This window comes from Osmia bicornis, chromosome 1 (genome assembly GCF_907164935.1).
Source record: "Osmia bicornis bicornis chromosome 1, iOsmBic2.1, whole genome shotgun sequence".
NCBI lineage: Eukaryota > Metazoa > Arthropoda > Insecta > Hymenoptera > Megachilidae > Osmia > Osmia bicornis.
The window spans coordinates 16,880,128-16,948,544 of record NC_060216.1 but is presented as its reverse complement, the minus strand read 5'-3'; the positions used below and the strand labels follow the sequence as shown (position 1 = coordinate 16,948,544).

The 68,417-nt window shown below is 37.1% G+C and overlaps 11 protein-coding genes and 2 long non-coding RNA genes across 28 annotated transcripts in view; 6 read left to right on the top strand and 7 right to left on the bottom strand.

Annotated features, from left to right (window-relative positions):
- LOC114871853 (growth/differentiation factor 8) overlaps positions 1 to 1,738 on the top strand; it is a 3,358-nt gene extending 1,620 nt beyond the window's left edge. The window contains exons 3-4 of the mRNA XM_029178367.2: positions 313 to 695; positions 821 to 1,738. Coding sequence (XP_029034200.1) covers positions 313 to 695; positions 821 to 988 — 551 coding nt within the window. The 3' untranslated portion in view covers positions 989 to 1,738. The remainder of the gene's footprint in view (positions 1 to 312; positions 696 to 820) is intronic.
- LOC114871857 lies at positions 1,375 to 1,867 on the bottom strand. The gene is made up of 2 exons (XR_003788656.1): positions 1,777 to 1,867; positions 1,375 to 1,700 (listed from the first exon to the last, which is right to left on the bottom strand). It is a non-coding gene; the product is annotated as an uncharacterized LOC114871857 (long non-coding RNA).
- LOC114871854 (acidic fibroblast growth factor intracellular-binding protein) lies at positions 1,842 to 3,926 on the top strand. Of its 4 annotated transcripts, none has more exons than XM_029178370.2 (7): positions 1,842 to 1,936; positions 2,004 to 2,276; positions 2,365 to 2,566; positions 2,672 to 2,899; positions 3,128 to 3,253; positions 3,408 to 3,662; positions 3,724 to 3,926. In XM_029178370.2, exons 2-7 carry the CDS (start codon positions 2,192 to 2,194, stop codon positions 3,800 to 3,802), a joined length of 975 nt encoding a protein of 324 aa, XP_029034203.1. In that variant the 5' UTR covers positions 1,842 to 1,936; positions 2,004 to 2,191; the 3' UTR covers positions 3,803 to 3,926. The 4 variants fall into 4 exon arrangements, with proteins under 4 accessions (XP_029034203.1, XP_029034204.1, XP_029034201.1 ...); XM_029178371.2 differs by having other exon boundaries at positions 3,026 to 3,253; positions 3,551 to 3,662; XM_029178368.2 differs by having other exon boundaries at positions 3,026 to 3,253.
- Positions 3,927 to 4,483: 557 nt separating this feature from the next.
- Positions 4,484 to 7,130, bottom strand: LOC114871840 (pyruvate dehydrogenase E1 component subunit beta, mitochondrial). 2 transcript variants are annotated; one of them, XM_029178314.2, is made up of 6 exons: positions 7,111 to 7,130; positions 6,384 to 6,544; positions 6,113 to 6,175; positions 5,484 to 5,690; positions 4,768 to 5,398; positions 4,484 to 4,692 (listed from the first exon to the last, which is right to left on the bottom strand). In XM_029178314.2, exons 2-6 carry the CDS (start codon positions 6,390 to 6,392, stop codon positions 4,541 to 4,543), a joined length of 1,062 nt encoding a protein of 353 aa, XP_029034147.1. In that variant the 5' UTR covers positions 6,393 to 6,544; positions 7,111 to 7,130; the 3' UTR covers positions 4,484 to 4,540. The 2 variants fall into 2 exon arrangements, with proteins under 2 accessions (XP_029034147.1, XP_029034146.1); XM_029178313.2 differs by lacking the exon at positions 7,111 to 7,130 and having other exon boundaries at positions 6,384 to 6,612.
- A 2,344-nt stretch (positions 7,131 to 9,474) lies between these two features.
- Positions 9,475 to 19,233, bottom strand: LOC114871875 (calcium-dependent secretion activator). 7 transcript variants are annotated; one of them, XM_029178417.2, is made up of 17 exons: positions 19,078 to 19,233; positions 18,848 to 19,003; positions 17,031 to 17,169; positions 16,390 to 16,940; positions 16,150 to 16,317; positions 15,334 to 15,825; positions 14,830 to 15,236; positions 14,276 to 14,740; positions 13,784 to 14,143; positions 13,399 to 13,638; positions 12,884 to 13,186; positions 12,403 to 12,569; positions 11,869 to 12,320; positions 11,603 to 11,761; positions 11,396 to 11,512; positions 11,059 to 11,294; positions 9,475 to 10,931 (listed from the first exon to the last, which is right to left on the bottom strand). In XM_029178417.2, exons 4-17 carry the CDS (start codon positions 16,816 to 16,818, stop codon positions 10,727 to 10,729), a joined length of 4,200 nt encoding a protein of 1,399 aa, XP_029034250.1. In that variant the 5' UTR covers positions 16,819 to 16,940; positions 17,031 to 17,169; positions 18,848 to 19,003; positions 19,078 to 19,233; the 3' UTR covers positions 9,475 to 10,726. The 7 variants fall into 7 exon arrangements, with proteins under 7 accessions (XP_029034250.1, XP_029034251.1, XP_029034255.1 ...); XM_029178418.2 differs by lacking the exons at positions 18,848 to 19,003; positions 19,078 to 19,233 and adding exons at positions 17,462 to 17,530; positions 17,931 to 18,619; XM_029178422.2 differs by having other exon boundaries at positions 12,403 to 12,559; positions 12,883 to 13,186; positions 18,848 to 19,233.
- Positions 19,234 to 22,835: 3,602 nt separating this feature from the next.
- LOC114871909 (beta-1,3-galactosyltransferase 5-like) lies at positions 22,836 to 26,963 on the top strand. 2 transcript variants are annotated; one of them, XM_029178488.2, is made up of 3 exons: positions 22,836 to 23,752; positions 23,868 to 24,632; positions 24,723 to 26,963. In XM_029178488.2, exons 1-3 carry the CDS (start codon positions 23,620 to 23,622, stop codon positions 25,004 to 25,006), a joined length of 1,182 nt encoding a protein of 393 aa, XP_029034321.1. In that variant the 5' UTR covers positions 22,836 to 23,619; the 3' UTR covers positions 25,007 to 26,963. The 2 variants fall into 2 exon arrangements, with proteins under 2 accessions (XP_029034321.1, XP_029034320.1); XM_029178487.2 differs by having other exon boundaries at positions 23,868 to 26,963.
- A 2,877-nt stretch (positions 26,964 to 29,840) lies between these two features.
- Positions 29,841 to 42,630, top strand: LOC114871905 (rho guanine nucleotide exchange factor 2-like). Its single transcript, XM_029178471.2, is given in 22 exon segments — positions 29,841 to 30,022; positions 30,301 to 30,370; positions 31,527 to 31,820; positions 31,883 to 32,259; positions 32,314 to 32,463; positions 32,724 to 32,917; positions 33,243 to 33,380; positions 33,590 to 33,665; positions 33,763 to 33,892; positions 33,960 to 34,149; positions 35,928 to 35,981; positions 36,050 to 36,381; positions 36,384 to 36,598; positions 36,680 to 36,909; positions 37,019 to 37,176; positions 37,179 to 37,562; positions 37,673 to 37,707; positions 37,710 to 37,880; positions 38,053 to 38,232; positions 38,289 to 38,980; positions 39,042 to 39,183; positions 39,185 to 42,630. Coding segments are annotated over 21 exon segments (4,389 nt in total). The 5' UTR covers positions 29,841 to 30,022; positions 30,301 to 30,330; the 3' UTR covers positions 39,392 to 42,630.
- An 84-nt stretch (positions 42,631 to 42,714) lies between these two features.
- Positions 42,715 to 45,451, bottom strand: LOC114871910 (WD repeat-containing protein 89). Its single transcript, XM_046288007.1, is given in 14 exon segments — positions 42,715 to 42,830; positions 42,833 to 42,947; positions 43,170 to 43,272; positions 43,530 to 43,624; positions 43,686 to 43,732; positions 43,735 to 43,963; positions 43,965 to 44,110; positions 44,113 to 44,164; positions 44,167 to 44,213; position 44,328; positions 44,371 to 44,585; positions 44,588 to 44,592; positions 44,701 to 44,837; positions 44,839 to 45,451. Coding segments are annotated over 14 exon segments (1,254 nt in total). The 5' UTR covers positions 44,863 to 45,451; the 3' UTR covers positions 42,715 to 42,792.
- A 93-nt stretch (positions 45,452 to 45,544) lies between these two features.
- On the bottom strand, positions 45,545 to 54,552 carry LOC114871906 (probable ATP-dependent RNA helicase DHX35). Of its 5 annotated transcripts, XM_029178474.2 has the most exons (11): positions 54,459 to 54,552; positions 54,145 to 54,360; positions 47,730 to 47,909; positions 47,531 to 47,671; positions 47,274 to 47,436; positions 46,950 to 47,111; positions 46,733 to 46,879; positions 46,520 to 46,661; positions 46,150 to 46,436; positions 45,784 to 46,089; positions 45,545 to 45,676 (listed from the first exon to the last, which is right to left on the bottom strand). In XM_029178474.2, the coding sequence occupies exons 2-11, from the start codon at positions 54,322 to 54,324 to the stop codon at positions 45,657 to 45,659; spliced, it is 1,728 nt and encodes a 575-aa protein (XP_029034307.2). In that variant the 5' UTR covers positions 54,325 to 54,360; positions 54,459 to 54,552; the 3' UTR covers positions 45,545 to 45,656. The 5 variants fall into 5 exon arrangements, with proteins under 5 accessions (XP_029034307.2, XP_029034312.2, XP_029034308.2 ...); XM_029178479.2 differs by lacking the exons at positions 54,145 to 54,360; positions 54,459 to 54,552 and adding an exon at positions 51,415 to 51,733; XM_029178475.2 differs by lacking the exons at positions 54,145 to 54,360; positions 54,459 to 54,552 and adding an exon at positions 51,277 to 51,306.
- LOC114871911 (ceramide phosphoethanolamine synthase) lies at positions 48,605 to 50,600 on the bottom strand. The gene has a single exon (XM_029178492.2). It carries the CDS (start codon positions 50,530 to 50,532, stop codon positions 49,456 to 49,458), a length of 1,077 nt encoding a protein of 358 aa, XP_029034325.1. The 5' UTR covers positions 50,533 to 50,600; the 3' UTR covers positions 48,605 to 49,455.
- A 559-nt stretch (positions 54,553 to 55,111) lies between the features above and the next one.
- LOC114871913 lies at positions 55,112 to 58,228 on the bottom strand. The gene is given in 8 exon segments (XM_029178494.2): positions 55,112 to 56,315; positions 56,317 to 56,340; positions 56,342 to 56,409; positions 56,412 to 56,447; positions 56,515 to 56,608; positions 56,610 to 56,699; positions 56,701 to 56,713; positions 57,944 to 58,228. Coding segments are annotated over 8 exon segments (375 nt in total). The 5' UTR covers positions 57,964 to 58,228; the 3' UTR covers positions 55,112 to 56,285.
- Positions 58,229 to 58,606: 378 nt separating this feature from the next.
- On the top strand, positions 58,607 to 59,092 carry LOC123988338. The gene is made up of 2 exons (XR_006829930.1): positions 58,607 to 58,759; positions 58,830 to 59,092. It is a non-coding gene; the product is annotated as an uncharacterized LOC123988338 (long non-coding RNA).
- A 1,785-nt stretch (positions 59,093 to 60,877) lies between these two features.
- LOC114871912 (cAMP-dependent protein kinase catalytic subunit 1) lies at positions 60,878 to 63,292 on the top strand. Its single transcript, XM_029178493.2, is given in 3 exon segments — positions 60,878 to 62,113; positions 62,116 to 62,148; positions 62,151 to 63,292. Coding segments are annotated over 3 exon segments (1,056 nt in total). The 5' UTR covers positions 60,878 to 61,734; the 3' UTR covers positions 62,795 to 63,292.
- Positions 63,293 to 68,417: the final 5,125 nt, after the last annotated feature.

Here is a 68,417-nt window from a genome sequence, read left to right as displayed (position 1 = left end):
TTTTTTTTTCGTCTAATTCTAATCGTAAGTACACATCCAAGTATGTACATATACTTATATTTGTTGACTGGTGGTAAGGACTTTAGACCGAGAGAGGGTATGTTGGGAAAAACGCAACATTCTGCTGATAGAAAAGCGTTCTCGTATCGAGTAGCAACATACGAGATACGAGTAACGCGACGACGATTTCGAATTGTCGAAAAAACAAAAGGAAAGCGTGTTGGTTCGAATTGATTATTCTGATATACTGATCGATAAAAAGTAAAATTCTGGGACGAGAATTTTAACCTCGTCGTTGTTTCAATGTTTCAGAGGGATGGGTAAAAGCCGACGTGAGCTTTACGTTGAAGAAGTGGGTGGAGGAACTTCGGTTGAACCAAGCGATTCAGATAGCCTGTAGCACCTGCTCTATTGACCGAGACACCGCACCAGTCTCTATTCAGCAGACTTTGAAACCTTTTCTGGTGATACACACGTCGCCATTGCCGCAGAAAAACAGACCTAAGAGAAACTCAAATTGCCTGCCGGAAATGAAAGAATGCTGCAGAGACGAACTGTACATCAATTTCGAAGATATCGGTTGGAACGACTGGATTCTTCATCCGAGCGGCTATCACGCCTACTTTTGTCGAGGCTCTTGTTCCTCCGCAGCATCTTTGACCATCACCGGATCACCCTACAGCAACGTAATCAGAGTGAGCATGCTACCTTCTCTTTCTGTGTTTTCGTCTTATCCATTAAGAGAGGAGAGAGGAGAGAGGAGATGAAAGATGACACCTTCCTCCGTTCTTTGTTTTTTTGTTTTTTTTTTTGATTTCAGAAATTGTTGGCTAGAAGCGGTAACACGATGCATCGTAAAGGCGAAATCGTTCCGTGTTGTTCGCCCACCCAATTATCACCGATTCAGCTGCTCTACGTCGATTCTAACAATACGATTACGCAAAAAACATTGCCAAACATGGTGGTAGAAGCCTGTGGTTGTATGTGATTCGTTGTTTTCAAACAACGATCGTATATCTTTTTCGAATGATTCGAAAATTCCTCGACGCAAGTACGCGTCGCAACGATATACATACTGTGTGAAACGATCTTATCGTTAAAGACATTTCGGTAAATGTAGAGAGACGCGGGTGTACGACCATGTGCGAACGAGCGAAACAGTATTCATCTTCTATCTACGTACATAAGTAAGTACTTAGGTGTATGTATATACGGTTGCCGTCGAACCGTGCTCCTTTAACCTGGCAACCGTTTTACATTTATCATAAATGTAATCTACCTGAAATGTAATCGTGCTCGTCGATCAAATTTATTTATTATTCGATCAAACTCACCTTCGTCATACCTAAGTACCTACCTTTTTATACATTCGAACGGATCAGTCGACCAGATTTTTATTTCATCGGATATCATCGACTTTTATCTTCGTTTTCACGTGTCATTTCACGTATGTATAATGTATATTCCAATCATTTACGGTTCCCGTGTTCGAACGGGCAACTTGGATAATTAATAATTACCAATCGTCGCATAATCACGAACGAAGCTTTGTGTGATAATTTCTCTCTTGCTGGGCTACGTATTACATACTTACGATTCTTCTATGAATGTGGTTTCTCCAAGAAATGGCACAGAAGAAAATAGCACTGGTAGTAGATCCTCCGAGAAACATTCTGCGCTTTCTTGCTTTACCTATTACCCTACGAAATAACAAATACATATATTTTTTCAAATCAAACACTTTTTTTTTATGGGTGTATGCGAAAAGTGACGTACTAGTATAGCATGCCGTTAGTTGGATGAAATAACTGAGGTGGCGCTTAAATCAGTTTCTATTCGGTTCGGCCTAATCTTCGATGATGCGTGGGCTGTTTTACCAGCGTGGAATTCGGAATTCGGAATTCGGAATTCGGAATTTGGTATTCGCCCTTGACACGTATGTACATTTGTATGTATGTAAGTAAGTAGTTATGTAGTCGTAGAATGATGGCTCTAAATTGTAGAGTGCGCAACTGAACAGCCGAGAAAAATGGACGATGTCGGTATTGTCGGTACTGTCGGTAGGTATTTCAAGTTGCAAGATATTGATGGACATAGGAATAAAGAGTAATCAAGCGCCAGCGCTGAGCTAGCGTATCGTAGCGTATTGTCGTCAAAACCAGTCAAGACCAAGTGACAACTGGTGACAAGAATGTTGTCAGAAGTGGACGTGTTCATCAGTAATTATACCCTTGTCGATCCTGAAATATATCAGCTTTGGGTTGATGGTCATTCTTGTAAGTTTATTCTAGCAGAATCTGTAAATATTGAGTACGTATTAATTTATCGTTGACCTAACCCTAACCGTTCTTTTCATAAAATTAGCGAGCGAAGCAGTTAGCATTTTACATCAGCGAGGAATATGTCATGAAACGAGTGCCTCGATCGAATTGGTTGCTTCCGACATTCTAGATCATTATCGTACGTATGCTCTTCTGGAAAAGCTGCTTCATACACCTACGAAATTGGCTAGCGAACAACTTGCCTTTCAAATAGAACCTCAAACTAGTCAAATGCTGATAGAAATGTAATCAGACACACTTGTTTACCATAAAAATGATAAAAATAATAAAAATACGGTTTCTTTTTTTCTTTTTTAATACAAGATTTTCCGATCGACACCGATTTCTAGGTACTATGAATTCGACGATGTTGTGATCAGAGAATTATTAGGGAAAAAGCTAACATCGAAAAGTAGAAAAGACATGGATGAAGTGTCAGAAAAGACGGGTATCACGCTAAAGAGTTGTCGTAGACAATACGACAACGTGAAGAGAGTGTTCAAAGTGGTCGAAGATTTGCCAGGATCTCTGGCTGCCAATATAGAACAACACTTTTTACTTTCCGAAGATCTTGCCAAGTAACGCTATAAGACTACATACATAAATACATATAAGAGACTCGCCGCTAGTATAGTAGACGGTTTACATAGATCGAATAGATTGAAATTTCTGTTAACATTTATGATATATGTATGATCGCTTAGGCGATACGCTGCGGTGGTATTCATTGCCTGTCTTCGATTCGAGATGAATAAAAGGAAACTGCAGTTTCTAACGTTTCCTGATATCTACCATTGTGCCAACAGTATGATGTCGTCATGGACGTATCGCTGTATCGGATCGGAATATTTTGACACCGATTTGGATAGAGAGTTCTTATTGGAATTAGCAGAATGTAGGATATTGTTGGAAAACGATAAACACCATAAACAGTAAGTTGTCTGTTGGTTAAATATGCATAAAATTTCACTTACATACATACATACATACATACATACATATTATGTATATAGGTATGTACGTATGTACATAATATATAGGTACCTATATGTAAACTTATACGTTATTTATGGTTGTTTCAAACAGTTTAGTATGCATCAAACTTAAACCGATGCTTCTTGAGCGTTCGTATCAGGAAATAGATTCGAATTTTCGTTCATACACGAGAGCTATATTGGGAATTGGATGTAACCTTCATCGATCTAGAGATTTACGGTTTTTCTTTCTAGAGTTAGTCGAAAGATGCATCGAACCATGGCGTCAAATAAACTGGACCCATACCGATCTTCGAAATTTCTTATCGGTTTATACTCAGTGCGCACTAGACATGGATGTACTTAGGTATGGAATAAATGCAAATTACCGTAAAAGAAGATAAAAGTATATCGATTTTCATTTTCAGGGATACCGAATTGAGAGATGCCTTTGAACGTTATATGAATGTTGTAACTTGTTGCTTATTGCGTATGTATCATACGTGACTATTAATGAAAGAAGATGATGGTATACAGAAATTGAACGCAACAAACGTTGATAGCAGTTGAAACGTAAAAAAAAAGGACGTTACACAATTATAAATAAATAAATCCGACCACTTGTATTATATGTATACTGCAATTTATTAAATTCCCATAATAAATAATTAATAAACAAATGCAGCATATTTATTAATTAGTTTGTTTTCGAAATTGTTATAATTTCAACTGGTCGAATTATTTTCAAACTGGTTTGTACGTACATATCTGTACGTACGTAGTAAATCTGTATTCTCGATTGACTTTGTATCAAAAGTAAGAGTTGTTGGTTATTGATACCTACTATTTGAAATATACGATTGCTCGTACTGTTATTATATTACGACGCACTAATTGAAAAATTCGAACGAACACATTGTTTTTTGTTTTCTTTTTTTTTCTTTTTTTTTCTTTTTTTGCATAGATTTATGTATGTACATATGTAGATGTATGTATGTTGTACGAATCATGGTATACTTTTTTTGGATTACCACGAGTCGAACGTGTTCACTATCGCTGAAACAATTCTCTACTATCCTATACAATACTTATCCTATGATCGTTAAATCTTTGTACTTATTCTGTAATTAAAGAGATACCTATGGGAGGCCATACGACTGAAGAGGAGGGTACAAGGATCGAGAGAAATTCGAGGGGCAATTGTAATTTTACCTAGCGATCTATACAAATGGTTGGTCACTACTACTATTGGGACAAACCTAGCACTTTGTTTACCGCGAATACAATGTCATTCATTTGCGGTAGAGCCATACTTTCTAACGTTTTAGTATAAGGCATAGGAGTATCAACGCCTGTGATACGAACTACCGGTGCATCCAGATGATAGAACGCTTCGCCTGAAAAAAATAGAAAAAGTAACGTGAAAAGAGATTGATGCACGAGTGAAGGAATTTCGGTAAAAGTTGACTTACTTTCGGAAATTCTAGCGCTAATCTCTGCTCCGATACCGCATTGTGGCCAACCTTGTTCAACGGTTAAAACGTGATTCGTTTTCACCACTGATTGTACAATGGTGTCTATATCTAGCGGTCGTAAAGATCTGAGATTGATCACTTCTGCCTCTATTCCTTTTCCCGCGAGTTCGTTTGCTGCTTCGAGAGCTTGTTCGACTGCTTTCGAATGTGCTACTAACGTTACGTGTTTACCGACACGTTCGATTTTCGCTTTACCAATTGGAAGAACAAAGTCTTTCGATAAAGCCTCGTCGGACATGGGATACTGAAGACCGTATAAAATTTCATTTTCTAATACAACGACTGGGTCGGGATCTCGAATGGCAGCTTTCAACAGTCCTTTGGCATCTTCGCTATTATAAGGAGATACCACTTTCAGACCAGGGCAGTGGCTGTACCAGGCACCGAAGCATTGCGAATGTTGTGCCGCTACACCTGCTGCAGCTCCGTTTGGTCCACGAAAGACGACAGGTACGTTTACTCTGCCAGCAGACATGTAAAATGTTTTCGCAGCGGAATTGATAATCTGATCGATCGCTTGCATGGCGAAATTAAATGTCATAAACTCGCAAATCGGACGTAGGCCAGCCTGAAAGTTCGTAAGGAGTAAGGGGTAAGGGGTAAAAAAAATTGAAAGACGCTACGAGGAAAGAACACCATAGCATAGTAGGTACCATAGCAGCTCCAACGGCGATACCAGCAAATCCTGACTCGGTAATGGGAGTATCGATCACGCGTTTGTCTCCGTACTTTTTCCATAGACCTCTGCTAACTTTGTACGCTCCATCGTAGAGTGCCACTTCTTCGCCAAGTAAAAATACTTTTTCGTCTCGTTCCATTTCTTCGTCCAAGGCCGAGTTCAAAGCATCTCGTACAGTCATCTATGCATGTATCAGGATTGCCATGTATGCCGAAAGAAAGTAAAACGTGTTATTGTATTTCGTTGCGATAACGATTGAAAGAAAAATCGTTGGAAACGGTGCGCAACGCAAATTATCGTTGCCATAGATTTTCATTTGTCGAAACGAACATTGAATAATTAGAATCGAAAATGAATGACCTTTGTTGCCCTTCAACGCGAAGCAGCCACGTCGAGTGCATCATTGAAGAAGGAAAGAAAGAAATTGAATATAATAAGTATAGAAAGAAGAAGGAAGAACTAGGTCTTTTAGGAAGTTAACATCGTTGAAAGAAAGAAGGGAAGCGTACACGCGAAAACGATCTTGTCAAACGAAAGAGGTTAGGTTCGTATATTCTGGCAAGAGTAGAAATTAAAGATATTTCGATTAATTAAAATTCTTACCTGTTGTGCGGCAGTCCATTTTGATGTCGAAAACGAGCGCCGAACAACTTTGCTCACGACAGACTAGAAACAATAAACAAAAAATAGTAAAGTGTATTGTTTTTCATTTTTTTTCTTCTTTTATCTAACAATAAGCTATGAACATCGTAATAAGTATCTTCTTTAAAATATACGAGATATATATATATATATATATATATATATACACATAATATAATAAAAATGATAAATTCGAGCTCGCGCTCTTTTTTTCAAACGTATAAATATTTACCGAAAACATTTGTAGGCCGTGAATTGCTCGATTAATTATCCTGGAGTGTCGGTAGCGTTCCAGTCGATCGAATTGCTCCTACTTCTTATTCACGTGTATCGCTAGATCTTCTGGTTCGTGATTTTATCTTAACCACGAATCGAAACGCGGAACGGTACTAACTAAGGAAAGCAAGGTCAGTAGGCGAGCTCTTAGTGGCTCTTAGCTCTTACTATGGACTATGGTAATGATATTCCTGTACGCGGCGACCTCACGCAACCAGTCGAAGAACAACTCGCAGCACTACACTTTCGATCTCTCGTTTTTCAAACGTTATCATCATTTTCACTCGCTTTCCGTTGCGTTGTGTAGAAAATTATTTTTTATACAATTTTCAGAAAATCTAGTGCTAGCTTTTACGATAACAACGATAACAACGATAACAACGATATCTTTAACCAACGAATCGCGTTTAAACTTACGATCTAGCCAATCTACTAATCACGAACGATGTATGTAAATAGATTGGCGGTTAATTCAGATTGATAGAATAAGAGCGCGGTATATGCAGTTATATGCAGTTTAACGAGATAACACGATTAACGATAAAATGCGAACAAAATTATTAAAAAGAAAAGATAATTGTTCTTCTTTTATTTACCACTGCATTTACCATAAAATTCAATTAATTTAGAATAAAAAGGTTTCAGTAACTAGAGATAGTACTTAGGTAAATGCGTATACTTACGTATGGCTTACATAGCAGAGGATGCACGATGTGGAAAGAAAAAATGATAACGACGTTAGGAAATAAAGTCACGTGAAATTGAATGAATAATGGGGAGTGAAATTAATGGTTTGCACTCGTGATCGGTTAATATATACATATGTTATAAATGTAGAAAAAAAGCGCGCGTCAGAACAAAGTCGAACATAGATACGTAATACGATCTAACGAACGAAGCTGGATTAAAAATCCTTGGAGCAAGGATACAAAGTACCAACATTAGCATATTGTTTATTTACAAAAAGTATTCGCTCTTGGTACAATGACGATGCTATGTGAAAATGCGTGTTGCGAGCGTGCATGAAAAATGTCTTTACAGAAAATGCATACGTTATTAACATTCACACGAGAGCGTTCTACGCGAAGACACTTGCGTTTTAACTGGTTTAGGATCTCGTTCCGAGTATACACGCACAGAGAGATAATAGCCAGTAAACGGACAAAAGGATGCTCGATGAAACTTAGATGAAGGAATGACAATATGCATGACCATATCCGTGCGCCGATATCTCAAGAAGGAAATGAAATTTCTACCGTCATTTTTTCTTTTTGTCGGAGGACATTTTATTAACGAGAGAACAACAACTGCATAAAAGTTTAATCGAGTAGAACACTGGCTAGAGTAGTAAAAGACTCTCTGCAATGATATTTAACTAAAACAATAGTAAAACACAATCGAGATGAAATAGTGAGACGAAGGAACGAATAAAGGATTGAAAATGTGTATCTGTTTCTTTTCCTCTGTATCCGTGTCCGTATCCGTATCCGTATCCGTATCCGTATCCGTATCTGTATCCATATTTCTATCTAACGATAAATCTGTATCTGTATCTGCATCTGCATCTTTACTGTGTACATACATACTCGTGTGCGCGTATACGCCGCGTTGCGGCTATGGAAAAGAAAAGAAAGGAAGAGGAAAGGATGCCGATTATTGATTCTGACTGATAACCAACAAAATGGAAAAAGGTGAAAGTTTGGAATATAAAATTAAGAGGCATCAAGAATAATAGGAAAAAGTTGGTGAAAGAACGGTGGAGACTTGGGCTAGAGTTAGAGAGACAGAGAGACAGAGAGAGAGAAAGGGCATGAGTATTATCGTCGGAGTAAAAGGAGACCCTTTCTTAATCGTTCTAGTCTAATTAGTCGTAGATTACAAGAGAATAGTCAATAGTAAGAATGATAATAATCATAATAAGTGTATAGTACCGTTAGCATCGGCTGCAAGTACGCCACAACGATTTACATAACTGCTTGTTTTTTTCTTCCCATTTTTTCGATAACATCCACTACTCTCGGTTGTACCATTTTCCTCTCTAACGTGTCCGTTTGAGTTGAAAAAATGCCCCTTACGTTTAGCGTTTGCCGTCGAAAAAGATTGACGCGCGGTGCTGTCACTAAATCATACAGTTAAGTATTTTTTCTTTTTGTCTTTTTTTTTCTTTTTTTTTTTTTTTTTCAAGGCCTCGATTAACCACTTTTGGCATTTATTCAGGGACATCGATCACGACACGCGCGACGAATCATCGAAACGAAGAGAAGCAAAATATTCTAAGAAGATTTCTCTCCGTAAATCGATTCTAATCACGGCTTATATTAATTTGTCGAGCGTTTTAATCTGTCCCATGTCCCATGTCCCATGTCCCATGTTCCATGCCAATACCGCTAAACGTGTAACAATGAATATATGTTTTGTTTTTTGTGTAAAGAGTACGAAAGGCATCTCTGATACGAAATAACAAAGTGTAACTGACACGCGTTTCTTCAATTTCAAATACATCTAATTGATAGTAATACAAGTTACGCGTAAACAACTCCTGCCAAGAGTAATCTAAGAAACATGCTTTTTTCTTTTTTTCTTTTTTTCTTTTACACGAGCCTCCTCGAGTCTCGTCGAATCGAACAGAAGACATTTTTTTGCCATTCATCGACACGCGTAGAATCGCATATTGTACGATTAAATGCGTTTAAACGCGATAATTTACATTATATAAAAATCTCCTTTCCTTCGTTTATCGACGAATTTGCTAAAATATGTACAAAGAAACGGCTATCGATAACTGTTTGCAAATGCAGCACGCATTCTCCCCGATCAAAGGTATATTTAAATGCAGATATCGCAATCAACGACAAGCGTTTTTTATCTAGTGTGCCGGGCAGAAACAAAACGTTGAAACGCGTATTTGTTTCGCGCACACCGAGATGTCAAAATATACGTCGATCGGAAGACAGATCGCGAGATATCTCTTATATTATGTATATGTTTCCTTCGTTCGTTGGTTCGGTTGTTCGTTCGTTCGTTCGTTCATTCGTTCGTTCGTTCGTTCGTTCGTTCGTTCGTTCGTTCGTTCGTTCGTTCGTTCGTTCGTTCGTTCGTTCGTTCGTTCGTTCGTTCGTTCGTATGTACGATTCTAAAGTTTATTTATTAGGAAAAATACGTATAAGTAATAAGTAAAATATGTTTCATTAGCGCGGTAAAAAAAGATACCAGATGATTAAGTCGAATTAAAGTCGTTTTCTTCTCTGGTGAATCGACACTGTCTCGTTATTGAAACAGAGTCTAATGTCAGCTGTTGGACGGCTCTTCTAAAAAATTACCTACCAATAATTTACGCGAAAGAATAGAAGGAAAAAGCGATTCGATCGTTTGAAATTGATTATACGAAACGGGATGAGACGAGACGAGACGAGATGAAATAGGCACGCGTTTTCGTTGATAAACGTTTGTTTTAAAACATCGAAACAAGATTTACATATTTACATTATATTATATCGAATCGAATGATGTAATGTATTAACATTGATCTACAAAGATAAAGAGAAGAATAGTAGTGTCGTAGAAATGTGTACGACGTGTAGGATCGACAATACTTTCTATTAAATGTCAGACTATCTAATAATAATTAATCGTTTCGAATCTTTCAACTATTTTCAACAAACGGACGGACGGACGAACAAACAAACGAACGAACGAACGAACGAACGAACGAACGGTTTCAACGTAGTAAAACAAGAAATCTTTAAAATCAACGAGAAATAAAAATACATTTTTGGGTCGAAGTCGAAACGGTAGGGATTATTCTTTCGATCCATCGTACCGAACGACGATTTTTCTTCAAACAATCGTAATTTAAACATGTTCCTAAAACGTACTGCGGACAATCCTGTTGTCGTAACTCTCTCTTTTTCTTTTGTATGTACATATATATGTATGTATGTATGTATATAGACAAAGAAACTTAATCGCCGGCTGTGACGTACACTTGCAAAATACTAAAAGTAACAAACACGAAAACAGTAGTGGTAATAGCAATAATAATGACAACAATAATGGTAATGATGTTGATGATGATAATGATGACGATAATGATAATAATAATCGTAAAAATGATCATAAATAGTAATTACAAGAAGAAAAAGAATGAAGAAAAATACGACGATAAAGAGAAATGGTAACAGACATAACATAAATAATGGCAATAATAATAATGGCAATAATAATAATAATAATAATAATAATAATAATAATGATAATGATAATAGCAGTAATAAAGTAAATAGGAAGTAATAATAATAATTAGAACCAACTGGCTCCGCCAAATTTCGTAGAAAGGCCACCGATGCCCTTACCGAACATACTTCCAACTTTTCCAACAACGTTCGAAGTAACGTTGCTAATATTGGAGACGTAGTTAGCGTCTTCGCCAGGCATCGTTTCCACGATTGTTACCTTGGTCTTTGGTCGCTCCACCTCGTCATCGTTGCCGTTCTCCGAAAGTCCCCTGTAAAATGGACAAAGCATGGAGGTTGATTGGAAAGGCGAGCAATACGGAATACGCGAAACGGGATTCACGATTCACGATTCACGATTCACGATTCACGATTCACGATTCACGGCTGGCTACTTACTCTTCGTTCTGAACGCTCGTTAAGGCACAAGTCGCTTCTTCCGTTTGCATTCTCTTAGATATAGTCTGATATGTCATCGAATTCAGTTTCTCTTCTATGACACCGTGCAGCTCAAAGTCGGAATAAATTTTCTTGACAATGTGGGCAAGACAAGTACACTGGTACAGGTGTAAGCTGTGATCGAGTCTTTCGGAAAGCCAATTGCAAAGCATTTGAATTTGTGCCGTATACCATTGCTGAAAAGACAAGGTTTCGAGATTATCGAGATTATCGAGATTATCGAGAAGGAGCCGTGTAGCCGAAAACGAAAACGCCTGGAATTTAGGCAATCGTTTACCTCGAAAAATGTTAAAATCCACAGTTCGTCCAACACTTTACCACGAATCTGATCAATGCAGTTCCTCGTGAAATTTACGTAGGCTTGTCCCATTTCTTTTCCGCTGCCCGATACCTTCTGAAAAGATTTTCGTTAGAAATCTGCTAGAAGGCCGCCTATTAAATGAAATGTATTAAATTAAGTGGCAGACGGGCAGAAATAAATTACCGTAAGGCTGAGAATGGAACCTATAAAGGATCCTTCGTCGTAACGAGACAGCTTGGACAGGGTGGTCTCCAACACCGTAACCAGCTTGTTGATCATCCCTTGGGTCATTGCGGCTGATGCTTTTTCTATCAAATCGTCAATTTTCGCATGATATTGATGCTATAAGCAGCAAACGAGATCACGTTAGCTGATGAAAAGCGATAAGCGATAAATAATGATAAATGATAAATAATAAAGGGTAAAGGGTAAAAGGTAAAGAGGCTTACCACGTCAACAGCATCGATCGTACAAAGTTCGAAGCTTTGATTTTTCGCATCGAGAATAACGTTCACCATTGCGCACATTTCCGATGGGATGATGTAATCGGTTGATATGAAAGTTACACCTTTCTTCAGCCACTGCTGAAACGCGGTGTCCGTTCGTTGAATGCAAGATTCGATCATGTCGCAGGCCATCAAAGTCAACCTTTGCTCGAGATGTTGGCGAAATTCTTGATCAGGCCAATGCAAATCGCGGATAAACGACTGAAGAGCGTCCAACTTCCAAAAAAGTTCTTCGGAAGTAGCGCATCCATTTCCTTTGATCTCCCAACGTTCCTTCTCAAATCCCTTGTGAATCGATTGAGCGATCGACGTTTCCATCAGGTCGACGTAACGCACGACCAACGGTGCAAAAGTGTCGCGAAGATGCTGATGAAATCTGCCGTTCTTCAAATTGTCTGTACGAAAAAAGGATCTTTTATCTTTTATCTTTTATCTTTTAGCTAATTGACGAAATCGAAATCGAGCAGAGAAAGTTACCATCTTCTCGCAAGTAGTCGTTCATAATTTTAAACAACGGAAAACTGTCCCAGGTGTCCGGTGGTTGTTCTGCGAGCACCTTGTCCATGTCGACAGCGAACAGGGACCAGAAGATCTCGGCGTGCTCCACCATGAGGTCGCTAAACCAGGCGAACGCCTGCGGTACAGTGTAGTAGGAGCGGATCGTGAAAATATTGGACATCACACATATACGAGGACGGGCCCGGGTTTCGTTAAACTCAGGGCAAGCGGGAAATCGCGTAACATATTGCCCTGAGCAAAGGATTCTCGAGTACGCGGTGCGTGTATTCGAAACCAAGCGATTCTCCTTTTTTTCGTCTTCGAAACGTAGAAAGAAAGTATTTACGAAGGTATAAAAAAGAAGGAGAAGTATGATAAATGCTCCATATCGTTATTGTTTCATCGGCACGAACCTCGAGAATCCGAAAAGATTTAATTCAGTTATAGAAACCCAACTAATACCTCCGAGTAATGTTCTCCGTTTTGTTGAAGCAAATCCACGCACATTTCGGCGAGATGTATAAGATCTTCGAGCTTTTTGCTGGGCGGGACGCAGACTTCGCCGCTGAGATCGTCCTCGATCTTAGCTTCGGCCGAGAGTTTCGTGTAATTAACGAGAGCAGCAGTTTCTAGGCAACTTTTGATCAAAGCCTTCACCTCTTCTTGGGTCACCGGACTGACACCTTCCTTCATCATCACTCGTTCCAACAGGGATAAGGTAGCCTTTAACGCACCCTCCGGCCGGCCGAACGGAAAACTGTACCTGTTTCGTGATCGTGCCGTTATCCAATTAAATTCCTCTTATTATTGTATCAGCGAGTCGTTGTCCTAAACTCGAGTTTGGCCAAAAGAGGAAAAGAGGAAAAGAGGAAAAGAGGAAAGAGGAAAAGAGGATATCCTGTTCGCTGCTGCTGGATGGACAGAGAGCAAAGAAAAAAACGACGACGCGAGGAAAGAAAAAATTTCGCTACTTACCGAAAGTTGGTAATTTGTTTCTCGAGAATCTGTCTAAGCCTTTCTTTGATATCTTGAAACTTTTCCTTCTCCTCGTGCGTGATGGAACCTACCCTGTCGGTTCGGTTACCGTACACGTGGGTGGCGCAAAAGGCGAAGCTGTAGTGTAGCAAAGTTGGATCTATCATCAGTCCTCTATCAATTCGGTCCAACAAATCGTTTAGATAACAGAGATGTCGAAAGCAACCGCGTACGCCGTACCTGTGCAAAAGATTGAACGAGAGAAGGAGGAAGTAAAAAAAATGAAGGAGTGTGCTTTTATTCTTACTCTTACTCTTACTCTTACTCTTACTCTTACTCTTGCAAAGAAATTTTGAAAAGAAAGTAAAGGAAGAGTAGGGATTACCTGGCGCAATATTCGTCGAGTACAAACACCTGACCAGGCGAGAACCAGCCGAGAGAGCAGTAGGGATCGTTGAGTCGATAATCTAGCACCATGTTTTGTAGAAATTTGAAAAAAGCGTGATGATCGAATTTGCACGGATCGGCGCTTATGTAATCTTCCATTCCGTGTTTCTTTGCACGATCCGCGTCGCCTTGTATTTTACTGATGGCCGAATTTTTGTCCGCGACGGAAACCGGCGGGGTCGGTTTGTGCGACTGACCGGTCGCTCTGTACATAACCATCACCCAAGTTTGACACTCGTTTTCATCGTCCGATGCAAACACGATGCTATCTCCTTCGCGAACAGCGTTGAAGTAAAACCTACGAACAGAAGAGAAGAGAACAGAAACGAAAAGGAAAGAAACGAAAAGGAACGGAACGGTACAAAACGTGTTACTTGGAGAGGAAAAGCGATACTTGTCGACTCGGGAAAGGCGCGGCGACTGAATTTACCTTCCGTCGTCCAGATCCATGCCGACCATCAGATTCGCGGAAACGGGTTCGATGTAGTCAACTGTATAACCGTCCAATTGCATCATTTCCGAGGGCTCGCTTCTCTTTTCTTTGTAGGAGCACATCGCGAACGTGTATTGGGACACTTGGACCAGCACGTGATACCGCTTCTTCCACTTTTTCCAAACGGACTTGCCCATCGCGTACAGATAACCGCAATGCTTCATGTTGAACGGCTTATCCATTCGACAACCGATCTTGATTCGAAGATCCTGATCGGGACAATTTTTCGGGACGATCATTTTGTACCATTCCGGTTGTTTCGAAGAAAACGGAGTTGGTCGTAGGATGACTTTGCCCAATTCTTTGTCCTCGAGCGCCAACATCGCCGAGTTCTCGGTATACAAGCGAACCTTGACCACTGGTAAAGGGTGCATGGTCGTAAAATCACCCTGAGTTTCCCACCTGTTTCAAATCAATGACGATTTACGATTTACGATTTACGATTTACGATTTACGATTTACGATTTATAGAAAAGGCTATAGGTACTCACGTGGGTTTCGAAGCTTCCGCATGATCAGTCTGCAACTTTTTGTTTCCCTCAACCTCCATCGTGCAGTAAACTATCTTGTTGGGTGGCAGGCTCTTCAAGCCCTTTACCTCCATCACGACCACCGCCAGCTGGAAAGTGAGACCGACGTCCACTTTGCTCAGCTGTGGTTCAGAGTCGGCGGAATCGCTCTCCAATTTAACGAGAGAACCCTGGCCGCGGCAGCGGGAGCGCTCTCGACGATGATTGTAGCGCTTCAGCTTCTGCAGGCCGTATTTGCTGTCTATCGAACCTTTCGAGACCGGTAACGACTCCAAATTAGCCATTAGCAGATTGATAGACGACTTGAGTTCCTCGATGTAGAGCGACTCCATTTCTTTTAGGAGGAATTTCGGCATGAGCTTGCGGTTCTACGAATAACAGAATAAACGATAAAGAGGAGCGACGAACGTGATATGGGGTAATAAATAAGGTAATTAAGGGGTAACGGTAATAAGGCGAATTTACCTTTTCCATTTCGTTCACTTTTGTAAGGCGACCGTCCAGCTCCCTCCTGATGGCGGCAGCCTGTTCGTCGGCTGAGTCCAACAGGAGGGCGTTGAACAGAAGCTGATGCTCAAACTTTTTGATGCCGAGTATTTGCTGAAACATGTCGTACAGCTGCTCCTTCGACAATATCATCTCCGAAATCAAAGACTGTTGTTGCATCCTGGAAGGCCTCTTGGTCTCCTCGTCGCCCGTACCTTTCATGATACAATCGAATTTGGCCAACCAGGACGTAAGCACAGTCTCTTTGCTCAGTCCGTCGATTTCCGGGAGGCGTCGAACACGTAACTCAACGTTCTTCTTGAATACCTCGCGGAAGTCGAGTTGTGAGCAAGCACCGCTTTGAACCATCTGAACCACGCGATCCGACGTCAAGAAGACGTCGTAGTAATTCTGAATCGCGTTGCGGAATGCTTCGTCGGCAATTATTTGTGTTTCTCCCTTCAGAAAACTCTGTAAATAATAATAACGACGATGCTCTTTTCAGTCTTAGCCCATATTGTTTCGACTCTCTTATAAAATGAAATGAAATGAAATGAAATGAAATGAAATGAAAAACATAGGCAAAGGTGAAGGTGAAGGCGAAGGCGAAGGTTATAGAGGGGGGAGGCAAATTCCTAACAATAAGTACGGCTTCGGAAACGCGTCGTGTCTCTGTCGAAAGGTTTCTTTGATCGCCTCCACCTTCCGCTCTCTCCTGTATCCGTTATTATCGGCTGAATCGTATCAAGAATGTACCGTGAATCCGTGAATAGGTAACGGATGGAAAAGAATCACCTGGAAACGCGAGCTGATCGTCTCGAGTTGCTGTTTGGTCACTTTTAGCTGCCGCTTCGGTAGATCTAAAGGTTGTTTCGCGTTGAACGGATAAGAGATACATCTCGAAACAAACACGTACAGCTGTATCCTGGTCTTTCTTTCCTCTTCCTCGCGCTCTTGTTTGTCCTACGATTCGAAAATGATTCGGAATCATTCGCATCGAATGAACGTTCTCGCTTGGCTTAGCTAGGTATTTACCTGAATGTCCACCTCGGTTTTCTCGCTGGCGACCGACGGCGAAGGGCTGGTGGGTCTCTGAGCGTAATTGGCCGCGTCCTGCGCGGCAGACATAGACGGCGATAAAGAGTTCCTTGCAGCGGCAACAGCTGACGCATCGAAACCGGCATCCTGACCGGCCGCGGCGGTTGCAGCGCCGCCTGCTCGTGGCGTACCGACCGCGCCATGGCTCAAACCTCCGGGCGAAGCGGTCAATCCCGAGGCTACGGAATTCGCGCTTCCCGAGACAGGACCGCTCGCGCCACCGAGATTTCCTGCGGGTCCGATCTGTCGCCGGGAACTGTACGAACGTCCACCTCCACCACTCCCGCCACCTCCGCCGCCTCCTCCGGCGTGTTGAGGACTTTGATCCTCCTCGCTTTCCGCCTCCGACGAACTCGGGTCGATCATTCTGCTTCGTCAGAAATCACCTTTCGTTTCCTCGAGACCTCTCGCGAAGAGGTCTACGGCGGTACAGGGATTTGCTTGCTTCCTTACTTCCTTCTTCTCTTATTCCTTCCAGCTCGAGGCACCTAGATACGTTTAAACGTTAAATCTCTTTGGAAATTTGCCCGCTGCGCGCCTCCTATGTAATTTCCCTCGCTTACTCTTCTTTAACTCACCCTTAATTATCTTTACCCTGTCACTCTGGCTCGTTCATAGAGAGTAGTCAAGCCGAACGTATAATAAATATCCTGTGCATGGTTGGTTGCGATTCGAATCGCAAAGGAATAGGTAGACAGCGGTCGGACTGCGGCTAGGCTGTAAAAGAAAAACAAACGTTTGCCGGTGCAACCGCGACGAATATCGATTGCCACTGTTCGTCTCTGTTGCTCTTTCGCAAATCTACTTCTCCTTCTTCTTCGATCGAGGATTGACTTGCGCGTCAGCTCGCGCGGTCAATCCGCGCGACCGAATGTCGTAAGAAGCAACGAACGATCTCTTACGATTACACTCGTAAGTAATCCTTACGGTCTTACAAGGTAAATTGACGAGAAAGAAAACAACATCGCTTGGAACCAACCCACCGAATCTCAACCACCCGTATACATACCGAGCTTCACGCTTAACCCTGATATTTAAATATTTCTGGCACAACCTCGATAACTCGTCGTCGTTCCTCCTGCAAACACCATACTATTTCATCTCCTTCGACAAATCAAATTCATTTCTTTTCGTATCGATTCTTTACACTTTACTGCATTTCTAATCTTCTTTTATTTCATTACTTCTTTTCTTTTATTTAAAACAACAATAGAATAAGAGACGAAGAAAAAGTTCTATTTCAATTTCTTTCTCTGCAATTTTCTACGTTAACCAAAATTAAAAAGTTATCCGAACACAAAAGAAAAAGGGAAATTATAATTACACGGCGTGTACAGGTAGAAAAATATAAGTAAGCGTAGATAGAAGAGTATTGCGAATTTGTGTCAAGTGTAAAAATATCTCTTCTTTTACGTTTCTTTTACGCTTCTTTTACGCTTCTTTTACGCGATGACAAACGGAAGTATAAAAATATGTACCTTTTAGTTTCGAGTTAACTCGACCTACTAACGTTACACAGCCAACTTGTCACTATTATTCTAATCGAGCGACAAAGATTAGATTGTCTTGACAAACTTTCCTCCTCGCTTCCGCTTCCGTCTCCGTCTCCGTCTCCGTCTCCGTCTCCGTCTCCGTCTCTTTTATATTTATCTCCGATCGATCATTGTTTTGCGAATTGTTGGGAAAAGCGTGATTGAAGGATCGAGTCGAAGAAGAAAAAATAACGAGCAGTGTGAAATATTAGAGACAGTCAAGATGACATGAAATTCCGTCCATGCTGCGCTACCATTGCGGCGACATGAGAGCACGTGTAATCATCAACGACAGCATTACACATTATTCTTTTCCTCAGCTTTTATTCACCAACCATCGAGGAAATTATTTAATTATTTGTTGGTTTAGTTGTTTCTGACGTCGCGCGTCGATACTATTTACAAAAATTTTACGCACTAACGAAAATCTTCAATCGAGGGTTGTCGATTGTTTTCCCGTGAAATTAAACAACTTGCTATATGGTTTTCGGCTATTTGGCTGAATGAGAATTTACCGATTTGATGGGTGTGTCATCGCACGAGAACATTTCAATTATTAACGATAAGAATCTACTTACTTGCTGGAACGAATTTTCTACTTTTATCGTTCTCTTCCTCTTTTTCTGTTTCTTTTTCCCTTTTCCGGTCCCTTTCCCTTTCCCTTTCCCTTTCCCATTCCCTTTCCCTTTCCCTTTCCCTTTCCCGTTCTCTTTCTTTTCTTCTTTCTCACTCGATCGTTTACTCGTTCGCTCACTCTTTCCCTCGTAAACAGTAGGTATCTAGTTCGCTCTCTCGCTTTTCTCCGTGCATGCGCACGTGCTATACCTTTTCCCGATCGTTATTGCGAAGCAGAGAAAACCAACCTTTTCTTTTCTCTCAAGCAATGCGTGGCCACAATGACCCTGAATATCGGCAAATCATCTTGCGTTCATATTATCACGTTGAAACGCACTCGGAAATCCTGCTGTAACGCAACTCGTATTTCCTTTGCGAGCGGATCGTTGCCTTCTTCAGGGGCACTGGAAAAAAACACAATGCGGTCGCGTCGATAAAAGGGAAGAAACTTCGGTACCCTTTCTATTTCACTCCCTACCACTTGATTCAGGGAAATTCTTTCGACTCTTTCAATTTTCTCGATTTTCAAACAAATTGAAACAGAGAGTGGACGGATTCAACTTCCGATTATCGCGATCAACCAACGTTCTCGTCCGACTCCGCTCGTCAACTGACTAACCATGTAAGCGATAGCGCCGACTCGGACGCCGACGCCGACGCCGACGCCGACGCGGGTACTCACGTATGTAAGTAAGTAACTAAGTACATACACCGCAAGGGAGACACTTGCGACAACTACACAACCGACATAGAAAACTATAGAAAGAGAATAAGGGAGGTAACCGATGAGGATAAAGAACGCAACGAACAAAAATAATAAGATTTAAGAAACAACTATCGTAAACGGAACGGATAGAGTACACGTCAGGGTGTAATGACACAAAAAAAAAAAACAAAAAAAAAAAAACAGAGATGTATGATCTGAATGAAAATGAAATTAACGTAGATAATAGGAAAGATAAGAATGGACATAAAGAATAAGGGGTGTGAAAAGCAAAAGTAGAGATATCGTAAGAAGAGATGGGATGTACATACATACATGTATAGATAAGGGGAAAGATCGATCGAATGCGCGCGGTAGCGGTAGCATCGTGGTTGGTCGGTGTTGCTGTCGCTAGCTAGCGATCAAAACGGTTCTCTGATTGGGACGAGACCGACTCCGTCTCCTACATCTTCCTACTACTAATATCGTCATGTTAAAAAAGCTAACGACCGACCAATTTATTCGAATAATCTTCTCTCATTTTACATATATGTATACGCATTTTCGATCAAATTTACTGGACACGATCTTCTGTAAAAAAAAAACGTCCGTGTTGGATACAGTAAACTCCCCTCGCTATGCTTTTTATCAAGAATCTTGTTGTAATATGTTGAAATTACCCAACAAGATTGGAAACATTCGTGACCTAGGAAGGCGAGGTTACGCCATTCGCCTTCCTATTTAGTCAGCGTATTTCTCTGAAATTCTGGCTCTCTGCCAACTACAGAAAAATAGGTTATCGATCAATTGTTCCTACTTCCCAATGGCTATAATCGCAAACGCTCAAACGAAATACTTTTGCCTGTTCTACCCGCCCAGTTTCGTGCTTTCATGCTTTCTTTCATCTTCCTTTTCTCTTCTCTTCTCTTCTCCCTTACCGTCCTTTCACCTTCCTGATCATTTCAAATACTCTGTTCGCTTTTGTTGCAGCACCGTCATTTTCATCCTGCATCAGTTTTCAATTTCATTTGAAAAGGTTTAACATGTTCTGATTTCATCAAACCTTGTCTCGAAGATATTTAAATCGATCAATCGATCGTTCGATATACATAATCGAATTTTGACGATTGGATAAATGTACAAACCTGGCTTACCTGTAAGTTTTTTTTTAAAAAAAGCTCCATTTTTTTTTATTCTTGACTGAACTCTATTCTTTTTTACAGATATTTTACCATACCTTCTTATTTATTGTTAGCGTTAGACATTTTATTTGACTTTTTACCATCGCTGATTAATTAGGCTTAATCAATTTAAAGTTTGACAGATTTTCCTTGATAGATTAATAAATTGTCTTTAAAAATGTAAAACATCAGTTATAAGCAACTAATTGTAAGCGTAAATTACAAGATCGAATTTGTATGTAATACGTAATTCTTATGCTAGCGTGAAGCCCGAACTTCGAATTCCGCGTCGGTAAAGCAGTCAACGTTTCATCGAAAATTAGGCCGAACAGAAACTGATTTAAGCGCCACCTGAATTATTGCATCCAACTAACGGTATGATACACTACGTTGCCTTTCGCAAATACCTAAATGACACATGTATGCTATATGCATAAGTACATACATAATTAAACAATACTGACCATGCATTCATTATTATTAATTTTTATCGTTCCGTAAAATTGTATTTGCAATGTGGTACACCTCAGACATAGGTGTTAAAGACATAGTTCCTGACAAAAATATAACAGCAATTAAATAGAAAAAATTCAATCCTTTACAAAATCATATTTCGAACCAATATCAATGGCGTCGTATCCCATGGCGCCTTTTTGAAATCAAATAAATATCTGTAACAAATAAAAAATAAAAATTTATGCAAATTAAATTTAACCAACAAATAAACAATCGATCAAAGTCGATAATTTATGCAAATTATTTAAATAAGTAGACTATGCGTACTTTTGTATTGCTTATACGGGGGCACGACCTCGACACGTCTTCTCACTTGGACGCTCGAGAGAGCAATGGCGAGACCTTCCTTCCCATCGTAGACCGGTCGGCACTTCGGCAACACTTCGGAACAATATTACGATGCTCAAGAAAAGACGTTATTAAATTAAAAACAGCAAATTGTGTGAAACAATATGAAAAACATTCGATAATGTTTAGGAACTTAACGATATAAAAGAGAAAATAATTCAGATTCTGCAGTTCCACTCTTATTGTATATTCTCGGCGAGAGCAAAAATGTTCAACTCATGTATTTGTGAAGAAAACGCCGAATTAATGTCAAAGATCAAGAATTCAGACTTCTCCTCGATGTTTCTTTCTGTTTTTTGTACTTTTAACACCCGATCGGCAATTTAATTTAGTATTTAAAGATAATTTAATCTTACCTGTTGCAGACACGTGCCAAACGGACGAAGCTTCGAGACGACTGTTGCACGCCCCCACACTCAGCGCATTGCACCCTACAACGATAAACCTGATTGGTCGAAATGGAAGGACGCCATAATAGACGACCAATCACAGCCATTGATAGAAGTTTCGTATTGCTTCGAAACTTTAATACTAATCGTAAGGGAAAGGTTCGTTAAAAACTATCGACGCCATATTGAAATAAAGTCAAGATTAGTTTTCTCAGCTTAAAACATGAAAATATAGGAAACAAAGTAGAAAAAATATAAGATATTGACGGGATTTAAGAAATTATTGATATAAAAGCAGAACAAATGAAGGAAATGTTATTTTAATTCGTATTTACATATATCGCTATAATAGTAAAAAACGAGAGAAAGTATCAAGTATCACGATTTATAACAGTAAATTATGAGAAATATGTATTGAAAACATGAAAAAATGCAATAATGTTAAAGAAATTATTGATATAAAGGGAAAATAATTCAGATTCTGTTCTTCCAACTTTATTGTCAATTCACGGCAAGAGCAAAAAATTTCAACCCACGTATTTTTAAAGATAACCTCGAATTAATGTGAAAAAACAAAGAGCTAGACTTTTCTTTCTCTTCGGCTATTCTTTCTCTTTTTTGTATTTTCAATACCCGAAAGACAATTTAATTTAATATTTGAAGATAATTTGATCTTACCTGTTGCAGACACGTGCATAACGGATAAAGTTTCAAAGAGAAATGCTGCACTGCGTCACAAATCGACGCACTCGCTCACACAACGACGTGTCTGATTGGTCGAAATGAGAGGACGCCAACATGGGGCGACCAATCACAGCCATTGGTAGAAGTTTCGAAAGCTGTAATGCTAATCGTAATGGAATCGTTCATACAATAAATATCAGCGAAAAAATCGAATACTGTACTGTTTTTGGCAACACCCGTCTTGTATTATATTTTATATTATTGTAATTATGTAATAAATAAATCGCACATGTAGTTCGAAAGAAGAAATATCTTCTAATGTGAACATAGTCGGTAGTCGTCGCATGAGGCAAAGTTGGTCAAACTGGATACGACTCGATACTCTCGATAGTCGATAGATGTCGCTGTAACGTTATGTGAGATCGAAATTTCTCGTAATAAAAAGTGATCGCGAATCGTGATGGCAGACAATCGAGGATAAAACATCGACGCCATCGATACAACGTGTATCGATATTCTCGCAGCAGCATAGCAGTGCATAGCAGCTAAGCAGCATAGAAATTGATAGAAATAATCGTTGCGTGTTGCGTGGTGTCGTTGATGCGGCAGGCAGCAACCAGAAGTGACTAGAAGCAACCACGACAACGCAACAGCAACAACGATGGCGATCATTTTGTTTGATGCTACGGTTACGTGTTACGCTAGTTTGCTGCCTCTATAATTATATACATACATGTACATAAGTAAGTACATGTTTGCTTGTTGTGTAGAAAATAAGTAAGAAACTAGTGCGTACCGAGTTAAAACAAGACGTGTGAATAATTGCCATGCTTTGGCTGTTTGTTAAACACAAAACTCGCATAAAGCGAATTTAAAGGACAAACAACCATCTGTTCGTAAACATGTTCAGGAAACAACAGTTAGATAAAACAAGGAAATATTCGAGGATATTAAATATTGTTGCTTCTACCGAAGCAGTATGGGAATGATTTATTTAGCGAAATATTCTTCGATTCGCTTGAAAAGCAACCTTGTTTCTCTGCTGGAGTTTGCGAGGAGTCGTCGTCACGCAGAAATTCGCTCTTGGAATTGTTCCATGATATATATATTAAATATATGTATGTATATTGCAACGACGTAAGCGAAGAATTCGTTCGAAAGCATCGAAAGGAAATAAACGAGCAGCGAAAAGTTTCACGATGCATCAATTGTTACATCTTCGTAATCGGCCGTTGCAAACCCTAATACTAGGATTAATTGCATTGACTTTTTACGCATATTATCGTACTACTTATTACGATGTAACTCAATACACCGTATCTCGGAATATTAGTAAGTTATTTTTTTTTATTCCTTGTAGTGTAATTACATATGAGTAATAATTGTATTTACATTGTATATGTATTCGATAAGAAAAAAACATTTTTCTTTCTTTCTTTCTGTTTAGGTTATTCTCCGTTTCGAGAAATGTACAAACAGCGAGGAAATGCAAGCTCAGAGCCACGTATGGTTAGGGTAGAACCATCGAAGAACGCTTCCATTGAATCTTCAGTAGCAGCAGTTGGTTCTTATAATTCGCAAAATACCAGCAACGTTTCAAATTCTCTGGTTACGATGCTGTCGCCGTCTTCTAGTAGTTCTCAAGCTCTGTCTTTCGTTAATAATATATCGATAGTTGGTTCGAAACAAAGTAGCGAAAAGCCTGCAGCGCGAGCGGAAAAGGCTTTCAACAATGAAACGAAAGAAGCCTCGACAGTTTTTAACGAGTACTCTTTACGTGCTATTTACGAAGCTGGTCACACGGTACCGATTCCGGAAAGCTGCCCAAATTTTGGCAAAGAAATGGATCTTGTTATAATAATAATGTCAGCACCGACTCATCTCGAGGCTCGAATGGCAATACGACAAACGTGGGGTCACTTTGGTCAGAGGAACGACATTGCGATCTTGTTTATGTTGGGTGCAACTTTAGACCCGAAAGTGGAAATGATTTTAAGGAAAGAACAAAAGACTTACAACAATATAATACGTGGAAAATTTTTAGATTCTTACTCCAACTTGACGCTTAAAACGATATCCACCTTGGAATGGGTGGATAGTTATTGCCCGAAGGTTAAATTTCTTTTAAAAACCGACGACGACATGTTTATTAACGTTCCGCGTCTACAGGCTTTCATAATGAAACACGCGAAAGACAAGAACGTGATATTTGGTAGATTGGCTAAAAAGTGGAAACCAATTAGAAATAAAAAAAGCAAATATTATGTTTCTCAAACGCAGTTCAAACATACCGTTTTTCCAGATTTCACCACTGGTCCGGCTTATCTATTGTCTACCGATATCGTTCGCAAATTGTACGACGCTGCATTCGATCAAACGTACCTCAAGCTTGAAGACGTTTTTGTCACCGGTATCGTTGCCGACAAACTAGGAATTAAGAGGACGCATGCCAACGAATTTTTAAATAAAAAAATATCGTACAGCGCATGCAACGTGCAACGTGGTATCAGCATTCATATGGTCAAGTATGTTGAACAGTTTGATCTTTGGAAGAAATTACTCGACGGGAAGAGCAAATGTAAATGATAAGCATCTATAGCAAGCAAATCCTCCAAACGGCACTTGTCTTTTAGTTTGTGTAAATACCTCGTTTACTTTGTTTATCGTAGACGAGTGACATCACTTTCTACGCATCGATCCAGTATTTGTTTCTTCGTCGTTTGTTGTTCGTTGTTCGTTGTCGGGCGATTGACGATCGACGATAGATCGAGAGAAATGTTGTTTTCTGTTTAAGTAGCATCCTCTTCGCTTCTACTTAAACGATTTATCAACAGACTGTAATTCTTTGTTCGAATCGTTATTTTCTTGTTATTTGTCGCAATCATTTCTATTCGAGCGGTAACGAGTAAAGAATCGTTCGTAACGTACGTAATCTTTACTCCCCAATTTGTTTGCGATTAAACATGAAAACGTGTCTTATTCTTCGTCTCACAATCGGAATAATTATAGCAAATTCGTTTACTCGTATAATGTTGTCGAACGATTTAATACTCTCATGTACTCGATATTCCGTGTTGTACAGCTTTATACACGTAAAAAAAAAAAAAGAAAGGAAAAGAAAAGAAAAATGATAACAGTCAGTTCCTCGTCATTTTTTCATTGTTAATTGTGTACGATTACACAATAATTTCATTATTACACCATGTTGGTGACCTTGGCTCTCTTTAAATGAGATTATTGCGTAAAAATAAAATTGCAGTCGAAATTATCATTGAGCGTGAGCGTGAGCATGAGCGTGCGTACATCCATGTACATATTTATAAGTGACCTATTGTAGTCTGTGATTGATCAAACTCGAATTTTTTGCATCGCTATAGGTGATTTTCTCAAAAATTACACAAAAGCTTGCAAGTTAACTTTTTATTTTTTTTTGCATTTGTGCGACGCGCCACCTTGAAAATGTTACTTCTATTTAAAGAAATGCAGTATGTTTTCTAGTATTCACGATGTTTGCTTTCTCAAATCAAACGATATCGTATACGTTCTACGGCAACTTTGTGTATACTAGCAGTATTACCGAGTAACGAGCGTGAAATGCAATGAAAAATGATCAAACGATTGCTTGTTTCGAGATCACCAATTCGTACTGACAATCGTATGGTATACGAATATCATTTATTTACATTCCATTACCTACAGTTGCTGCTAGACATATCTAGCTACTGTTCCTGAATAATTTACATTTTATTTTTATACAGTTTCTATTACGAGTGTCTTGTAACGAGCGTGCAAACTTGTAAACGATACGAATAGTTTCGATAAAGTAACTGTTATCATTTTACAATAATTTTAACGCGAAAATGAAATTAAATATTGACTCGAAATTGCTAACGAGTTAATTAAAAATCGAGTTACATCGTTATCGCGTTGCATGAAAATGTCCACATACATATGTACAGTAATGCGCCACTTAACAACAAGAGGGTACGTTGTAAGAAACGCGTCGTTATACAAAAATCATGCAGTGTGAGTACTTATCCAAATTTAGATGCTTTACTCTACTCTGTATGTACCCACCTAGATTATATGATATTCTGCGTCTTATACATGTATGCCGTTCGTCGTTGATCGAAACGCTGTTACGCAGCGCATCACTGTACATACATGTATGTATATTTCATTTTTTTAACGAATTTCGCCCCACTAATTTATTTTATAAAAGTACACTACGACTGAGGAGTTTCTCTACGTAACGTGAAATTTACTCTTCATCATTTTACTGTGGAGCAGAAAAAGTATGATAGTTAAATTATACGAATCTGCCTTATTTTTCAGTAGGTACTGTTTATGTAACCCTTTCGGAATAGAACCCCGCAGATCTGTACGCTCCGTGTAGCCGGACTTTGCCGAATGATGATATCTGTAGTGTCGAAAGGGTTAATACTCGTGTACATACATACATAATATAGAATAAGTTTAGTCGTGCTCGAGTGTTATCGTACACTTGAATTTATTGTTAAGTAAATTTATTCAACTTTTTTAATCTTGTAATTTTATTTATATACATACATACATATATAATACATTAGTATGTATACCGCAGTTCACCAGAGTCCATAACTGCGAAAAGACCAGTTTTCATTCTTTCGTGCGCATCTTCGCCCTGATTGGCGACACTCCCAAACGAAGTAGAAAGCGATTAGCGGAGAACTCGCTGCGTTCCCTCACCACCTTCCAACCTGCGCGTCGCAGTTATGGACTCGGGTGAACTGCAGTATAAGTACTTACAAAACTTTTTAAGACAAGTAATAACAGAATGGAAAAAGTGAGGCAGATCTGTGAACTAAATTTTTTTTTTTTTTCTTTTTTTTTCTCATTAATATTAAACATCGTTTTACATTGTAATCAACTATGAGATTTCGTTGTATAATTTCAACTAAAAGTTGCTATACAGTTTACAATTGCTTTTTATGTATAAGATAATTTTGATCTAACGATATTATTCTACGTGTTTTATAACTTGAGGAATAACTGAAATGTTTAATAATTATTAATGGGCTCCTTCTACCTTTACACATAGTATATAAAAATGAGTTACTGTGACACTAATAGCAGTATGTAATGGCAAAGAAACGATTTTTATAGCGGAGAATTTATGGATATACATGATTAATTATTTTGACAATCGACTTTCGAATCGAGCTCATTATTCATTTTACTGGTTAATTAACGAACCGAGTCGCTTTAGCGACTAACTGTTCATTTGGCTCGAGCCTCGTGGTATCATACCTCCAAGCTCCACTCTTGTGATTTTGATGCAAATTTTAAGTTTATGCCTCACTACCAGGAGGCGCTGATGTCACTTCTCTACATGCATAGCTTGTATCACTGATTTTAACACACAACTAAAGATATCGTGACGTCATGTTCTCGCGAAATTTGTCGCCGCGTTTTTCAATTGTTTCAAAATTTAAAGAGACAGAAGAAATATGGCGCACATGGTGTGATGGTGGCAGCGTAGGTGACTGAATTTCCACGTTCGTGAATTCCATTATTATAATTATTATTATGACTATTATTATTACTGAAAAAGATATTTTTTAAAGTTTTTTCTAGGTGTTTAGGTTTTTCAATAACTTCTGCTGATGAGATGCAGTAACAGTAGGAGAAGATAGAAATTAAGTACAGAATTTTTTTAAATTGTTACTGAAAACATAACTGTTTACATTGCTATTTTAGTAATATATTTAATTTTAATTATTAAAATGTATCTTTAAAGAAAGAGGAAGAAAATATGCATCATCAGAGGGTGTATTAACGAAAACAGCAGGATGTTCTCCTTCCCCTAAGAGAAAAAGGATAAGAAGAGGATGGCACAGTGGGTGGAAGTATGTGACAACCCAAAGTCAGTGCTTCCACCTGAAAACTGAAATTCTGGGTGATCTGTAGTAGCTACTTTAAAGAAAAACACTTCATGAGGAAAAGATTAACAACATCAGCAGTTCCAACACTGAACTTACTTGGTAAATTACTCTGATGTTTTTACTCATACTTTTTATAGCATATAAAATACTAGAGATTGATCACCAGAAAATAATACAACAATTATTACTTCAAATTCTCGAAGTTTTTATCTATGAGAGCGGGCGAAGCCGCGACGGGGATGCTAGTATTATATAATTTTGTTCTTATAGTTAAACCTGACTGCACCAGGGGAGTGGAGAACGTGATTTTCGATTGTATATTATTATATATTATTATTGATATATATATTTATTATATTGTTGTAATTTTTTCCTTTCCTTCATTTTTATTTTTCAAAGTTTTGAATAAGTAAGACCGTGCACACGTATATAGGGACCATGTGCTTGTGTGTGTACCTCACTGATATCATTTATATGTGTTTGTAGCGATACCAGCGATCCTGGTAGTGAGGCGTAACACTAATTTTAGTTGCAGCTTGGTGGAGACACCTTCCCCTCCATTGGCTTAGACTGCCATCAACTGCCATTTTCCCTAGAGGGACGCCGAGCGTGGTCGAGGGTACTGCGATGCTGGTACGCATAAAGGATTAACTTCAGATTTATCCGATGTTTCTTGTATGTATTACATATGTACCTATATGTACATATATGCAGGGTGATCCTCTCGCTAGTGGACTCAAAGAAAGTGCCGCCATAACAGCATGAAGTGGCTCTAGTCCTTTTTCTGTCATCAATACCTTTTCACGGACACAGCTACAGTATGCAGCCCCGTAGGGAAAAGGGCTTGGGTCCATCATACTGGTGTGGCGGTACTTCCTTTTTTAGTCTACTAGTGAGAGGATCACCCTGTACATACATACATATGTATGTACATACGAAAGATCATGCGCTTGGTCGACAAGTTGTTGTTTATACCAGTGACTTTGACTAGATTTTCCAGTATGACCAGGATACTTTACTTAGAAAACAAATTCACTAGGAAAATTTACTGTATTTGAATATCTGTTTCGAGTATGTTAGGTTTCCTTAGAAAAAATGGTGATACAGGAGAAGACCCAAAGCTAAAAATTAAAAAATTTCTTTCCTACATAGAACATCATCTTTCTTAGGGAAGCCTACTTACTTTGCTCAATGCTATACATACATATATAAATAATTGATTATTATGATTTGAATAGTTACAAAGGAATTTATTTTCATTTTCAGTAAAAGAATTTTGAAATATACTGTTATTCCACCAGATGAATTCTTCAGTTACCACATCCCTGTCTACCACGTCCAGTTCACCAGAGTCCATAACTGCGAAAAGACCAGTTTTCGTTCTTCGCGCATCTCTAGTACGCATCTTCGCCCTGATTGGCGATACTCCCAAACGAAGTGGAAAGCGATTAGCAGAGAGCTCGCTGCGTTCCCCCACCATTTTCCAACCTGCGCGTCACAGTTATGGACTCTGGTGAACTGCGGTATATATACTTCAACTAATACAAAATGGTTGACGTGCCTTGATTGTATGTATGATACAGATTGGTAGATACAATATTTCCATTTCCCATGTAGGAGCTACATATAGTAGATCTCGTGTAACATTAATGGATTAATAAAAATAATTGCGTTAAGGGTATGTATTTTAGTATAAAAGAATATTATAATAAATAAAATCATTCAGTGGAACGTTTACCTGTCAATACGGCTTCCTTTAGCAACAAAGTAAACGTCGCCCTTATCAGTCTACAAAATTCTGATATTTTCTTAAATAAATCATTTCAAGTATTATTCTTCTTATTTAAATGCATTTTATTCATAACTTTAATATGGTAAGATTGATCCAATTTGTAAGCTGCAATAGAATTGTAAATTTTTATTTATTGTTATTTTTTATTATTTAAAATATTTCAGGAAAGATAAGTATTCATCCAGAGAAGGAAGATGGAGAAACGGCAGGAAATTCTAGCTCCGTTTTCTTCTGGTAAGTTTATAATACATAATGAAGATATAAGGGATTTTAATTTTAATGTATATATTATATACATACATATACATATCATTGTATACAATAAAATGTTGGACAAAAGAAGTATTTTCTTAGAATTAATATCCTCATTTTTTTTGTATATATAGGATAAATTTTATTAGAATTTTATTATGTTTCTTATAGCAGTTGAATTTTATTTTCATATTAAAATTAATTTTCTGTATACGAAATTTGTTGGGATGTTGTTTTTATTGTTTTGTAATGTTCTATTATATTAGAGAAATAATAAGATGAATGTTATCAGAATTTTACTCTGCTTTTTATGAAAATTAAATTCTATTTTCATATTAAAATTGATTTTCTGCATATAGAATTTACTAGGAAGCAATTTGTTATTTTACAGTGTTACATTATAGAAAAATAATAGGATTAATGTTACTAGGATTATAACAATGTTACAAGACTATTAATTTCTTAACTTGTATAAATAGAAAAATTTGTTTAATAATTTGATACATATACATAGGTTCTATTATGATAGAAAAATAATAGGATTAAAGTTTATTTATTCGTTAATTGGTGTAATTTAAAAAAAATTTTAATTTGTACTTAATAAAGAATATTTTTCAAATAAATAAGTAATTCAATTTGAATCTTATAATTTATCAAAATAAAAATAAAAAATTTGAACACGGAAGTAAAAAAGAAAAGGGGCGGGGGATGGTAAAGATATTAGATTGAAGGTTGAAGGTCGGTTAAGGATCGGGGGTGCAAGTAGGAGGGGGTGGCACGCGCGGCCAACGGATCAATTCGTGTTCGGAGGCTACGGGGAAAAGCAACAGCGTGTCTGTCTCGTTAAAGATACTCACCACAATTCCACCTATCCAGTCTGTTATCACAAGAATGACAATAAACCTATCCAATCTATACGTGTACGTATAAAATTTCCCAAAAAAGTGTCATAAAAATGTGTTTTAATTTTCCTTTAACTGACCTTGACTCAGCCGCGACCTAACGAAATGAAATCTCGAATTAGAAAAATTTGACCTGATTCCCATTTCTGCCGCAATCCAGTCTGCCGCAATTGTCCTAGCGAGGACATTGGATATCGGTTTCCCTTATCTTGATGCAGTTCACAATGTATTTATAGATGAGTGTCCAAACAGTGGTGAAGACAGCGAAGAGGATGTAATAACCGACTACCTAGGCTCGTCTGACTGTGACCGTATACCTCTCATTAATGGAGATCTTGGTCTGAACCTACGAGGGAACATAAGCACCTATACCAAAGACAATACAGAGAAGGTAATCGCAATGTCTGAAGGAACCGAGGAACATCAGCAGGCACTAAGCGCTAATAGTCAAATTCAGCCTAACCCTTTGGTGCCAATCATCAGTGTTACGCCCCATTCACCTGGTCTGGCTAAGAACTATCCCGTTCTGGGTAAATATATTTCATTAAATAGAATATTGTGCTTCTGCGACTAATGATTCGCTTCCTTGTAGAGGATAATTTGCAGCACCTGCACGAGATCCATGATTGCATTCAGAGAATGAGGGATCTTACGCTAAGTAATTGGAGCTACAATCACCGTACATCCCATAATGAAGTACCTCAAAGATTAACATCATCCTGTCCGTCTCTGTGTCCCTTAATCCTACCAGAAATCGCGCCACGATCAAGTAACAATGATACAGGCTCTGATCCAGACCTCCTTGCTAATTGTTCTACCAATAGTTCTCCTACTCATTTTCCCTCTGTGGCTCCACGTTCACAGAATGCTCAAGGTATTGATAGGAGACGCAGCTGGACTGATTTGGAAGATACAAGGTGCGGGAGGCGTAGATATTCTGGGCAGAATCACCTACAAGCTCAAAACATGGTTAGTATTCTTAACTTCTTTCTATTGCAATGTTACATTTCACTGTTATTACAGAGACAGCGCAGTATTAGTCTAAGTAGTTTAGACAGTGAGATGGAGATAGAGTTGCAGGGAAAATCTTGCGCTAGACCTGTCGGAGTTGGCAGCAGGGCGTGCAGATCGCAAGCGAGCACTCATTCCCTTAACGAAGCTGATCTCGTACAGGTAAGAAATACGAAATATTTTCTTTAACAGGCTGTTTCCGATCTGGTAGCCTAAGAAAGGTAAATCTACGCGAATAATAAATAAAAAGTATATAGATTAACATCTTTTTGTAGCAAGCTCGATTTCTGAATAAATCGATGTTGAAATTACATCGATTTAAAAAGATCTTGTGAGGTCCGCCAGAAGCGGTATAGCGGTTTTTTCAAATCACCCTGTAAAACTCTCTGTATTATATTTTATATTGAACATTTTCTTTTTAGAGTGAATACCAGAAAATAGTGACAAAAAGATTCAAAGGTAGCCAGAGACTAGCAGAGAGTAGTGGATTAATGCCTGGCATCACAGGCTCTCGTTTACCCCTTCAAAAATCTATCTCGACGCCTTCAATTGTTACTCCACAAGTAAACGCTCATTTGGCAGAGTCTGTGACTAGGACTACGCCATCGCTCACAGCGTGAGTTAATTCGAAACATTTTTGGATTGCAGAGTTAATGATAAGTTTTCAATCTTTATATACGTCACATCGGACAATTTTGAAATTATTGATGCATGTTCATAAAAAATTATTGAAATTAGATTTAATGCTTGTAGATTATAGTATTTAAGCATGATCGCACATTTAAGTAATTTTCAAAATTTAATATGCACTTATTTCAAATGAAATTTATCGAATTGAAGCTTTCCTATGTATGTATTCTCTGTACTTTGATCTTTATGGCACAATAGTCGCATACTTTGTGTTTGTACTTGACAATTTCCTACCATCCTGCATGGTATAGACGACGCGAAAGAAATGAAAAAGGTAGCGGAAGTGAGACTGAAACGGAGGATCTCCATACACCTCACAGCCACGAGTTCCACGAGGATAGAGAAGGCACGCCAAATGCACAGATATCTCTCGATGAACTGCTAACCGAGTAAGTATTTTATATTTTTAGTTTGCTAACAACGTGCAAAGGTTTGTATTAATTATTCATGCCATAGTAATTTGTTAGAATTTTCTTTACGTGTATCTTATTTATTTATTTATTTATTTATTTATTTATTTAATGTAAATACACCAGGCTACTAATTGTAAGTTTAACCAATTACATTCCTGTTATAAATGATAACAATTGATTTTCAGTGGAGCCGTATACGATGATCATCATTCAGAGAAAACTAGAAGAAAAAGGGGTTCTATTTTCTTTCGTAAGAAAAAGGTAATAAGATAGTTCTAATATCGTGTTATGTGTGGAAATTAATTTGATGTACGAACCAAGCTAATAAAAAAAATTCAAATTTCTACTAAAATTGCAGGACAAGAGTGGTAAAAAAACTAGTCAGCAACAGCATTTATGGACGACAATAATGGTAGGATCTCAGGGAGGTTTATTATGCGATGTTTGTATGAAACAGTCGACAAATAAACCACTTTTACATTGCGACAGTAAGTATCATATTATAACATATTCTTTGATACAATTGAATCAATTAATTAATTTTTGTTATAATAGACTGTGGAGTCTCCGTGCACCAAAGCCAAGGGTGTAAAGATCAACTCGTACTAGAGTGCATAAAATCGAAGCACCATTCTAGCAAAGCTGCCATCAAATCGACATCAAGTATATCTTCAACCTCGAGTAGCTATAACGTCAAAAGAGGATCAACAGCATCATTGCCTCTACCGACATCAGGAAGTGGAAGGTAAATCATTTAACTATTAAAGAATTACTGATTTTCTGCATTCAGTCGGCGTATCTGTGGTTCAAGATTCGCACGCAATTGGCATGGCTAGGCATAAACAAAGATTTTTCTTACAACACAAGTATAATTTAGAGGATTACACGTGTGCTCAGAAATCTAAATTCTAATAAAAATTAACTATTAAAATACGACCAATTACACTTCTCTGCAGTATGAAGGATAAATAGTTAGAGAAGATATTGTATCGCTTATTCAGAAGCTTTGGCTGGCTCAGAAGCTTATTGTTTCTAATTAATTTTGCAATTTAGTCAAATAGTATGGCAAGCTTCAGCGTGTTTTTGATATTAACATACAAATTATAACGAACAATATAAACACGCCCAAACTTCTTCAATCATTCAAATAACATGCCATTTAATATTGAATTAATATATATATACACACATAAAGTATACATAAACTGCAAAATTTGTACATAAACCCTAATTAAAATACAAAGAATAAGAAAACTGAAGAAGGAAGGGAAAGAAAAGGCAAAGTGAGGTTGCCCTAATGCAGTGTGTGCTTTTTCCTTTCCCCGTGCATTCCCTCTCTTCGACGATTAAAGGGAAATTAACAGCAAGAAAGCCGTGACAAGCTACAGCCCTTGGCGGCGAGTTGCTACTAAGCTCGGAGTCAAGTAAGTCCATCATGTCTGATGTGTTCCTCCTATACTATCTGAAGCGTTCGTATATTAATCCTACGGGAAAGTAGGATGGCCCGTGTCTGTTCCTCCATTCTTTCTCGCACACATATTGGCGTGACTAGGAATTTTTTGTAAATGTAATACAAATTTTTGAAAACCTTAAATTTGTAAATTTTCGAATTTTCAAATTTTCGAAATCTGAAATTTTTTGATTCTGGAATTTTCAAAATCTGACTTGAACTTTTGAAATTGTAGAATGGTTTGGGGGGAGGGTGTCACAGCACATTTGGGGAGGGGAGGGCCTGGTTACGTCAATGCGCACACATTGTTTAAAATTGGCAATTGAAAAAAGACATCACCTTGCCCTGCCTACATGCTTCTAATATGCTTGCTTCTATTATTTGTATACTTAATAAACTTTAAGTTAATGAACTATCGCTACATCAATCATGACCTCAGGCAAATAGCATTTTCATCAGGAATGAATACACAATTGATATATTTAAATTTATTTATTATTTTATCTCTTTTGACGTAGCTTGGCTTATAACTTCTTCCATGTTTCTAAGTGTATTTCAAAATTCATCTCAATGTTCTCGTTCATTTTGTGATAAAACTTCTGAGTCGAGTTTATCAAGCATTCATTCATCTTTTATTGACATCGCAAGTTTAACTTTCATTTATAGTAGGAATACTGACACAGTAATAAATGTATTTACAATTAACATAAACAAATACATTACACGAAAGGTAATAAGATTATGTCTGTATATTGTACAACATCGTGCATGGAGGCTGCTCAAAAAACTGATAAAACGGCACCTACACCTAAGGAAATTTACAATATAACTGAAGAATATTACTAATATAAAATAAAATTTTTCTTAGTAAACGACTTTCTCTCTTTATATCACCATTTTCGTTAAGAAAGCCTCCATATCCAGCGTTGTACACAATTTTTCATTAATCAACTATTATGATATTATAATTTAAAAAAAAAAAAAAATTCATTAAAGGTACAAAGGTAACGTTTTTCTATTTAACTAAGGAAGAAATATACCACTTTGAATCATAAATTGTATTTTTCTTTCAGTCAAACAATAAATGAAGAGAAAGATGGAGATGGTCAACATCGAGACATATCCAGGTATACATATAAAAATATTCATTAATTAACATTCTTGACTAAGAATATTAAGAATAACTTCTTTTTAGTGGATTGGATGGATATGACTTGGGAGAAGATTACCAGTTCACCGTAGGTGACCTAGAGGGTTTGGATCCCGAATTGGGCCTAGGAAAAGAAGAACCAGACTCCTGGAGTGCCGCTATTGGCCATAGTGTCGCGCTACGATTAGTTGACAATTGCGAGAGAAAAGTAAAAAGGCAGGAGCACATTTACGAATTTGTCCTCACAGAGAAACATCATTGTCTAGTGCTTCTAGCTATGGAAAGAATATTCGTGGAGGGTCTGCGACGTCACTTTCGCCTGGGCCAGCCGGATCTCGAGCGCATGTTCCCTAGACTACGCGATCTCATTGATATTCATTAAGATTTCTCCAGAAGCTGCGCAAGCGACAAAACACAAACTCCGTTGTTTCTACCGTTGCTGATATACTGGTTGATCAGTTCTCTGGGGAAAACGCGCAGCGCATGAAGAGCGCCTATGGGGAATTCTGCAGTCGTCACAGAGACGCTGTCGAGGCTTACAAGTATTACCTGCGGCACGATCCCAGATTTGCACGGTTCGTGCGCCAGTGCCAGGTAAAAAACAAAGCTTTCTAAAAAAAAATCGATGTTACATACTTACATCGATAATTTATAATTAATACACGTTTCTTATAGTCTCACCCTTTACTGAAGAAAAAGGGAATACCAGAATGCATTCTATTTGTCACCCAGCGTTTAACTAAATATCCTCTATTAGTGGAGCCATTAATAAAAACGGGAATTCTTCAAGACGAAGGGGAAGATTTACGTAAAGCTTTGATTCTTGTTAAGGAAATTTTGGCAGACGTTGATGCTTGCGTGGCTGATAAAGAAAGAGAAGATAGAAAATTAGAAATCTATAATAAGTAAGAGAAATTCTGTACAGTCTGCTCTCCGTATCTCCGGTAATACAGGTCCCAAGACCTGTCGCGGAATCAAATTTTTAATATTTTTTTTCTTTATTCGTTGCTTTAGGATCGATGCAAAATCTTTTGCAACATATCGCGGTGCCAAATTCAAGAAATCAGACATAATGGCGTTCAATAGAATCTTAAAATTCGAGGGAACTGCGTATCTGATGCAAGGCCGTGGAAAAATGACTGCCATCGTAGTGGTTGTTCTTTCTGATATATTATTTTCTTGGCCGAGAGAGATCAGAAGTACGCGTTCTTTGTGCCTGACAATAAGGCTGGTATAGTGTCGCTTCAGAAGTTATTGGTACGTGAAAAAGCGGGCCAGGAATCGAGAGGGATTTATTTGATAAGTAGCAATCCAGCCGAACCGGAAATGTTTGAGTTGAAGATTCAGAAACCCAAAGATAAACAGCTGTGGATACAAGCGATTAGATCTGCTGTCGAAGCGTGTCCTCAAGAATCTGAAAATGAAAGTGATACGTTGACGGAAAATAACAGTAATAACGAGTTAAGGGATACACGATCGTCTTCTTTATCGTTACTTTCTGTTGAAGAAAGGCAACGTTTAGTTAAGACTAAGGAGTCTCATGTTCTGAAGATTGTTGGTATGTGTTATTGGTTATTATTGAAATTGAAATTGAAATATTTTTCCGCGCTTTCATGCATTTGATATACCATTTCGACAACAGTAACATTTATATTAATAACTTTTTAGGTGAATTGCGTAAAAAGGATGCAGAACAAAGCATTGTTTACTCGAAGAAAAAATCAATTTACAAATGCAATTATTACACGTCGCAAACATTTGGAGCGGAAATGAAAGTAGCGACAATGAAAGATTAGAAAAGGTTGATAAAGGGATTCCGGATTACACTAGATTAGTTCACAATGAAGGAACTGATACTACACAGTTACGACAAGAGGTCAACATCTCTTTTTTTTTTTCTTCTTCTTCTTCTTCTTCTTCTTCTTTCTTCTTCTTCTTTATTCAGTGGCGAAACTAAAATTTTTGACGGGGTGGGATAGGTCCCTACTTACGCCACTGTTTCACTATAACCCTTTCATAAATGCTAAAATAATAACTTACAACCATAGGTGGTTGGCGCAGTTCAAGAAGCGACAAAGCTCGCCAGCTCTTTATCCTTTAGCGCGGGTGGTGCTACTCTATCCAGAAGTCTAAGTTCCGCAGGCGAACGTCACAGCGAGGCCTACGTTCCTCCTGCACTCTGTGTTCCTCGTCGAGCTGAGACCTTCGCGGGTTTCGATCACAATAAAGTAAATACCCCACATCCCATAGATAAATCCAAATATTAATCGCTTTCAATTTTTAGGAAAAATATCCATTGAGAGATTCAGTCGCTATCCACTCCCTAGTATCTCTCCCAAAAGTAGAATTTATGAAAGAAAATTTAGATGATAAAGATAACCAAGACAAGGATCAACAATGGGCGGCAATTCGTTTGTCTCATCACGTTTATACGTTGGCTTGTATAATAAGTAACCAGATGACGACGATCGACAGCTTGCAGGCTCAGTTAGCCGCCTGCAAAGAAGGAAGTATGGGAAAGTCGAACAATAGACCCAATCCGAATCGCCAATTAGAAGAACTGCGTAACTTACAAGACCAGTTGAGTAGAGAGAAGGCGGCATTCAGAGCCACGTCTCAGCAAGAGAAGAAACAGTTGGAGGAAGAGCGAGCAGAATTGGCGAGGCAAAGAGAACAACTTGCGGCTGAACAGAGAGATGTAACTCAGCAAAGAGATCAATTATATAGAAGACTGGAAGCATTGGAGCGACAGGGAGTTACATTGGTTACAGGAACTGCGCCTAGTGCCACTGCTTCCCATTTAGCTCATATGACACAGGGAAATGACGTGGTACAGTCGCGAAAATCACAGCCAGAGGCTAAACGGATACCCTTGAATCTAATTAGCGCTACTAACCAGCAAAAGGTGCAGAGTAATTTGCCGGTAAAGCAACAGCTGCCTTTAAAAACTTGCCAGTGGAAGTAACATAATACCAGGTACCTGAATTATGTGATATATAGGAAGATTGATTTATTAAATATTAAAATTCTTTTTTAGGAGTGGAAGTACAAGCAACAACAGCCCAGACCGCCACTCCCGTACCGGAAGTAGTCCCGCAATAGTAACTGGCTCCACGTATTCTTCCCCAGAACTAGGCAATAATCACGCAGGAGTGAGTCAGACTCATTCGAATCGTTCTCATCCGAATAACCCGATCACCCCCAGAATATTCCCACCAGCACCAGCACCAGCACCAGCACCAGCACCAGCACCAGCACCAGCACCAGCACCAGCAACAGCATCAACGAAGCGAACAGCAGCAGCCATTGGAAGAGGAAGTAATTTTTTCTGACGACTCTTTCGTTTCGGCCGGAGCATTCTCGGTCTTCTCGCCCTGCAGCCGGTGAGGCGACTCCGAGTACTACTTTAACTCCCTCCCCGAAATCAATCAAAAGATGCTCAACCCAGAAGTCGTGTAAAGTCATTTTGACTTTCAACATTTTCTCGGTAAGAATCCTTTGTTTCTCACCCCCCTTTATTTCATTGTACATTGAAACTAGTACATAAGCGATGCATTTATCGTGTCCATGATAATGGCGTGACTGTCAATAAGAAAACATACATATTATTCTTTTTCAACTGCTACCGAGGGCAATAATATCATTTTTATGCAAAGTCTCACAGAAATGCTCAGAAAGAAAAGGAAGTATTAAAAGGTTGATCTTGTTGAATCCTTACGTTATTAACCTGTTAACCGGGAATGACGAATTAACTCGTCTGAAAGATTTTTGCCTTTAATAATAATAATAATAATAATAATAATAATAATAATAATAATAATAATAATAATAATAATAATAATAATAATAATAATATATTGTTATACTCGTGCATTCAAGGTATGCAGTAGTATATAGATTACTACTGTTGCATGAGAGAAATGAACTCTTCTTCGCTCACTTTTTATCACATCCGCTGGAAGGAAGTAACTCTTTTTCTGCTTGAATAATCCAGTTAACAGGTTTAAGCTGACTGACATGATTTTAGACAAATCTTTTAAGCAAATCTGTTACTGCTTGCTGAAGAAAAAAAAGCAAGGTAGAGAATTATAATAGGTTGTTTCAACTAGGTGGTCCGAAAAGATGAATCTAATTGAAAAAATAAGTAAAAAATGTGAGCTCTCTATAAAAAAATGTCGCTGTACATTTTTATTTATTTATTTATTTATATATATTTTTTTTTAGATAGATTTACCTTTTTAAACCACCAAACCGAAAATGCCCTGTATTAGCATTTGCATATACATGGATGTGTATATATACTTTTTTCATGACATATGTATTACACTATGTGTACGTATGTTGAAGAAAAAAAGGCGCGTGCGTGCGAAAATGCAATTAATGAATGTAGGTTGTACGTGTAACAATTAATTAAAAAAAAAAAAAAAATGTATACGTACACTATTGTAGATGTCTATGAATGAACAAAGGCGTTATTCTTATACCATTTACTCTAAAAGTATTTTAATACGTGCTAAAACGACGGATACAGATTTATTATAAACAATAATGTTATCGTAACGTGCCAAGTCACAGAAATCATTGATTTTACACTATCATTCTATCATTCCTTTGATCGTTTTAATTTGAGATTATTCACTGCCATTATCGTTGTGTAACCATATTTTTTTTTTTCGATTTTTTTTATTTATTGCATTGTGCGAGGTCAAAAATATTTTATTTATACGAGACTTTTTTCAGTGTAAGAATGATCATACTGCACGTTTGAAATTAATTTTAATTAAGGTAATCCTAGAATGTAGATCGTTATTTTTATAAAATCAGAATTTCCGTTTCGCCTCACAAGATGCTGTAGCGTGCAATATGATCCAGTAAAAGGGCCAGCGTCGTCGAGGCACGTGGCTAATTAATTAATCAGGTGTACAAATGAATTTGGTTGCCATTGTGATTCAAATTCTCGCGCCACTTTTCGAATCCACCGAAACGGGAAAATATTCAAACTGCAAAGTCACCGAATTCATTTGCATCCCCGATATCTTCGTAAGGAAACATAAATAATGCTATTAACTTGTCTCAATCAATCGTGGTGACAATAGTTCTTAAAAAGAGTATTTCCAATAAGAAGTAAAGCGCGAGAGCAGAGATAAAAAAAAAAAACATAATTAACAAAATGCCGAGCATAAATTTATTAAAGATCCTTTATTGGACGAGTTTCGACTTCATTTCAAGAAATACATACAGTCGGTCCCCAGTATCCACAGCATTACTTTTCAAAACCTACCGCGGATACGGAGGTTGACTGTATCATTCTAATTGCACTACTGTTGTTACCCTCCTTGTGGCAATGAAGTCGCATACCATCTTCAGGGTAACGAATCAAATTGGAATAACAACCAAGGAGTAGTGCGTCGGCCTACAATGCGTCCGATGACATCCATCATGTGCGATGTCTCGTGACAGCATAAGTTTTAAGAAGAGAAACAAAAAACAAAACGGATTAGCAACGCGGTTTTCCACGTTTTAGTGAATCTTACGTCCCCTGATGCTCATGGGAAGTATTTTTGTACGTTTACTCTGTACCTACTATTTTACTCTAAAAATTATATATATCTACTGTTATCATTGTGATAACTCGCTACTGCGATCGTCTTTGGAAAAATGTTAATGTAAAATTATATATATATATTATATATATATATATATATATATATTATATATATCTATATAAGTGGACGTGTATTTTTTAAGACGCGGTTCACATTAATTCTCTTCAAGTTTAAGGCCCGTTATATATAATATGTAATATTAACTGTTATTATTGTAGGAAACAAGTTTATGAAATCATTTCGGGAATTTAACGCTAAATATATTTAAGAAATACCTACACACGTATATACATACATCACTTTCCATTGATTTTTTGGTTATTAAAACATTATTAAAATGGTTTTTAATAAATTGCCCCCGGGGCACACCAGGGCACACTCGAGTGCCTGTGAGCTTTTTATGGGCTTGCGATTAATTCTAGTGTGGTTTTGTCACTATTAAACTACTAGTTCGAGTCTGTGCCCGCGAGCAATCGTCAAATTCTGCATTTAATTTACCCGAAATTTATGATGAGATTCATGCAAAGTGAATTAATTACTCTCCTTCCGTCGCTGCGTCCATTCCTTTCCGACTTTATTCCTGAAAATGCAAATCCCAAGTACACTATAGCACTCTTTTTAAAATTAAAAATTAAATTTCTAAACGTTCTTCCGTGGATTTTGCTTTCAAAAATATTACTGCCGTTTATTTCACATTTTCACACAGTGTCCTTGCTTTATAATTGAAGGGTCTTTCGAAATCCTAATTAGAAGCGTATAACTAGGATTGGGGGAAGGGAACAGTCCCTTAGAATTTTTGAAACTTATTGAAACTCTGAAATTTCTTTTACTTACTTGAATATATCATGCGTCTATTTTGCAACAAATGCACGTCATAATGCTCCTAATTTTTCCTCAAGACGATCCGTTATTACTTGACAGAACTAAACAAGTATTTACAAGTATTTTTCTTCCTGTTTCAATTCTATATATACTGGTATGTGATTTACATTCCTTAACGTTTATATACACACACATATGCTACATTAATCGCATAAAAGAAAAATAATATCTATTTATTATAAATGTACATACAAACTGTTATTGAATAAAGAAGAACGTGAGGGAAATGTTACGTGTGATAGTTTATTATATTTACTTACAAAAATTCATTGTGGATTTATAAATTTTAATCCTATCGTTTTAGTATGGCTTAGTCCTATGTTGGCGTTCACGTCCTTACCAGTGCCAATTTTTGCCACTAACTTGTGGCTTGAATTTTGTTCAATGGACGTGTTTTCTGTTTGCCTCCAAATATTTATTAGCGCACCTTCGCCTACTGTTATTAAGGAACCACTCTATAATTCATATGAAAATATTAGCTTCTGTTTATATGTTTCCAATATTAATTAACACAATATTATTTTGATATATTGAAGATTAATTGAATATTTATTTTAAAAAAATTTGTTACTTGTTACTTCATTTATTGAAATATTGTCATAATTTCGCGCCACTTTTAAATTCACTAAAGCGCGTAAAATTGAAATTTAAAAGGCGGTATTATTAACGGCATTTACCTTTTCGTGTAACCAGCTATCCCGCACTATTTGTTTATTTCCAATCATGTTATGACCCACTTCTAATCTATCATTTATGATATTCAAACATCTTAAATTTTCCCTGGAAAGAATTAATTAAAAATGCTATTTCATTAATTGCCACCAATGCGTCAATATTAAAACATGTGGCGAATTCATTTATTAGGTGTACAAATTAATTCGATGTTATTCAATTATTGGAATAATCGTTATCGTTACTCATATTTTCGCGTCAATTTTCGAATCCCCTGAAGCGACGCGAAAAGTTAATATGCTAACGTTTGATATTCTGGAATCAATTTGTCATCATCGGTAACAGTTAAATTATACATTTATTACCCTTTCGCGTTATTGGAACCTGCTAATAGAAACGGATGCTCCAGCACGCTGGAAGCATGACATCTGACCACATAACAATTATCTGGATCATCATTCTAAAATAACAATATACTCCTCAGTCAGTAAAAAAACTCCATTTCTCTTATAACACCTAACCTGAGAACAGCTAAATTACTACGTTTCGAATTTAGCATACGGAGCCACCCATCGCAATTCCAAAGTTGCAATGAATGTGTATGAGTTGTACACCAGAGATTATCGGTCGTTCAACCGCCTATCCTATCCATTTCGTTTAAAAAAGCATTTTAATACATTTTACTTTAGCCCACGAAAAATATTAACTTAACCAGCAGATGATTCAGTGTTTAAGAATAAGTTAGGGCAGATTCTTCAGATGGCTGTGTAAGATCAAAGATGTTAATCAATCCATCTGTAACTACCAGAAGCTAGGACATCCTGTTTATTAGGATGAAATGCCAAAGAGGTGACATCCTCCATGTGAGATTCCCAGTACCCCACCAAGAAGACTGTTTTTGTCATCTATTTTGAGTTAGCATGTCTTATATCCCAAAATAATATAAGGCGTCTCCTCCTATGTGCTCGGTGCCGCCTGCTATAATCCTCTCGTCGTAACTCCATATCGAAACTGCAGCAGAGGTTTTCATTTTCCATCTTCTGTACTATCTGAAAATAAAAATGGTAAGAAATGTAAGTAGGATTTTGGGGGGGTGGATAGATATATTAGAAATTTTTGAAATTTGGAATTTGAAATTCTGGAATTTTGGAGTCTAGGTTTACCCTGGTCCTTCTTAGTTATACTGGTCATAAATTAATTATGCACCTTAAACTCTGCGACAACCTTTCCCTTAGCACGCAAATCGCATGCTGAATTAGTCCACTGTTGTTGATATATAAAAATGTTTTTGGAAGTAGGACTAAACCTAATATCAACAATGGGGTGACTTGATACGAGTTAGAGTAATGGCCGGCTGATTCTCTCTCCAACAGAATATATTACCCATGTGAGATCGGATAGAGCAGTACCAATCCTGAATTTGGATCACTGTAAAGTATTTTAAGATCACTTTGTAATTATGGAACAATGTACATAAAAAAAAAAATTCATGCTTTTTAAAAATGCACATAAGTTCAAAAAAAAATAAAGATTTGCCTTTGTGTTCCACAGACAGCAAGGATGTAATTATGATTAATAGATACTGCTTCCTCTATTGATGATACTAATTCGCTTTTTCTCTTGGTTCTATTGTTATTAGGTTTCCTTGTGTCATGTTCAACACTCAATCTCTTTCAGCGATTCAACTATTTTAGCCATTTATTAGTAAAATATCACAAAATTAAAGTCAATATCACGTTCCGGAATGCAGCCATATCGTCTTTCTTATATGTATATAAATGGCAAAGTATTTGCCACTTCGAAGTCAAATAGACTATTATTTCAAATTTTCTTTTTAATGTAGATTTATTCGGTTATACAAGCGCAAAGGAGTTTAAGGAACGTTACTTTTTCAAATGTCGGTACAGACAGTGGACTGCGAAGTTATATATTATATATGTATTTATATATTCAGCTTTTGAGGTTAGATTATTGTACATACATGCAGACCTAACCACACTTAGGGTCCACGATACCTTCAAAATTGTAACAGATCTACCATTGAATTAAACTTGTGGAATTTTGATTTTGACTTAACGTAATCAATTCTAGTCTAATCACGCCATGAAACATTTATGAATTAATTTTTTTTCTTTTTATTATCATAGTAATTTACAAAAAATAGAATTAAATGGGTTCAAGGGATTTCTTCATAAAAATGCGGAGCTAATTCTAATAACCATTCTGGTAGTATCACAGTTATGTCCTTTCATATAAGTTTTATTGGTCTGTAAACTTCACAGAAAAGTAACCTGAAAAAAAATTAATTAATTCACATATGTAAATATAAATATTTCAATAAAACATATGTATGTATAACCATTGAGGTTGTTGAAGCGTATACAAACACTGTTTGGATGTATGTACAAGTCTCTATTACCACGCACTGTTTTGGTATACTCCAGTGTAATGTAAATACGCCGCTTTAGGAAACAGACCTGCTGTCAGGCACTTCAATATTTGTGTACATTTCCTATAAAAATTAAAAAAAGGATTATTGTATTATGTGTACAAATTAATTCAATGCCTTTGGTATCATGCTTTTTAAATTGAGTTCCCCGCATTTTTGTATTATCCCACCATTGCAAGAAATCAATGGAATATCCAATCTTCTCATCATACAATGCATTTGTGCCTTAATTTCGGTAGCCCTCCTCAATGCCTTATGATTAAGAAAATGTTTCTGACACCAGCTTGGCGTTTTATTTTTCTCATACGCAGTGTACACGTTAAGAAACGATAACAAATCTCCTTCTTCGACCTCAAATTTCCTGTGTGCTATTCTTGCTTTAATAGCAGCTTGACCTCCAGCGGGTCTAATAAAGACATTTTGCACTTGAAGCATTGCTAAAATGATCGACAACTCTTCAGAACACTCCATTTCTCCTATAAGAATAATTAATTAATCATTTTTGTAGCTCAATTGATTAGATGTTTGAATTTTACCTGATACTATGAGCGATTTTGCCAAGACAGGTTCTAAAGGCATTTCTGCCATTGTTAAACCTAATGGTGCTGTTAATTCTCCATTACTGTCAATTGCACCTAATGCATAAAGTAATTCTAGTCCTGTGAGAAGGTTTTTGCTTGGCGGAGCAGAGGGAAAATTGAATCTTAAAACATTGTCAATCCCTAAAGCTTTTAATTGTAAGATGGCTGGTGCTAGATCCGAACGCTGCATTTCTGGTGGAGTTGATTCGAATAATTCAGAGTACGCTTGTTCTGTGTATAATCTGAGCAAAGATTTAGAAATATATTAAGTGGAGAAAAATTAATTCGGTGCCTTATCTTTATACTTAAATATAAGTGAAATTACCTGTATGCTTTGCCTGTTCTAACACGTCCTGCTCTACCAGCTCTTTGATCAGCAGAAGCTTTAGATACAGGAACAATTACCAAAGAATTTGTCTGAGTTTCCACTTCATACCAAGGAATTTTGACAAAACCGCAATCAATTACTAAATGGTAATTTGATTATTAACATTCTATAACCATCGTATGTGAAAAAAATAAAATTTCTTTATAATACCATAAACAATGTTCGGAATGGTGATAGATGTTTCAGCAATGTTTGTCGCTACAATTACTTTACGAGTGTCTTTGGCAGCCCTCCAAAATACTTTCAGTTGCTCCGAGTTCGGAAGGGATCCGTACATAGCCAGAGGTAAAAGTTTCTCTGAAAAAGAACAACACAATGGCTAAATTAAATTGTTATGTAACAGGGCATCGTTTTAAATGCTACTCACGTTTGCCTTCTTTTATAAGCTTTGCATGCTCTGATAAAAGAGAAACCGCTTGATCTACTTCGTCTAAACCGGTGAGGAAGGCTAAAATATCGCCGGATTCTTCAGTCTCATGAATTTTCAATGCCGTGTCTACTACACTTGTTACGTAATTTGCTACTGGCTCTGGAAAGCATAAAAATAGCATTAATGATTTTTGGGTTTAATGGAGGGGGAGTTAAACCAGTTGTTTACTTGGTTTCGGAACTGTTGAATACTGAGATATTTTACAATTTTACAAATCTGGAATCGTCAAGTCTGAAAATTCTAGAAATTTTAAATACACACCTTTCACATAAAAAATATCAACCGGATATAATCTTCCCTCAACGGTCAAAATTATCGCCGTGTCTTTCGTTGAGTCTTTAGTAGTATTCGTATTAAAAAAATCCCTCAATTGTTCTGCATCAACCGTTGCGGAACAAACAACGATCCTTAATCGTTTCCTTTTCTGTAAAAAAAAAAAAAAAAAAAAAAAAAAAACAAAAATCAGTTTAACGTATAGTATGAATTTCTCTTTGTTGAATTTATAGTTCTCAATTTACCCTAATGATCTTCTTCAAGAGACCCATGATAATATCGGTAAGAAGAGTTCTTTCGTGTACCTCGTCCACAACAATGACTGAATAACTGGTCAGTAGAGGATCGCTCATTAATTCCCGGAGCAAAATTCCTTCTGTCATATACTGTAAATAATTGTTACAATTAGACCGCTATATAAGCGCAATTTATATGGTTGAATACCTTGATTTTTGTTGTTTCATCTGTACAATTGTCGAAACGAATAGAATAACCAACTTCGGTGCCTAAAATACAATTTCGTTCGTCGGCGACGCGATTAGCTAAAGAGGTGGCTGCGACTCTTCTCGGTTCCGTGATGCCGATCATTTTTCCGTCTGTGCACCATCCTGCCTCCAGAAGATACTGCAATAAATGTACAAAACAAAATTACAAATCGTTATTTTAAATGATTTGCAATCGCGATATCGGATGAGAGGCAGTAAGCGTGTTAACACTTAATCAACACGAGCAATTATAAATTTACATAATTTTAATGAAATAAATTAATTATCAGCTGATAATATTTTACATTCCACGATAATGAAGTGTTATGTAAATCACGTTAAAAATAATTAATAAGGAACGTCTACAAATCACGTAATGATTACGTTAATTGATAAGAGAAATCCGATACATAATTCAGATGGTTCAGCACGTGTGTTATCTCAAACGAAGAGAGTACTTTCGCGTTAAAATTATGATTGTATGATATCTATACACTGAAAATAAATAATATCATGGACTGGACAAAGTTCAAGTTAAGTAATCTTTATATTCCATAGAAATATGTATAATTGTTAGTATCCATTGGTGTACATAATTAGGATTTTTCAATGAGACGGGACGGACAGGTCACTCGGATATAATATTTTGAAATTTTTGAAATTTTTGAATTTGAAAATTCTGAAATTGCATAACTTGAAAATTTTGTAATTAACACAATCTATATTATAACCGAAAATAAATACTACCATGGATTGTACAAAGGTCAATTAAAACTATAATAATTAAGGTAAGTAAACTTTATATTTCACACAAAATTGATTTTTAGTACATTTATATTAAATACACCGGCCGCTTATTCAAATTTCCCGTGAAGCTCTATGTATGCTTGAATTTATCTGTCACCTTAACATAAGTAATCTTGTAATGGAAGAATATTACATACATACGTATATCACATAAGTATCTGTCATATTTATATCAGATTTCAAAGCTCGTTATAACAGCTTACCACGTAACTCCGGCAAACTTACAAATGTTGTAACTAGATAATTAGGATCACATCAAAATATCCAGATAAAAGGCAAGAGTCATTGTGAATTATTAATTGATGATAAATAGAAAATTAGTAGCAAGTACTTAAATATCACATATCAACATATTTTACCCAGCTTATTATACATATGTTTTAACACAAATACATATTTATACCACATATACATTATTTTTAAAATAACCCTTACAACATGGATAAATAAATATCCATTGAAATATGATTCATTAAATGCATATACGTGTTAACCCCTTAAATTAGGAAGTAAATATTGAACATCAGAGAGTATTATCACGAAAATCAATTAAATATAATTGCGACATAGCATTAGGTGTAAGTACACATATTAGTATGTTCAAATTTTCCCGCAATTGAATAATTTGAACACCTAACAAAATACATCTAAGAAGGAACAAAGTACCTTGAACCAGCGAACAATCTAATATATTAAAATGAAATTTAACAATAAGTCAAAGATATTTAAAGGGTTATATACATTCCACTATACATTAGTCAGTCATTTATACGATACATGCAGTCAAATTTTTACAGATAAATAAATTGGCAAATAGGTGTTATCGTGTATCACCGATAATGAGCAAGTATAGAAAATAGCCTCTTCCATTCGCACTGTCATCCCTGAATGAATACATCAGAGGAAGATATCTCTTCGTCAATATACAATGGTACACCTTGTACGTATGTATAGGCCCGTAGAAAATGAAATTCGGTTACATAAACAAGTAGCAATATAATTACAAACGAAGACCATCTCACAAGTTTCATATATTCCCTCAGACGATCAAAAAATATTGCCAAAAGCAGGTAATCCATAGCTGCATGAAAATTGACAAATTTCCAGCATAGCACTATCACCCAAAAAGACAAACTTCTGAATATAGTTGTTTGTTTGACATAGAGATGTTCCTTGCTAATCGATGGTGCTCTGTATTCAGTCTCTAAAAGATCCTGGTACAAGGATATATACCGGTTCCAAGCAGCACTAGTCAGGAACAAATGGACGGTCATGAATAGTATATTACGAAGAGCCGCATTAGAGGTCTTTGAAGTCAGATTTCCAGACTCCACAACTGAGGAAACAGGAAGCTGCGAAAGCTTGTCATACCCTCCGCGTCTGCTTGAATTACGTGCAAGAAACTGGTATAGGCCAATGATCAAAGCAACGCAGCCCACAGCATCGCAAAGTCCATCAACCACATATCCTGTAGAGCCAGCATCTGATCTTTCTCCAGAAATATTTGCTCTTTTTCTGGCAACATGTCCGTCAAGATCATCTAACCAAGTTCTTGCTAGAAAGAGTATCACACCAAGACGTCTGTAAGACAATGAATCACTGGAAACACATTTGCCAGACAATATTGCTATTAATACGTGGAAACAACTGATCATGTTTGGCGTGACCCATGTCCACGAGCTGCTTATCTGTACCAGATTGTCCATAATAGCTGCCAAAGGGCTCAGAAGGAAATGATTTGGATGATCCAACATCATTCCTTTTACAGTCACTGTGCACAATGGATTAAAATCACAGGGTATAATTGAGGCGTATCGTGTGTCATTTGGTAATGGTCTTATAGCATAGTTCTGTATTCTGGAATATAGCAGAAGATCCATTCCAAGGAAATATAATGTCAGTATTATCAAAAGCGCTAAGAACGATCTGCTTATCAAAGTAGTTGTACCGAACATTTTGGCATGTGTTTATATGATTTCTTTGGTTAACTTTCAAATGGAAAGAAGTTTTGGCTACCTTATTTACTGTTACTAAAAATTTTGCGATGCAACGATTGACGTATCACAGTTCATTGTTGGATACCGTCATAAAATAAGTATATAAATATTTTTACTCTTCTCTTAAAATAAGCAAACTCGAAACTCTGTCTTCAGTCACACTATCTTCTATCATCCCTGAATCATACACTTGACCACACTTGACCCTTCGAACCTCAGTAATATCCAAGAATTCCTATTGGTCCTAATCCTCATTCCCAACACTTTCAATTTCAGACTTCCGACCTTTTAAAAACAGTACCAGAGCACTTTTCCTTCAGAATAATATACGAAACGAATTAGAGCCAGAAGCAGAGTATTTTTGAAACAACGTAAAGAATCGCTAGCAGTAGGAAACTATTTTAAGTGTATGTATTAATGTAGATTTCGTGTACTAAATTTAATAAACTATTTAATTAAATATCGGAATCTAACATAAATTTGGCGACGAGGATGGGATGTTTAGCACTTTACCAGTGAATAAAGGTGAAATTAGCAACTTCACTCCTGGAACATACATAAGTAGCAACTTTTGTGAAACTGGACAACGAAGAAAAGACACGAAAAACCACGACAAACGATACGGAAAGGCACTGCAATCTGGGGGAATATTTATAAACTGGAACTAACAACTCCAGCACCGACTGCAACAGGATTTCGTACCACCGTGAGTAGCATAGTTTTCTAGATATGTACTCGCTAGTCTTGACGATTCTTTCATTCCATTATTATTTCCTTTACCCTGATCATGGCTCAAAATCAAATTGTAGACGCACCACGTGCTAGTCTTGAATTTCTTACCAAATTAATTCCTGATTCATTTGATGGTGATCGATTTAAAATTCCAAGTTTTATCAAACAAGTAGACGCAGTTTTTGAAAATGCTCATGAATCGCAGAAACCTCTTTTATTATTGTTAAGGAAAATAGTACGATTTCGAAAAGTGCTAGAAACTTCTATAGTTATTGCGCACGCGTTAGAGAGGGAGAGGGAGATCGCTAGACTGTGGCGAATCTAACGAATTTGCTAGTGAGAAGGCGAGAGAAGGGTGTAAGACCCCGCGGTGTGAAGAATACCAAGCAGCTAGCTGCGATGGTATTTCAAACGAAAAGATTAATTTAAACGGAAGACAGTTTTCTTTATTGTATATACATATTTCATTCTAGCCGTATTTATGTTAATTTACTCTTTAATTTAATATTCTAATATAATCCTTTGTTCTATTATTTCACACAAGTTACTGACTATTATTTTATTATTCTACCTTAAATTGGCCTTTAGTCTAAGTGTTAAATCAAATTGAACTATAACATCATTATTCGTGAAAAGTAAAATTATGGGAAAAGCCAGGGAACAAATTGATATATGTATGTACATTGTAATTTGACGACATGGGAAGAAATTTCAGAATTATTATCAAGTCTCTACCAAGACAAAAAATCACTTGATCAGTTTCTTGAGGACCTTAATTCAATGAGACAGGGCAAGACCGAGAGTGTCTCTCAATTTTTCCAAAGATTACAAGATTTGTCATCTAGATTAATCTAGAATATTAGCGATGTTTCATGCATCTGAACTAGAGGAAAGTACACTTGCGGGACGCGTTGCAATGATAACTGATATGACATTAAAACTCACCCACAAATATCGCAAATGCTTCGTTATAAAGAATTCAAAACTCTTAATCATGCTTTTACTGCCGCAACTGCTGAAGAAAAAGCCCTTAGAATACGATATGAAAGTCCACAAAATTACTCAAATAATACCTATCGCTTCAACAACTCTAAACCTATCAATCATTCCAGATCAATTCATTTTACTCGTTGTCAGGGGCAATCTAATCCCATACCCTCGTACTCATCGAATTCAAATATGTATTTACATAATTATATACACTAGACGCTCAGAACAAAATCATAATCCTAACACATACTCGTCAGCCAGTAAACAATTTAACAGACAGACCACTTTGTGCAACTATTGTAAAAAATGTGTAGTTTTTAATTTTGCGCCGCCTCCGAAAAGGTTGTAATGTATTTAGTATACTATTTAACGAGTAAATAGGTTTTATTAATAGCTGTTGGGTATTTGTATAAATGAAATAGAAATTATTTCATACTTTTTAGTGCATTTCGAAGTCGGTTGTATTTTTTGTTAAAAATTATTTTATTTCACATTTTTTAGTGGAACGAGCAGTATTTGTAGTATGCTGTAAGGTGGTTTACCGTTTTTATTGGTTAATTGCAATAACGATAGTTTTTAACGATAACAAGTTCCAGACATTTTTGCAAGTGGGGTCATCGCGATCGGTACATTCCGTGCAAAGTAACACCAAGGAATAGGGTTTTTGTTATAACAATAGTTATTAACAATAACAAATTGCATAAATTTTTGCAAGTGAGATATCGCGGAAATATCTCCTATTAGATGTGAAAGGTTTCATCGCAATTGGTACTTACATACATGCCTTGCAGAGTATACATGTATGTATATGTAGAAACTGTAGAGAATCGGCGATTGCATGTTGACTCATACACCGGTAGAAACACGTAGGTATACGTAGAATTCAATATAGTAGTAACAATAGTTTTTCACGAATATCTCAGAAACTAAAGCTTAATGATAAAGTTGTTGAGAATCATGCCCCCGACAACATATTAAAAGGTCATTGAAATCGTTCAATCTTGAGATTAAAAAGCTTCCTGTATTTTGCAATAACAATGAAAAAATGAAAAATTTTTTTTTAATGGGACCAATCGGAAGATATACCCTACAAGATGCAAAAGGTTTCGTTCCGATTGGTCAATCCATCTCGGAGTAACCGGTGAACACACAGAAAAAAAATAAATAAATACATACTGATAGAATTGAGTAACCTCCTCCTTTTCGGAGTCGGTTAAAGACATGTATACGGACATAGAATCGGCATGTTGGCTGAATACAAAACATGTGTACGGACGCAGAATCGACACCTCGCCTGCATAAATGAAACCTTTGAAACCAGAGCCGACACCGCGACTGGTTTTGATTTCGATCTCTCTTGCTTTTCGCCAACTTTTAACACCAATTTTAGCAAGTAATTATAATTCAAACTATAGCGTGTTTGGTATCATTTTAATCAGAAAAATTACACCAATGCGTTAGTAAAAGTTTCAGAAAAAAAAAAGTGAAAGTTTTATAGTTGAATTAGGATTAGTCACGCCGATACGTTTTGGCTCGCGATACGTTCACGCTTGGCTGGTCGTCGCGTGTAACCCGAGATTCGACACTTCGCTTGGACAAATGCAACCACTGGGTCCCATCTCGGTTGCATTTATCCAGGTTTTACTGTACTAAGACTCGAACTCTCATCAAAAGAACCGCGTCGCGTGTCACATTACATAGGCGCAGAAGATTGCGTACCTCATCGTCAAAAGTTCACTCACGTAATGAAAAATATAAAATACACGTGTTATCTGAAGATTTTAAGGTTATATATCTAATAACGTTCTGTATATATGACACATAAATCTAAAATTAATAATAAAATACCTGAGGAAGCTGTGTACTTTTTCCACATCCTGTTTCTTCTCCAATTAGAACTAACGTTTGGTATTCTCCAATAATAAATAATATGGCTTCTATAGTTGAATGTTGGTAAACGTTTACGTTGCATATCAAGGGCAAGGGAATGATGAGCATTGTAAACGAATTGAGTCGATGAATGGGCATCTATGTCTGGTTTATCTTCTTGCCACATGCTATCTCCTATAATATTGAACATTGTTTATTATATGGATAGGTTATGATTGATTGTTAACCATACAAAAATTTACAGGTTATAAGTTCAGAATAATTATTCTTACCAGGTTTGGAGAATACTGGTTTTGAACTCATTTTGTAAAATTACTTTTTAAATATAAAAAATTTTTGGTTAAAAAATATCAAATTTTATAGTTTTCGACCTGAAACATTCGAAAATGCCAGTTAAAAGTTTAGGAAACCACTTTTTAAAAAAATACGATTATGTGAAAAAAGTGTATTTAGCGTGCTTTGACAGGTTAGTACGACGCCATATTATTTCTACCCATCTTCTGATTGGTTCGCATATCTCGGTTTGGTTAGGCTAGATCAAAATTTCCGGCCGCGCCGTAGGACGGCCGGTAACGTTGATATTGTACCTCTTATGGGGATTCTTTGATCGCAGCGATGAAGAAGCAATATGTTTTTAAATAAGGTAACCGGAAGTTACAGTCATTTCAGCGAACTAATCAAGAGAATGCGTCCCCTAAAATGAAGTTTGACCAACTTTTACACTTGAAATGACGTTTCAAAAACAATATACTACAGCGCTATAACACTCGATATAAACATGTTTACGTACATAACATGCATACATATTTACATACATACATACATACTAATACGAATTCTTTGAATTTTTTAACATGTAATTCACCAGCAGAGGACGCTTCAGTATCGTTATTTCAAAATTTAAAATTAAGTACATACAATGATGTATTGTTCTACAACTTTATTCATATTCTGAGTCTAATATATTATTTTTATAACATATAGAAAATGTTTTTGACCTTTATTTGTACATAGATAGTTTATAACAACTCTTTTGTAAATACATGAACCATGTATTCCTAATTCACAAGTATTTATTACATGAAAAATAATACACGACAATCTGATTTGTATTTGAATAGTAGGCATGTAACATTACAAACATAAACCAATTATTCATTTTAAACAATGTTTAACATTACATTTATACAGTATACATTAGGTTGCTTTAAACTTTCACGAAGTTCAAATTTTTGTATAGTAACATTGAATGTTTTTTACCTCACCAATGGCTTTTGTACATACACTTATATATTGTCAGGTATCTTGCTAAAAAGTACCAAGTGAATTTGATGATTAAAGAATAGTACATATTTTTTATTAAACATACTTTAAATTCAAAGTTAACGCACCCAAACACATGACAACTCGTGAAGGTTAAATTATACGTTTGTAAAACAGTGTGCTTTGTTGTCAGAATTTTTCTTAATAATCACTGGGTGAGTTTCAATGTATTTTAGGAATGTATTTTGATTTACAGAAAAATATTGTTTCTATCTCCGATATGAGGTGTATGTCATATCTGTGCATCAGAAAAAAATGAAATATTTCTCATATATTAGGTATACAAATGAATTTTGTGCCTTTAGCATTTTGAATTTCCCGCGCTTCGGTAGAATTAAAAAGTGGTGCGAGAATACGATTTTAATAAGGCACCAAATTAATTTCTACACCTAATACATATATATATATATATAATATATATTTTTTTTTTAATCAAACACCTCGCCATCATCTATTTTCACGTATCAGAAATATATTATTTGTAATATTCATTGCATCTTCGTTATATGTGAAAATATATATTCATATATATATACATATATATGTATACACACACATGGACGTCAGTGTGTAAAACAGAAAACATGAATAAGATAATGTATGATGATGCTGTGGATATATTCAATACTGTCACCAATCAGTCACAAACGTACAAGTATCTGAACACAGGAAGTCGTTAATACATAAAGTAATGATGCACAGATAAGAAATTTTTCATGTTCCGACTTTAACCGGTAAAAATTGCATCTATGGTTTAAATGAACGTAAAAAAAATATTAGGCCGTGGCTTCCGCGTCGCCGTTGCTTTTCTGTTTCGGCACACTTATCGTCGAAGTTTTTGATTTTTTTCAGGACTTGCACCATCAGTGGCAGTGTCTTCTGTCGAATCACTTAGAGTGTTGATTTCCTTTTTATACAACAACTATCAGCAGGAGCATCTACAAAATGAAACAACAGATTAATACTATTGTTTAAATAATTATAATTTTACAGATGGAATATTACCTGTAGAATCTCCATTCTCTGGTGATTCCGCTTCCCTTATTTCTCTACCCTCTTTTTCTTCGTTTGAACCATTTTCTTTGGTTTCTTTGGCGTCCTCCGTTTTCAGATGCCTTTGAATCTTTCGTCCACTTCCTCTACTACCTTACCTTTTTTTCTTCGGCTACCTTTTCCTCAGGGGTTGTGGTGCACTTTGGTATCTCTGAAAATTAATATACAAAAAATTAAAATTAGCGTCCCATGTTTTTTTTTTTAAATATCGACAGTTATATCGACTTAGATGATATTTGAACTTTGGTTGCTTTGCTGATTGGCTTAGCGCGTTAATTCAAACGCAATTTCGGATATTTGTATACAATAAATACTTTTACTCATTCAATAAACCCCTTATCAGTTAAACGTACATTTATTATATATTAGTGTTAATTAGTGTTAAATATTCATCTAATAAATCTGCAATACAGTTGTTATGAAAAATATTTGAAAGTGTGTTACGAATTTCGCGCGCGCGTTCTTTCGCTTCCGATCTGCTATGAATCAACCAATCAGAGAGCTAAATAAGCAAGATGGCCGTTACCCAATGTCTCCCCTTACGCCTGACGAAACTTCACGGCAGTTGAACAAAGATGGAACGACAAAGGAGAGAAACAGAGATAGGACGCCAACCGTGGCGGCACCTACCGATGTTTAATATTATCCCGCTTTCCTCCCCCCTTCCCAACACGTACGCAAACACACAGAGAATGTTTCGGCGCGGCAAATCGTGGATGTTCGTGGACCGTAAATATACACATCAATGTTACACAAAGATATTTTTTCCGAAACATTTGGAACTTAAATAACACGACTTTTTATTACCACACATACAATGTATCTCTTCTACAAATTAAAATAGTATCTTGAATATCGGGTTAGTAAGGGAGAGCAGATCGATACGTTGTCCATTTTCTTTTTAAGGTGATGCGCGTACAATCAATTAAAAAATTTTCCTATAAAATTTCCATTAACTTCAAACAGCCAATAGAATGAATTTATATTAAAAAATAAAATGAATGTAATTATAATACTGTTATTGCCTTATTAAAAAAATAAAACAATAAAAGTAGAACACGTATGATGGGAAAAGCAGGTAATCCTGAGAACGTAACGCGTCTTACGAATCAAGCTGAGAATATCACGTAGAGAGGGCATCCCCCCTTCCCCTAACCCCTTAGTTATCCCTTTCTCGTGTCTGCGTACAAAACTGCGTATGTACTTACACTTTCCTAAACTATAACAATCATAATAATAACACAAAAAAAGAAACCAAAATATTTACATTGAAAGTTAATGAGGAAAGTCTGTTCAAGCCCGCCTGTTCGTTACTGAATTCGATAACGGAAGCGTGCGATTTTTTGGACGTTGGAAATCAATATTATTCCAAAATACTCACTTAGTTTCTGTATCCGCCATGCTGATCGATTTATTTATATGGTCGATAATGCACTCTGATAAGAAGACGCACTTAATAAACGCTGCGTTCTCTACGCACCGGTAAGCACACGTAGAATTCTGGTATCACCACTACCGCGTACCGACGCGCAAATGGCAGAGAGACTCGCACACTGATTCGCCTGAGACCCGAGTTACTCGGCCCGGCCGGCAGGCCGGCGGCCTTCAAACACTTTTCTTTCCCGCTCGTTTACAGATGGCGCACACATCAGCCATTTCTCGCAGATACAATTTCCAAAAAACAATATTTATACGATTAGAATTAATATTCTTTTTGATCCCCATACAAAGGAATATTTCCTAACCTCAATTCTTATTCCAACAGAAAGACGTATAAATTTGGCGCTATAATTTAATTATAAATACAGCCATGCTCAATATACTTTCCTGAAAAATAATATTAAGAATTTAAACAATTTATTAATTTACATAATTTATTCTTATATTATCTTATTTCTTTTTTGAAATAAGGAATATCTTAAATGGCAGTTTCGCCCCACCATGTTTTCTGTATTGACCAATCAGAGGCTGTCTTACCAAAACCCATAAAAAATCCCCGCGCTTCCGGCGCTGCCGACCATATTCCTTAAGAATTATTCTCAGAAGTACTTACTACATTATCAATTCTACATAAAATTTAAGATGGATTGATTGTAATAAAATGTTACATACAGTATAGGTTATGTACAAATGGGAAGGGGGTAAGGAAGGTTCTAGAAGATTCGCGTGCGACCCCGTTTCCGGTGTATATTAAAAGGTGCGCGATGCTTTCAGGTTGATCTACGCATCGAAAGGCTCCGTTGCATTTATGTACGTCCATGTTACAGGTTGCCTATGTTCTTAGTTGGAAGAAATAATGCTTTGCCTAGGTAGGGTCAATACGAGACAAGGGAAAGTTAACGAGGCACAACAGGTAAATCTATGGGTTAGCAAAAAATTGTGCAAACGTGTCAGTTTCGAAAATACATATGTATATTCTACACCACGTGCCAGAGGCCTACGTAAGCACGAAGATAATACGAGGCAGCTGCTTCGTGCAGGTGAAGAAAGCAGATGCTTCCTTACAATAAAACATGGAGTTAGAATTTCATGGAAGGCGTATTTATTTTGTCCTTCATATGAATGCCTCTGTTCCAAAATAAATATTTGAAGGTAATCAGGTATTCGTCTTAAATTAAATTTAGTGGGTCAGTGGAAGTGTTCAGGCGCAGGCTATTTCGATGACAGTAACCTATATTTCCACGGACTTTGCAGTGTCAAACTAAAGATAGAATGACGCGTCTAAATTTTCATTTCGCTGGACTAAATTCCTACTTTTGCGTGCCTTTACTGCGGCGTATTAGAAAGTGGCCAAGGGAAAGTAATGCAATCCTAATTTTTACTTTCCTTCAAACTGGCACAAGCTCGGGTCATGGAATCGATAGAGCGAGCGGTCGCGCGCATCCCATAGGGTAGAAACAAAACCGAAGAAACACGTTGAAGTGTCTTTTACCGGGTCTTTACACAAAAATACAGTGTGTATCCGAAAAGGCCTGACCTGATCGCACGGTAACCGGTTCGTCACCTGCCTCCACCTATAGTAGCTTTCTCGCCGCTCTAAAATTGCCCTATCTACAGTTAGAAACTAATCGCTAAAGGATTATCACAGGTCAGCGAGTGTTCAACCTTCCGTGCGCGTGGCACGGTTCAATACCACGCTACAAAACCGCTCGATTATTATTAATAGCCATGAAAACCACCGAATTAATGATAAACTGTGAACAGCAGATTAATTTCTAACTAACCATGAGATTAAACGACGCCATAACCTTTCAGTTATAAAAGAAATAATTCAAATTAATTATAAAATTAGTTTGAATGGTGTGGTGGGGGATGCACGGTTACCCTTAACCCAAAACTTTATCATACCTCAGTATACCTTTCTTTGTTTCACTATAATTTTTATGATTCATTAATGACGTCAAGAAAATTGATTATTGATTATGAATCTTAAACAAAATAAGATTTATAATCAATTTTATAGACGCATGCGTATAGTATTTTTGGTTGTCTTTTATACAAAAAAAGAAAAATTAATTAAAATAACCTTAATGGTAGCTATGAGTTTCTATTAATTAAAAAAAGAGTTCAATGTTTTTAGTTTTTCTTATTCTTTATCTGTAAAGACTACCTATGTCTATCCATAGAGATGAAAAGAGAACACTGCATAATGGCATTTTGTATCCTTGCTCAACTGCGCATGCGGAATCGTTTATTGAATGGCGTTGCGCGCTATATCTGAACCATCGCTATGGCAGAAAGTACAAAAGCCTTAAAATTTCCAAGGTATCTTTCTGTCTATACTTTGCATCCCAGAAGAGTGTAATGTATTATTTATAGAGATGGAAAAACAATTGCTGTATAATGCCAACTTTCGTCTTTGTCTATGGTGCATGCCTGGTCGCCATTGACAGCTATTACGCGGCCTATTTGAATATATCTGGGAAAGAAATACAAAATCCTCAGAATTCTTGAAAATTTTGTTCTCTTAATGAAATGTAATTTATACCTTAATATTATATTGTATACAAATATTATATTAGTGTTATTTACACATAATGCATGTTATATTTATTAAATTAATGCGCATGCGTAATTAGAAGAAGATTCAAGGAGCTCGTATAAGAATATTTCTATTGAAATAATCTCAACAACACCCATAGGCTTTTTCAATCCTATCATGTGTCTCATATATCCATATTTCTTATGAAGATTCTCCTGATCATATTACGTTCTTCCAGAATTTCCCACAAAAAAACCTTGAGGAAAACAACTTCTTTGAATTAAAAGTACGTCGACGCTGTGGTACGTGGCAGCACCATCCGAGGCTGTCTTTTTTGACGTCCACGCTACATCTGTCGGTGGTAAATGGAATCAGCAGTGGATTGGTGCAGTACAGTAGCTGTCTCGCTTCGTGGAGCGGCATTTCGTCATTTTCGCATCCGTGCGAAATCCGAACGAACGAGTGAGCGAGCCGCGTCGCCATCTTTAGGAACGGTACCGACTGTCTTCACCTCTTTGGTTTTTCCAGCTTTAAAAGTCTCGAATAAGTGTGCCCAGTGTCTCCATACCGTGTACTACATTGTTTCCTGTCGCGCGAAGAGACACAACGCACGGTCGTTCGCGATGTTCGTTTAACACTTTCATTTCAGTGTGGTGAGTGGCGTGTATGTACAGAAGAGCAGACGACAGTTTCGCAAGCTGTCGGAGGGTTGAGAGTCGATCGAACAGCGACATTCTCTCCAGTCAGTGTGTTTTCAGTGTATTGGTGAGTGCATGAAAGGAGGCGGATAAGAAAGACCGAGAGCACGGTAGTAGACGGCGAACGACGGGCTAGTAGGATTGACAGGGAAGATGGCGCGAGGCGCGGACGAGAATTAATGCTGACCCATTTTTCCGCGCGAAATCGCTCGGTGTTGCTCGTAAAGGCGGCCTTAAGTGAAAAAATAAGCCACTGTGTGTGCCCTGCTGAGTGTTAGTGGCCTGCTGGACAGTGTGACATAGGGCCGGACGATAGTAGGTCATCGGTCGAAGGTGTGTACAGTGGGCAGAAAAATTCTGAGGAGGCCGGAACACGGTGGAGCCTCAGGCACGGCTACGGTAAAGGATAAAGGAAAACGAAGACGCAGTCTTCTGGAACTTCTCGAGCTGCGTAGAGCCCTGGCCGGCTCGGGCACCAGCGCGGCTGCTAAGATGGGCAACAATGCTGCGACCGCTAATAAGAAGGTCGACGCCGCCGAGAGCGTGAAGGAGTTCCTTGACAAGGCGAAGAAGGAGTTCGAAGATAAGTGGAAGAAAAATCCAACCAACACTGCTGGTCTCGATGATTTCGAGCGGATCAAGACTCTTGGCACCGGTTCATTCGGTCGGGTCATGATCGTTCAACACAAACCGACTAAAGAGTATTATGCCATGAAGATCCTAGACAAACAGAAGGTGGTGAAACTGAAGCAGGTCGAGCACACATTGAACGAGAAGAGGATACTGCAGGCTATCAGTTTCCCGTTTCTCGTTTCCCTACGGTTTCATTTCAAGGACAACTCGTACCTGTACATGGTCCTCGAATATGTACCAGGGGTGAGATGTTCAGTCACCTTAGGAAGGTCGGTCGTTCTCAGAGCCCCACTCACGCTTCTATGCGGCACAGATCGTGCTGGCCTTCGAATACCTACACTACCTCGACCTGATCTATAGGGACCTGAAGCCGGAGAATCTGTTGATCGATTCGCAGGGTTATCTGAAGGTCACCGACTTCGGCTTCGCCAAAAGGGTGCAGGGCCGAACATGGACCCTGTGCGGCACCCCCGAGTACCTAGCGCCCGAGATAATCCTCAGCAAGGGTTACAACAAGGCTGTCGATTGGTGGGCGCTGGGTGTGCTGGTGTACGAGATGGCGGCCGGTTATCCGCCATTTTTCGCCGACCAGCCGATACAGATCTACGAAAAGATCGTGAACGGTAAACCTCGCTTTCCTTCACATTTCGGCTCGGACTTAAAGGACTTGCTCCGTAACTTGCTGCAAGTCGACCTGACCAAAAGGTATGGCAACCTGAAGGCTGGTGTGAACGACATCAAGGGCCACAAGTGGTTCGCCAGTACCGATTGGATAGCAGTCTTCCAAAAGAAAATCGAGGCCCCCTTCATCCCGAAATGCAAGGGGCCCGGAGATACGAGCAACTTCGACGACTACGAGGAGGAGACCCTGAGGATCTCCCTGACGGAGAAGTGTGCTAAGGAGTTCGCCGAATTTTGAAGTTACAATGATCCTACGAAGATGATGATGATGATCACACGTGTAACGCTTTGTATTAAGCGAGAGAGAGAGAGAGATAGACGAAGTAAGATGGAATTATAATCTGAGTAAGAGTATGCTTGTGTGTGTGTATTAGGGCACACATGGCCAGGCGTATACACACACGCATACACTAACCAACACCACTTTTACAAGAGAAAAATTCAATTTTTTTTCAATATATGTGTGTTCCCTAAAGATGGCGCGTGTAAAGTTTAGCTTCGACCGGGATTATTTTGTACATAAATAGCCACCTATGTGAATGTTCTTCGGGCCCCTCAGCCTCTTTTAACACAGCCGAAAGAGAGGAGATCAAATTGTCTCATGTCGTGCATTGTTGTCTATTTGTCGTACGAGCATCTTCATTTTGCTAGTCGTCACACGATTAATTTTTTTTTTTTCATCAAACAAGAGAGACTGTGTGTGTGTGTGTGTGTGTGTGTGTGTGTGTGTGTGAGAGTGAGAGAGAGAGAGAGAGAGAGAGAAAGAGAAATCTTTATTATAGTATATTGTGAAGAAAAAAAAAAAAATAGAAAAAGAAGAAAAAAAAATACTCGTTATATACTGGCTGCAGATGCTCGTTGTTGAATTATTGTACCTTAAACGATAGGAGAGAGATTTGGAGTGAGAGTATTTACGATCGGCAGAGTACGAAGAGAATACAGAAGGATTCATTTTTGGAACGTTTTTAATAGAGGACCACCGGCGTTCGTACATAGATACATTGTAAGAGTATTATATATCGCCTTATGTTGCTGTGCGCAAAAGAAACAAAAAAAAAAAAAAAATTAATAAGCAACGTTATCTTTTATATAGAGCCTGCACTTTTAGTAAACGTATACGGACAATCCTGATCGTGCAAGGGATGGGCCAAAAATGAGATCGTTCTAACAGTACAGCAACAGCAGCAGTAGCAAAATTCGGAATTTGATTACTATTATTTAATTAATAACTCATGGTTGCACAATGGAACAAGCATGCGTCGCATAGTGACACTGCCAAACGCGGTGGCCCTCCCTAAGGCGAAGGAATGCAATGGACAGGAGGCCCACCATAAGGGGCGTTTATGCCTGCTTTGCATGAGAAGAGTAGAAATTTATCGAGTAACTAATGGGCATCATACCCAGGTAAAGCTGTCAAGTGTTAATCTTTAATATTTGGAATGATAACACTAGGGCAGTCGAGTGGTGGAGCCTCCTTCTGTCGCCATTTCCTTAAGGAAGGCTAGTGTGCTCGGCCATTTAGGCTTTTTATAATGTCCAAGTCCTTTATTTTTGAAGGCAGGAAGTTAAACTCTCCTAAATTTTAATTAAAATGGAGGAAGGTACCTTCTCCGACTCTTATTCTCCGAAGCTTCTTTGTTTCCAAACCCACATTTGCCTTCAATTTAGGGAGGAACCTAAGAAAAATCTAACGTAAATCTATCCTCGATGTCCTAAAACATAGAATATAGGTTAAACTCTCCCAAACTGAAGGCAAATGATGGAAGAAATCTTACCTGACCCCTATCCTCACCCCAATGGAGCTTACATTGCTCCTGACTGTACATTTGCTTTCAATTTAAGAAGAACTTAACCTAATCGAATCTAAACCCTCCTGCCCTCACAAATAAAGTACAAGGACAGTTAGATCCTTAACTGAGAGAACCCAGGACGACCATAGGTGCCCCCTCCCTTACCAGTTAAGGAGGGTACACGATTCGAATCAGTGACGTTGGTTCTGGTGGCATGGTCATGGTTTCAGATCAGCTGATCGTTGAGAGAGTGAAAGGGGGGAGAGACATGTATGGTCGCTTTCCATTTTCGTCCTTCTTCGAAACAGGATTTAATGATCGGAGGAAAAGAGTGAGTGGTAGAATGAAATGGAGGACGTAACACAAATAACATTGCATTACGAGACTCGCACCGTGTGCACAGTGGGTCAAATTGACCCAGGGGTCGGCCACGGTGCATGTACAAGCATAAACCATTTTGTATGAATGAAATGTTTTTTTTTTTCCATTTAAATATAAACAGGATAGATTGAGGCAAAGAGATGTGAAATTCTTGGCGAAGAACCACGCTTAGAAATGGTCGAATCTTGGCCACGGTTCTATCTGCATAATATACGTAACAGTATAATGTTGGTACTACTGACACACTTGCTAACATGATAATTATCTGAATGGGAGATTCGGTATTTCGTTGCCAATTTAAGATAGGTGGATATAAATTTAAGATTTTAATGAGGCACCTTTCTTGGCGATTTCAAATAAATTTGATATTTTCTTTTTTTTTTTCTTTTTCTTTTTCTTTTCTTTTTTGGAGAAACTATCAAGTAAATAGAAAATCTGTTCCATGTATTATAAAGAATCTCATCTAACAGTGATATCTAAGAGTACCTATCAAGAAAAAAAATCATTAAATAATTTATCGAGCTTCATTATGAATGAGACAGTTGCTTCTAATCATTGCGTTTTCAGCAATGAATCATATCTGATTGTGATTACTCGGTAACGAGTACTTCGGATTTCAAGAGATAAAACGTATCACTTTCCTGTGATCGCGATGATAATAAGCTGATTTATGAATGATTATAGAATCATCAAGTCCTAATTGTGATATTAACACTTTGATGGCCGGTATCACGTAATAAGGACATTAATGCCTGAAGTTTCATTCAGCCATACAAAATACTATTATTCGTGTCATCTTTTGACGCCATTTGTCGGTTTGTCGCTTTCTTTAGTTTTGAAAATTAATGAAATTAATAGAATTTATTAACTGATAAAATTGAGTAGTTTAGCAATGTAAATTATACAAATATTGTCAAAGTGTTAATATTTATTAGAGAGTGTTTTTGTTGGTTCACTGTGAATTATATAATTTTAAATATTCTCGTAGTATAAATACTTACGTAATCGCATCGAAAGCATCTTCGTTCAAGTTCGTACTGTAAAGTGGTAAATTGCATCCGTTACGTGAACACGCATGCCGGTAATCACAATTTGTTCCTCTTTGTGTTTCACGTACTTTACGTTTGTCTTTTGTCTGCCATACTCTCTATAGGCCCAGTGTTTCTCAACTTTTCGTTGAGAACTTGTGCCATTTGAAATCCAAATTGGAAATACTAATATTAAAACCTAACATTAATTTGCTAGTATTTCAATTGAGAATTATTCTAAAATTCATAGAAATGCACCAAAATTTCGTTGGCTCTGTATTTTTTACATGATTGATCTGAAACTTAGCACTATATGGTTTTTGTCCGCCATTTTTGCTCTCTCGAAATTGAAATTAATTATTTATTGAATGTCGATCAAGTGCAATTCCGCACATGAAAAGCGGTCAATTGCGTTATTTTATTGTTCCATTCTTATGTAACGTTTCGCCTTCGATGTCGATTAAATACCGTTGTGTATAGCGTGTCTGTGAAGAGTCCAAAACACGAACATCTTTGGGAATTTTTTTCAGAAAAACTGTCAACATTTTTTCAGTTTCAAGTATATATTTCCTAAAATTTTTAATAACCTTTTAATACAAAAATAATGAACATTGTAAGAGATATTGATTAATGTTTATACGATTTCTTATTTTTGCATAATTTATTGTTATTTGGAATTGAATTATAGAATATTAAAACTTCTAATATTTTTCTCTACCTCGCAAGGTCTTGTGAGAATGAATTTAAGAAAAGTTAAAAATTTTGAAGCATATCTTAAACAACAACTATACAAATTAATATCATTAATTTATTTATCATTAATTATAAAGGGTAGCTTGCATTAGGATAGGATGTTTTCAATTAGAAATTTTCAATTTCTTTTTCAATTGAATTTCCATTCCACTTTTCCTGAGTTTTAATTCCAGCAGTTCTGAAATCCATCACTGAAAAATAGAAAAAGTTAAAATATCAAGAGAAGATGAAACTTTAGAATGAAAGTTCGATCGTTTTCAACGGATGCAATTCAAGCCAAAGCTTATTCCTTTTATTCTCAGAGTTGCTCGATGAAAATCCATCCTTTAATTCAACTTTTTTCTATTATAATATCAAGTTAAAAATTCAATCACAGTAGAAATTTTTCATTTATTTGATCAGTGTATGTGCATACAATACATACATACATACATACACCAGCCAGAACAAAAATCATGAAAAATGACTTTGATTTTTCTAGTTCAAAGTGGGTCACTCTTTAAGGTCTGCGCTCCTAAAAATTGATTCTTATTCTATTCACTTTGAGTCCTTCATTGGTTTCAAAGGTTAAACAGGTTTGATTTTTCAAGTTGAAAAATCATTGAATTTGGCAACATTGATCTATAATGAATTAATCATCGGCTCTTTTAGTCGATGTTCCTCATCTGTGGCTGTGCTCACGATAGTATTTCTACTTCCCAGATGTTATCATCGATCCTGATATAATAGGTAGCTCTTGACACTTTCGACGAGAACAAACCTTGTTATCTAATACTTGGCTTATCATGATTCTTCAGAATCAACAATCTTGATCTTCTGTGATTTCAAATACGTCACAATTCTTTATTTTTCAATTTGACAATGAATTGCTATTAACTATCGTATGTTTAACAGTATCTTCGTATCAATTCATTATCATTTTGTATTCTAATGCTAGGCAATCGTGGATCTATTAGTTGGTTTACTTAGGAAATTTTCAGGAGATATGAATTAGGTTTATTAATTAAATTATTTTGTATTGAGAATTTTGATAAAACTATTTATCATTTTCATTGAATCTTAAGCTTTAAATTCGATGTACCATAAGTGCCATTTTCCGATACTTTTCTGTCATGAAATCATTTTTATTAATTGCTTTCATGTTTCGAAATCAGCTGTTTGTTATGCAATAGTCTTATGTAAATCTTCTTAATTCTACCAAACCTAAATTTGAATTTTCAGATGAATCATTAACCGCTTCATTATGCTAGTACTAGTCCTTTGCACATAATTTAATTTCGAGATAATCTCACAGTCAGTGAAGTTTACCTTTCCAATTAGGAGAAATTCTTACAGCATATATTCACTGGTAATTATCAGTGATAAAAAGTAGATAAATACCCAGTGAAATTGTGTTAATGACCCAGAGATAAGTTACCCAAATATATGTAATTATAATATCTTATCTAATTGGACCAAATTTGCACCAATTAAAATAAATAAATAAATAAATAAATAAAGAGAAAATTAAAATGAAGATAGATTTTCATATTCTAAGATCAATTTATTGAAAATTTAATATTTTAAATTAAACAAAGGATTTGTAAATAAATAAGTAAGCGAAGAATGAAAAATAATTTGATGGGTCAAATATTTTTTAAGACTATTTTCCCATAATAAAATTGTATGTTTATTGCAAATATTTGAGGTACATATACGATTCTAATAGTATTTCCCCATCTGTCGAACACTCCGTCAGCGACGATCATGTAATTTTAGTATGATTATGCAACTTGAACAGTGATTCGAAGCCAAGTAAGTCTCTTTGGATCTATAGTTCGAATTGACTATGTAGATAGATAATAGAATGACGTTGAAATTCTTGGTTAAAATTGAATTTTAGTAAATCATTGAAGCGTGGAACATTGAG

What these genes read in the sequence shown, in the direction of transcription:
- LOC114871854 (XM_029178368.2), top strand. Translation starts at nt 2,192, where the DNA reads ATGTTGTCAGAAGTGGACGTGTTCATCAGTAATTATACCCTTGTCGAT. An exon ending in TTGGGTTGATGGTCATTCTT is followed by an intron (nt 2,277 to 2,364) that starts GTAAGTTTATTC and finishes TCATAAAATTAG; the next exon opens with CGAGCGAAGCAGTTAGCATT. An exon ending in AACGATAAACACCATAAACA is followed by an intron (nt 3,254 to 3,407) that starts GTAAGTTGTCTG and finishes TGTTTCAAACAG; the next exon opens with TTTAGTATGCATCAAACTTA.
- LOC114871840 (XM_029178314.2), bottom strand. An exon ending in AATGGACTGCCGCACAACAG is followed by an intron (nt 5,691 to 6,112) that starts GTAAGAATTTTA and finishes ATACATGCATAG; the next exon opens with ATGACTGTACGAGATGCTTT. An exon ending in TAGCGCTAGAATTTCCGAAA is followed by an intron (nt 4,693 to 4,767) that starts GTAAGTCAACTT and finishes TATTTTTTTCAG; the next exon opens with GCGAAGCGTTCTATCATCTG.
- LOC114871875 (XM_029178417.2), bottom strand. Translation starts at nt 16,818, where the DNA reads ATGATCGACCCGAGTTCGTCGGAGGCGGAAAGCGAGGAGGATCAAAGT. An exon ending in AAGTGAACGAAATGGAAAAG is followed by an intron (nt 15,237 to 15,333) that starts GTAAATTCGCCT and finishes TGTTATTCGTAG; the next exon opens with AACCGCAAGCTCATGCCGAA. An exon ending in ATGGATCTGGACGACGGAAG is followed by an intron (nt 14,144 to 14,275) that starts GTAAATTCAGTC and finishes TTCTGTTCGTAG; the next exon opens with GTTTTACTTCAACGCTGTTC.
- LOC114871909 (XM_029178487.2), top strand. Translation starts at nt 23,620, where the DNA reads ATGCATCAATTGTTACATCTTCGTAATCGGCCGTTGCAAACCCTAATA. An exon ending in CACCGTATCTCGGAATATTA is followed by an intron (nt 23,753 to 23,867) that starts GTAAGTTATTTT and finishes CTTTCTGTTTAG; the next exon opens with GTTATTCTCCGTTTCGAGAA.
- LOC114871911 (XM_029178492.2), bottom strand. Translation starts at nt 50,532, where the DNA reads ATGTTCGGTACAACTACTTTGATAAGCAGATCGTTCTTAGCGCTTTTG.
- LOC114871906 (XM_029178474.2), bottom strand. Translation starts at nt 54,324, where the DNA reads ATGCCCATTCATCGACTCAATTCGTTTACAATGCTCATCATTCCCTTG. An exon ending in GCTTATAAAAGAAGGCAAAC is followed by an intron (nt 46,880 to 46,949) that starts GTGAGTAGCATT and finishes GTTCTTTTTCAG; the next exon opens with AGAAACTTTTACCTCTGGCT. An exon ending in TCCATTGATTTCTTGCAATG is followed by an intron (nt 45,677 to 45,783) that starts GTGGGATAATAC and finishes TAATTTTTATAG; the next exon opens with GAAATGTACACAAATATTGA.